This window comes from Martes martes, assembly GCF_963455335.1.
Source record: "Martes martes genome assembly, chromosome: 1".
Lineage (NCBI taxonomy): Eukaryota > Metazoa > Chordata > Mammalia > Carnivora > Mustelidae > Martes > Martes martes.
The window spans coordinates 45,911,174-45,983,262 of record NC_137888.1 but is presented as its reverse complement, the minus strand read 5'-3'; the positions used below and the strand labels follow the sequence as shown (position 1 = coordinate 45,983,262).

Here is a 72,089-nt window from a genome sequence, read left to right as displayed (position 1 = left end):
GAAGAATGTTTTATTTCACTCTCCCTTTGCTTGTTTTAGTGAATTCAAGAATCATTTGTTCATTGACCTAGTATTTACTAAATGACTGCTCTGTGCTACATACTTTCTTAGAAGGTCACCTGATCCTCTGGACATTTCCACATTGATAGTTTTCTGGATATTCATTGACCATAACCACACTTTGTATTCCAGGAACTGAGGAAAGGCATTTTGGAGAGATGTAAGCAGATCTTTTCCCTTTTGCCTTTCTGAAAATATTATTAACTTTTAAATCTCAGACTATTTTGGATTGATTCCTTTAGGAGTAATATTTAAAAATAAAACACTTGAAGTCTTTATATTTTAATTAGTTTTTCATTAAAATGACTTACTGTTGGCTACCTTAAGTCTAAAAATGAATATTTTAAATCTATATAATTTGAATAACTTTTTTCATTTAATGCCTTACACTTGCCAGCTTAAAGCTACATAAAACAGTAAGGTTTCCTTCATTTTTCCTGGTTGATTATAATTAGTCAGACAGAAGTAAGTTTTACATTGATATTTTTCTTTCTCTAAGAATCAAAAGGGAAACTAGAAAGTTCCCTCAAATTACATCAAGGTATTAAAAGAATGGCTTAAAATTATAGCTGATCCTTGAACAACACAGACTTGAACTATGCAGGTCCACTTAAACTTGGATTTTTTTTTTTTCAAATTGTAAATGCATTTTCTCTTCTTTATGATTTTCCTAGTAGAATTTTCTTTTCTCTAGCTAACTTTATTGTGAGAATACAGTATAACATAAAATATGTGCTGATCAACTGTTTATTTTGTCAAAAAGGCTACAACTGAATAGTTCTGGTTTACTACAATAGTTAAGATTTAGGGGTCAAAAATTATATGTGAATTTTCAGTTACACATGGGGTCAGCATCCTTAGCACCTACATTGTTCAAGGGTTAACTGTATATTTCTTTCTTATAGAATTTGTTTAATATATAAGGAATGTCCAACACAAACACTTTAAGCACCATTTCATTATAGAGACTAATCTATTTAATCTGTTAAGTTGTAAGTTACATCATTATAGAGACTAATCTATTTAGTCTGTTAAGTTGTAAGTTACATTGCAAACCATATTAAAGAAGTTTCAAAAATACTGTCAATGTTTTCTGTTATTACTATAAAAGTACTCCTTTACTTGTTTATTTTTGGTAAATTTAGGCTTCTCTTAAATTCAGGAGTGATGTAAATGAGTTATAGCTATTTGTATAATTCTTGCACAATAGAATTTACACTAGAGGAAAGATTGAAAAATAAAAATTGCAACCAAAAAAACCTTAAAGAATTTAAAGAAATGTTTCTGGAGGGGCGCCTGTGTGGCTCAGTGGGTTAAAGCCTCTGCCTTCGGCTCAGGTCATGATCTCAGGGTCCTGGGATCTAGCCCAGCATCGGGCTCTCTGCTCAGTGGGGAGCCTGCTTCCCTCTCTCTCTCTGCCTGCCTCTCTGCCTACTTGTGATCTCTGTCTGTCAAATAAATAAATAAAATCTTAAAAAAAAAAAAAAAGAAAAGAAATGTTTCTGGAGGTTAATATTTCCAGAAAAACAAAACAAAACAAAACAAAACAAAACAAAACAAAACAGATTTTAAATATTCGCTCACCTGGATTTCCCTGTTAAGAGTTTTAGAAAAACTAGTTGGTTGTCTCGTGCTGATTTTTAAAGTAGATCCAGAAATAAAACTCTATCATTCTGAATGTTCGGGAAAATATTTCTACCAAAAGGTCAGTGATAATATTTATGTCATTGATAGAGAATGGTTTAAAAATTTAAATAATTCTGAAGGGATTTACTTGGCATTGGCATCAAGTATAGCCTGAGAGACCTAATTTTTTAAACATTACAGACACACTGAATGGGAATAATTAAATATATCCTTTGAGACCTGGAGAGTAAATCAAATGCCCATTTCCAAACAAATTTTAAGGGCTGTGTTTTGATTTTAACTTACTTGCATTTACAACATTTATCCTTTTCATCAATCTGAAAATAGAATTCTAAGTGGAAAGAAAAAATTCCCACTGGAATGGTCAGTAAAGGATCATAGAAGAAGTGAAAGCTAAGCTAAGATTTGTTGCCACAGAGAGAAGAAGGTGTGGCATGAACAGGAGTCATAAAGTAACACCTTTCCCACCTTTTAAAAAAACCAATATACAACTTCTAGAATCTTCCTTTGAAAATATGTTCATAATGTGTTTAATCTTACATCTTAGTTACTAGAATAGACTTTAATATTTTCTTGCAAATCCAGAAGCAGCTTCTCAAAAAGCTCTTGTCCTCAAACTACTCCCTTATTTAGGACTCTCCTATCATTTATAGTGTAATGAATCCCTATTGTCCACCAACCTCAATCTCAATTTGTTTGGTTAATTATTTATCTTGATTGTCCTAATTTTTCATCATTTGTTTTCTCTCTTTATATTCCGCTCTCCCTGTGTACTATTCCTATGCCAAGCTCTTCTCTTCAGTGAAAGTGAGTAAGTCACTTTCATTCTTCATTTTGTGCCTTTTGCCTCATCTGTATTATGTCCATTTTCTTTCATCTATGAAAATCCTATCTCCTTTTAATCTTCAGACCAATGTCCATATAGCCTTCCTATGATAAACTTCTTTGTTTTCTTCCCAACCTCCTAAGCTCTTGTTACCCATATAATACCAACCAGGTAACAGTATTTGCCTTGTACTGTCCCCTAGCATTTCATAGGTTAACTCTGGCTTCTTTCCACTTGATTACAACCTCACTAATATCAGGGTCATGTATATATCTGAGATATACCCTAGGAACACAGCAAAGAACAAAGAAGAAAAAAAAATCCCACCCCTCAGAATTTAAATTCTAGAACAATGTGATTGTTTCAGGTGAGGACCACATTTCTCTGATAATGTAGGACTAAGTGTGTGCCAGTATGGCAGAATGGGGAAACTTCCTCCTGTAGTAAGAGCTTGGTAAGAAATGATGGGGAAGAGTCTCTACCAAAGGAACTATGAAGAATGATAAATGGTCCTTCTAGCTTACTATTCCAGTCTTTTTTTTTTTTTTAAGAATTTATTTATTTGAGAGAGAGAGACAGAGAGAGAGAGCACACGAGTGGGGGGGAGGGGCAGAGAGACAGGCAGACTCCCCGCTGAGCAGGGAGCCAAATGTGGGGCTCAATCCGAGGATCCTGGGATCATGAGTTGAGCCAAAGGCAGACACTTAACAGACTGAGCCAACGATGCAACCCACTATTCCATTCTTAACCCATGAAATAATGTGGGGTTAGTGAAAGATTCATGGAGTCAGAGAAAAGAATTGTGCAGCTTATTGTTATTCTACTTTTTTCTTGCAAATTTATGAAAATTTTTATGCTTGATTAAAACTTTTGGAAAATCTTTATGTTTAGTACCACAAATGTTAGGGGCCATTTATTGCTCCATTTATTGATACATTCATATGACAAATACTTTATAGTGCCTACTATGTGCCATCACAATTAATAGACTCTGTCCTCATGGACAGTGAGGAGACATGTCCTCACTGTCTAAGAGGACAGTGGGGGAGAAGATATATACATAAATGAGAAAAATAGTGAAAATTAGTGCTATGCTGAGGGTAAAATCGCATAGTGTGAGAAAAACTGCCTAGGAGTTACTTTAGATCAGATGGTTTGAAAAGCTCTGTAGGAAAAAGTTAGCAGTTAATCTGAGACCTGAGTAGTGAGAAGCCAGACATTGCAGTCTGGAAAAGAGCATGATAGGAACAGAGGAAGTAGTGAAAATTCCTTAAGGCAGAAATAAGATTTACATGTTTGAAGAACCCGTAAAAGCCAGATTAAAGTGGATGGTAATGGGATTGAAAAATTGATCTTGTAGGGATTGTAACATAGAATATAGAGTTTACATTTCATTTTCAGTGCACTGAGAAGCCTTGGGAGAGTGTATTAGCTTTCTATTGTTACTGTAATGAGTTGCCATAAACTCAGTAATTTAAAAGAACACAAATTCATTCTACAGTTCTGGAGGTTAGAAGTACTAAATGAGTCTCACTGGTCTAAAATTAGTGTCGATATTCTTTATGGAGGATGTAGGGGAGAATATTCTTTTGCCTTTTCTAGCTTCTGGAGTCTCCATGCATTTCTTGGTTCATGGCCCCCTTCCACCTTCAGAGCCTGAAATGGCCACCCAAATCTTTTTCACATTGCATTACTCTGATTCTGACTCTTCTGCTTTGTTTCAACTTTTTCAATTTTTTTTTCAAATTTAAAAAATTACATTGGGCCAACCTGGAAATGCAGGATTATTTAATTCCCCCATGCATGTAGTGTAACATATTCACAATTTCCAAAGATTAGGATGAAGACCTCTTTGGTGGGTCATTATTCTGCCTACCAAACCAAAGTTTTTTCGGGCAGGGAAATGGCATTACCGTATTTATACTTTAGGACAAAGACTCTATCAATCTCTCAGAAAATGGATCATGAAGGGTGAGAGTGGAAATGGGAGACCAGCTAGGAGGATATGGCAGTAATTCAGAATTAGGATAGAAGTTATGGACATGGAGGAGTGTAGATGGACATGGATTGTGTTTTGGGGATGAGTCAATAGGATTTGTTGATGATTTGGATTTGAGAGGGAGATGTGAGGATGTTAAAGAGGTAGAAAGGAAAATGCCTAGATTATTTTGCCTTGAGCATCTAAGGGGAAGATGGTAGCATTTATTCAATTGAAGGACATGAGCAGAAATACTTCCTTGGTGGGGGAGTGAAGGTAAAAATCTGAGTTTTATTTTCTCAATGTTATGTTTGAGATGCATATCAGTTATTCAAGCAGGAATGTCAAATAGGCAATTGAGTATGAAAGAAAAGGCTGGAGATTAGGAGTCATCGGCATGTGGATATTTAAACCTTGGAACTGAGTGAGATCAACAAGGAAGAGTGGGAAAGCAGAAGAGAGAAGGGTGATCAAGAGAGAGCCCTTTGGTACTTTCTGCTTTAGATTAGACCAGATTATCCAGCATACAAAATGCCTGGTTGGTGTAAAATTCAGTGATATAGAAATTACAGGAAGTATCCTAAAAATAATGAGGTCAGGATGCCAAATCAGGAAGTGTGAATTTCACTTAGTAGGCCCTGAATAAATTTGTCAAGGGACAGACTACCAAATCAAGTTTCAGAAAAACAATCCCCTGTGTGACTCATTGCTTTATTCTATATGTTACATTTTAAATATTGATATGGCAAGGGTGATAAGTTAATCATAGGTACATTGATATCTATGGTATTGGTACATTGGTATCAGGTACCTACCCGATATATAGGTACCTAATCATTGTACATAAGGTGCCCCTTATGTACAATGTAAGATTACATTGTACTGTGGAATAAAGATGACTTTAAATTAGGATTTTTATATGTAAAACAGTAAATACAACAAAAAGACCCAAATTAATGTGATGAATGTTGTTTTGCTTTTCTAGACATGTTTTACTCATCATCAAAAGTGGGTAGTGCTTGTTATAATGCCAAGCATAGTGCTAATAAGCAATAGTAATTCACAGCAGTGTAAGACCAAATTCTTCTTTGCTGTGACTTACCTTACTGGGGAGGCAGTCATGTAAACAAATAATTAGAATGCAAAGTGATAGAATCTATAGTATAATCATACATTCAGAACAGATGGGAGTGACTTAATTTGCTTGGGCATGTTAAAAAGGTTTTCTGTAGAAAAACTGTCTTTTTCCAAATAAAATAATACTTTAGAGATTAAATCTCTATATGGGAGGAGCAAATCTCCACAGCCTCCCAACCTTTCTCCAGATTCTCATTTTCTCCCTGAGGAATTAGTCACTGCTGTTGCCAAACTGTTGGAGGCCACAAGAAGAAATCCTTCTCCCATTCACTCTGACCCAAATGATTCTCTGCAGTACAGAAATTATGAGGGATCAGTTGTACATGTCTTGACTTGACTTAGAGATAACTGGTGGGAAACAAAGTGTATTAATATACAACTAGAAGAGCAGTTCTCAACAGTCTCTCCCAACTGAGAAAGCAGGTTGGGAGATGATGTTAACACTCCTCTGGGCTTTCTCCAGTAATAACCCATTGCCAGCTGGCTAGCTATGATTCCTCTTTATTTTCTCACATTCAAGCTAGTATATTGTTATGCAAAGGAATGAGAAAAGTATTACTGAAGTAATCTGGAATTTTGCTTGCTATGTTTTAAAACTATAAATCCTATTAAACAATGGTACTTTATTATTAGAAACTCATTAATTGTGATGCATGCCATAACTGATTGTGACATATCAGGGTGTTTTGATAGTTTGAAGCCTGCTGATCTTGATAATCTGGTTTAGATGAGTGAGTTGCTCATCTTGCATTTATGGTTTCCTATAACAAGGCTTCCTTACCTATCTCCAAATCTAAAAGGCAGATGCTGTCTTTTCTCAGTCACCTGGAAGTTCAGACATGGCTCATCTCCAAGAGATCTATTTCTAAAAATGTGAGAGACAAATGAGCAAGCAGGAGTGCCACTCCTAGTTTCTTAATCCTAGGACTTAACTCTGCTCCCCTCCCCCCATGATTGACGCTGCATGTCCAACCCTTCAGGGGGAGCTTCAAACCTAACCGCAAGAATATAGACATATCCTCAACTGAGCAATCATATTAAAATATCCTCCAGTTAGGCCTGGCATCTCTATAAGAAACACACATCGATAACAAAAAATGATAGGGGGTATTTTATTATAGATTACCCAGAAGAGGCCATTTGATCCTGCCCTTGAAAAATATGTAGACATTGTCTCAGCAGGAAAGATTGGAAAGGGAAAGCTAAGCAAAGTATCAGTCATGAAATCTCATGAAATCTCATGGAATAGAATAGAAATAGAGGAACAGAAAGTAGCTCCCAGTCTGGTTGCAGTGTGGGTGTAATTAGAGAACTTGGTACTCATAATTATGTTATAGGAGATTACTTAATGGTTGATCCAGTTTTGATCCATTTATTTCTGCCTGAAATAAATCCTGAACGAATCAGCTATTGATAATAAACTAACTGCTCAGAAGTTCTTGAGTCATTCAGTATACACCAGACAGGGTGTCTGAATTTGTTGTTGTCAAAGTCAGGACTTCCTTAGAGAGATGTAGGAATTGAGATATAAAAAGTATGGATTAAGTTGTGCTCACTAGAGAAATCCATAAATGGAGATACAGAGGAACCTGCCCTATCCACCCATCCTTCCCTCCTACTTTCCTTCCTTTGTTCTTTCATATATTGACACATTTATTTTGTATAATTGTATTCTAATATAATATGTGTCTACTTTATGTCAGCCACAATGCTAGGCACTATGGTTAAGCAATAAACAAAAGCAGATACGGTATCTGTCTCCCCTCTCCTTAAAGAATTGGAAAGAAGTTAGGGGAGACAGATATTAACCAAATAATCACCTAAATTAATTCAAAATTACAACTTCACTATTGCAAAGATCAGATTATTAGTGATATGAGACATAATAGAGAAGCTTACCCTGGTCTGAAAAGGCAGTATATTATAGTAGTTAACCCCATGGGCTTTGGAATCAGAGTGCCAAATTTTGAATCCTGGCTATAGCATTTTCTAACTGATCTCAGGAAAATTAGTTAACTTCTCTGTGGTTCAATTTCCTCATCAGAAAAATGGATATTACAATGGATTATAGTCTGAAAATGGGGACTAAGAAGGTAGTTTTGAAGATTTAATGAATTATGTTTAAAACAGTATGAGAGCTCCCAGGATCTAGCAAGTGCTCTTTAAATGTTACATATTGTGTCACTCATCACCAGTGCCACCAGCACTGTCATTACCTGTCGTGGGTCAGAGAGTGGGGGGAAGTGATGGAAAGATTTCCTTGAAGAAGTGATGACTGAGCTGAAATCTGGAGGCCAAAGAGAATTTCCCAGGAAAAGATAGAGTGGGTGAGTTGTAAGGAAAACATACACAAAAGAGCATGACAATTTCAAGGTAGTGAAAGAGGTTCAGTGAGGCAAAGAGAGTTGAGGTAAATGGTGCAAAAGAAGGTGGAGAGGTGGGGAGGGGACCCACATTATAAAAGTATGAAATTAATTTTAATAATATATATTCTATTTAATTCAATGCATCTGAAATATTATCATTTCAACACATAATCGATATAAAATTATTAAGAAAGTATTTTACCTTCTTTTCCTTCCAAACCTTCAAAATCTGGTGTGATTTTTACACTTACAGCATGTCATAATTCTGACTATATATATTTCAAGTACTCATTAGCCATGTGTTGAGGAGTTACAATTGAAAAGAATGGGTCTAGGGTGGGGAGAGGAAAAAAAAAAAAGAGGTAAGAGGGAGCTAAAAGGAGAGGAGGAGAGTTGGTGTAGTGTAATAAAAGCCAAGGAAATAGTGTCCCTTAAAAAAAAAAAAAAAAAGAGTGATCAAAAGATTCAACTGACCAGACTTCCCCATCATAATTAAAAAAAAAAAAAATTCCCTAAAGCTGCAAAGTTCTGCCCTATTTTGGAAAACCTTAATTGACCTCAGTGTCATCTCTTAGTTCTTATTCCATTTCTCTCAATTTTTAGCACCACGCTTCTTAAAAAGCATTCTACACCTGCGGTTTTCATTAACTCTCTTAAATTGTCTGCAACCCATATCTCATTCCCATTATTTTGTAAGAACTGCACTCCCCAGTGACCAATTGGACCATCGAGTCCAATTATATTTCCAGAACCTTCCTTCTCTTTGATGTCTCAAAAATATTTGAAAATTTAACCATTCTATTGTTCTTAAAACTGTTTCCATCTCCACAGAGGCATTTTTTGAAGTGCCATCTCTGACCCTTTCTTCTCTCTCAAAAATTAGTAACTCATATCTGGATGCTGCTGGCTTCCAAATCTTCATCTACAGCCATGATACTCCACGTGACTGATGCCTGTGGGATATTTCCATAATTTCTAATCATGCCTCAAACTTGCCACACTTGAAAGGGAAATTACTGGTACCAAGAAAGAGCTTTCCTTGTTAACTTCCCCAGTTTGTCACAGAATCAAGGAGATGGAAGAGGAAAAATATCTCTGAGGAAACAACACATAAATTGAGGCCAGTCTCTTGGGACGAACACTGAGCAAGTCTAACATGGTCCCTGCCCTCATGGAGCTTATCATCGCATGGTGGAAAGAGAGTCATTACAACTGTACTAAGTACTATGATGAAAATTATATTTAATAGAGGTCTTACCCTAGCCTGGGGTAGAAGTTGGGAAAATTTCCCAGAGAAAATAGCATGTAAACTGAAGGCTTGGCAACATGTGATTTAACCAGATAATAGGGGAAGAAGTGAGACAAATGGCATTTATGCCATAGATAACATTTGCAGGCTCTGAGTTAGGAAATTGTCCTGGTGTTTTCTGGGAATTGAGAGACCAGTGCATGTATAAATAAATGTGCACAATAAATTAGGGGGTAACATTGGTAAATGAGGTTAGAATGGGAGTCAGGGGTTAGATATCAGAGGACCTCATAGTCCAGGGTCAAGAGTCTCAAGTGTATTCTAAGAGGAAAAGGGAGACATTCAGTATTCCTAGGTTCAAATCTTCAGGATCATCTATGACACTGCTATTGTCTTCACTTCCCATATCCAATTTGTCATCAAGTTGCCAACAAATTCCATGGTTTCTTAAAAGGTCTGTTATGTCACTCAGTACTATGTCCCATGTTTCTCAGTTCATGTGCTTCAGACTCCGCACAGGGGATCACAACCTGGAGATCAATAAGATTGATATTAATAAAATTCTTTTTTCATAATTTGATTAATTTGCAAAATTAACTTTCTGTACAACTGACCATACATTATGATCTGGTACTATCCATCAGATATTAATTGATTGGGTCCTGTGGCATTGTAAAGCAGGGTGTTGCCTACAGCAAATAGGTGTTCAGAAATGAAATGTAACACTGAGCTGGTACTATAGAAAAATGTTAAAATTTTATCTCATGAATATGTAGGAGAGCTTGGCCACTCCAGTGAACAGTTCTTTCAAGATAGAAGCACTATATGAAGGACAACCAGGAAAACTTTTCATTACTAGTGGGTACTTTTATAGACTCTCTGAAACCTTATTGTACTAGTATACTAATTTTGTTGTAATTATTGTTGTCTGGTTTAATGCTTTTGTGTCTTTTCATTTTTTAGAGCATGCTGCTAAAATCATTAATGTCTTCATATAAATTAGTTCATTTTAATTTTAACTGGCTAGCTGAGAATATTTGCATGAATTAATAATACCCAGTGAAATTTTTAGTAAGCCTGAACGTCCTCACTAGAGATTTTATTAAAAGTTTCACCCTTAGAGACTGGGAATTGGATAAATTCCATAATTGCAAATAGGTTTTGCTTTGTTTTCAAACAATGCACAATGGACATTATTAGGAAATTGATAGGGATTTCCAGGAAAGGTACATTAGTGTGACAGAATGAGAAGAGAGTTTGTGTTGAGGCAGCCCTTTAGGACAGAGACATCATTAGCAAGAAGGACTGAGTTCATTTTTCAAAGATCACATTTTCATTGTATTAAAAAAAAAACCTAGAAAATATCTCCTGAAGGCTGATAATCTTTTTATTAAAGAAAAAATGACAACGATCCAATGTCAGGAAAACCACACTAGGGACCTGACCCCAGTATATAGTAAAGTTTTTTTTTCATAAAGGACCTCTACACTTTTTAGCTTTAAACTGATAATGACTTCTTCAGTAAAGGACCTTGAAGTATTATTGGTCTGAATTTCTCCTGGCATCATCAATGACAATAACTTAGTGAACAAATATTTCATGCTCTCCTTCTCTTGTGAAATACTATGAGAGCTTCCAACAACAAAAGCACCCAGTAAAGTAATAACAGTCTGGGGCACATGGCTGGCTCAGTCGGTAGAGTACACAACTGCTGATCTCGGGGTTGTAAATTTGAGCTCCACATTGGGTGTAGAGATTACCTAAAAATAGAATAAAAATAACAGTTCTATTCTGTTCTTTGTTCTCCTACCTAGACTCCCTTCCACTTGTGTGTGTGTATGTGAATGTTCCTAGGCTCATTAAAGCTTGTCACTAACCTCATCTCTCACTATCTAGGTTCCTGCTGGAGTTCTGACTGGACCCAGAATCAAAGCACTTCTAGCGAAGGTGAAGTGGGATGATTATGACTGGCCACTTCAAGCCATGTTTGAGAGACAGAGGATGGCTCCTCTTTTAGTGAACAAGCAGTACACTCACTCCACCTCATTGACTCAAGCTGCTTTTTGAACCCAGGATCAGGAGCTGAATCAAGCCAACCTGACTTGTTTCGATATGTCCATATGACACTGCCATGAAAACATTAAGTAAAGGTAGTTCCATGGACAGAAAACAACATCAATATTCTCTATTTCTTTGTGAGTTTACATTTATCAAAATGAAAAGTTTTTATTATAAAATTGTTTTATCTATGCTCAGAAAGAATGAAAAAAGACAAAAAAATGAGAAATATATAAAAGGAAATTAAAATAAAATACACACATGGTGGTTATGTGAAATAACTACTATTGCCATTTATGTGTATCTTTTCAGAGTTATTTTTCATATTTGTTTAGGAAGGTGGAATCATAATGGAAACAGTGTTTTAGCTTAAAAGTATTTTTTTTTTAAGATTTTATTTATGTATTTGACAGAGAGAGTTAGAAGGAGAGGGAGAGAGAATCTGAAGCAGACTCCACACTGAGCCAGAGGTGGGGCTTGATCCTACCACCAGAAGATCGTGACCTGAGTTGGATGCCTGACTGGACTGGGCTACCCAGGTGCCCCCAACTTGACGGGATTAAAAAGAACTCTGCTTCCAGCAACAAACAATCTATGTCATAATTCAACTCTTGGGATGAGAAACACCTGAGTGCTCAGGTGCTAGAAGTGCCTTCCTTCTTTCTAATATGTTATCAGTCTGGTTCATGCCACCTACCAAGCAAACCCCAGTCCTTGTTGAAGCCACATCCGAAGCCCCAGTCAGAGTCACAGTGCAAAAGTCCCTCAACTCAGAGGCCCTGCCAGGTGTGGGTGAACCAGGCTCTAGCCCAAAAGCTATGCAGGCGGGATTCCCCGAGAGGAACTTGTGGGAGTGCACTATGCATGCGCCAGGCTGCCAGTCTCTGTATTTCCTTCCAGGAGGCTGAAGGCCATGGGTCAGCTATGTGGGCTTCTGGCCTGGCATGAGGTGACACCACTATGAGGTCTGCCAAGGTTCAGGGTCAAAGCAACCTCAATGCCTCATCCCATGGCATATGCTTGGAGCTTGTTCCTCCTGGTAACAGCAAGCTAAGAATTCAACTCAGGAGACCACGGTGCTTGGTCTGGAGACTTTCCCCTGAAGAACAGCCTCAGGTACATACATATTGGATTGGCACCATTATTTGTTTCCATGTTTATTGAGATATGTTTGCATATGGCAGTGTGTGAGTTGGAGCTGTACAACATGATGATTTGATACATGTTTATATTGTGAACTGAGTATGACAGTAGGTTAGTTAACACCTATGTCACCTCACATAATTACCATTTTTGTGTGCATGGTGAGAACTTTTAAAATTTATTCTTAGCAACTCTCAAGTGTATTGTCAACTGAGAAAAGAGAGCTGAAATGAAAGCATTTATGTGAGATTTCAGGACTGCAATTTGGGGAGGGCCGATTCAGGTTGCGATCCAAATCTGTCCCTAGAGGAAACAAACATCAAAGATGTTAAAAGACAAAAAGGAATGCTTGTCCATATGTGTAGTTTACAAAGAATTTTGATTGGTATTGATGGCAGAAATCTTGGCTAAATTGGTTGCTAAGCTCATCATTCATCTAATATCTCATTGTACCAGATTGGAGGCTGAGTTCTTAGAATTTTTACATTGTCCCACTTCATCGGTCATGGTTCTGTACTTCCTTACTCACCTCCTGACTCCATTTTAAAACCCCTTGAGATGAGTTACTCCAATTCATTTTATAACCAAGTGAGTTCACTCCTTGGTGAGTTACAGATAGAGACTATACCAAGTGTATGTTATGAAGCTTGTGCTCCTCCTTGGGCAGAGATTGTGACATTATAATGAGGTAGAGATAGGTGTGGGATATTCCAAGGTCCATCTTTGCAGGTGTGATTCAGTGATCAAACTCAAACTGGCCTACGCTGGCCTGTTGTTTGCCTCTAAAAGATAAAGTTAACATTCCTGTGAGGAATGGGAGGTCAGTGGGGATCTTGCTGGTGACAGTTTTAACCTCTTTCGTCCAATATGGTTTCAATTTCACCTTTCATGTTTTCCCCTTTCCTTCCAGATCTTTTTCTGAAAGCATTGCGGCTCATCCTTAGATTTACCCAGAAAGTCATGTCCCGTGTTGGGATCGGGGGGCAGTTTTTAATCTTTAATGATTATTTCAAGGAGCCTTTGAGAAACAAGGAAGCAATCAGGAAATGGTTCTTAGTTTCCTCACCTGAGGGCTTTATTAAGCCACATGGCAGCTCAGAATAACCAACCTATGGATTAACCATAATCAGGCTCTTGTAGAAGTTTTAGGTGGATCTTTCTAAGCAAGGCGACGAGCATAAGAGGAGCAATTAGCCAATATTTTAAAAGCCTCAAGGATACTATGCATTAATCTAGGAAATTATTAAGAATGTTAAGTTACTAGGTATCTAAGGGCTCTATAAGCTATTTAGTGTGATAGAGCAAATCTAAGGAAGTAAACTCTTCTTTTTTAAAAAATATTTTATTCATTTATTTGCCAGACAGAGATCACAACTAGGCAGAGAGGCAGGCAAAGAGGGGGGAAGCAGGATCCCTGCTGAGCAGAGAGCCCGATGCAGGGCTCGATCCCAGGACCCTGAGACCATGACCTGAGCTGAAGGCAGAGGCTTAACCCACTGAGCCACCCAGGCTCCCCAGGAAGTAAACTCTTAACATCAATTGTTGGCAAGTTAGATAGGCTAGTACAGTTTCATATTTTAACAAGATCAAGTCCAAAGTACAAAAATGTAATAATTGCTAACAACTCTTTTCACATCCCCCCCACCCCCACCTTGTGCTCATACTTTCCTGGAGAAAAAAATAAATAGAGTAATATTAGTCCCTTGATGCCAAAGTGGTTTAATTTCACTCCAACTTGTCCAGTCCATGAAATCCATCCTGATAAAAAGCATCTAATAAGGTCATCTGAGCAAACATAAGCTTCATTGTTGAGTGAGTTACAGCAGAAGTTACAATTTTTAGAAAGCATTTGGTCAACATAATATGGATGTTATTAAGAATAATAGTTAATAAACCAGTTTGTGTTATCGTTCTTAACCATGATACTATTCCTGATGGTAACCAACTAAAGAAATTAGTATAATCTCCAATTCCTGGCATGTGTCCTATCAGCTAATAGGCTATTACCTTTACAGATTTTAGTTCTTGTGTTATTCTGCCAGTTCAGTTAACATGAAAACAACATTCTTCTAATAGGGCATAAATGCCTCCTTTTCGGACTGTTAAGATACTAAGTGCACTTTTATTCTGTAGGATAGTTTCTACAGGGCTACCAACTTGGGTTTGTTGATACTCAAATGCTTGAACCTCAAGCACTGAAGGTGGTGGTCAACATGACTATGGATAGCTTATGTATGGCCTTTTTCAAGTCTGTTACTCTAATCCAAGGAAAGAATGCTCATGCAAAGACATGACTAAGGCCCTTTGTGTCTCTAATTGCTTTGTGTCAATCCAAAATTGTAACCTTCCTGGTTTCACTGAGGTTTTTTTAACTGATATGATAAGGGTCTCAAATTTGGTACATGAGCAGTGGAAGGAAGAATTTTTCTAATGGTGGCATCAGGGGCAAGAACAACAATCATACAACATTCTTTCCATTTAATGGGAAGAGTAAATATTGGTGCCACATAATTAAAAACATCCAAAACCTTCTAGGGGTGAGGCATAAGTGGGTCCCTTTGCTCTGACTCTTTTATCACTTTCCAAGGATGAAATCTTGTGATCAAAATGATCAAAATGTAATCAGTTTCACAGAGTACATAGCAATCTGATTTATTAGAATTCCATCAGGGATCTTAAGAGCATCTTATATTTCTATACACTTGAAGCAATAAATGAGTTTGATTATTGTGAGTCAGATTCAGGTTAAGATATGGGAAACTTCTGGGATAAAGATAGGAAGAATTACGTTTCTACCATTCTCCAGATTTTTCATCAATGTCCCATATTGTCCCATTGTCATTAAGGGGGATATTGCTTCCTAATATCCAATCCCATTATAGATCTCATTTCCCCATCACAAGGATACATTACAAGGAAGCATTTTGTAATTGTATAGATTCCAATGTGGAGCAAGTTCATGATTGTTTGAGTCATATAAAAGTGCATTGTTACAAATATGCAGTAAAAGAAAACCTGATGTTTTACCCGTACCATTTATATTTTCAAAAATAAGAAAAGATTATTTGTCAATGCCTAAATCTGAGTTAGAGGTATTCCCTTATGAGCAGGGGGAATCCAAAAGAAGGTATTTATATTTGGGGCATGTTTTCCAGATGGTAGTTGATGAATATGTTCCAAAACACAAAAAGAGAATCCTACATTTTTACCAGTGAAGTGTTTCCATCACTCTAAGGATAGAGGTCAAGCTATTAATTCAGGCACATTATGAGGATGGTTTGCTCTGGCATAAATCCAACAGGTTTGCAGAATAAGAAAGTTTTTGCAGGGTAAGAGCAAAAGAATGTGGTAAAGCTTGACCATCAGCAATGAGGATCACAAGAAAAAAATAAAATGTTAGGCTAGGGAATTATTCCAAATTATTCCAAATTATTCCAAATAACAGAGGCCATTGTAAGGAGAACTTAAAGATATGTTGGCTAGTATATGAGTTCCAGGCAGGCTAGAACAATTAATAGGCAAGAGATTAAATCTGTAGGGCAATAACCAATATGAAAATAGTGATTTTCCTGACACTATAGGGTTTTTACCACCAACAAAAAAATCCTAATGTGTTACATAGCAAAATACATTAGGATACTTATTAGGACAAATACCCTAAATGTTTCAATAGTCCTTCAGAACAAATTCCCCAAAGAATCTAAGGGATGCTTTCCAAGTTTAAATGCCAAATATAAACCCATTCTTGGAATTCTTCACTTTATGTGAACAGGTTCATAAGAAGGAGTACAGGATACATGTTACAGATGGTGTCACATTCCTTCATAGAAAAATAGATAAAGGAGCTTCCTCAATAAGATGATTATGAAAAAGGTAATGAAGAAAATAGCAAGTTATTGGTATAAAGAACAAAAAAGGATTTGAAAGTAAACAGACCTTGTTGCAGTGTCTTGGGACAGCTGTGTACACAGATGTCCTCTGCTTCAACCCTGAGTCAATAGGAGTTTTAGGTCTGCAGTTAGTTCTGATGTCCACTGAAGGGCTGAGAAACATGAATCCAAAAGTCAATGCTTTTGAGTTTAGCTGTGCAAGGGTTGGTTAACAGTATTCTGTTGGGTCCTTTCTATCAGGGTTGTAGGGTGAATTTGTGGCGATGTCTTTTTTGTTAGACAAAATCTCTAGGCTGTAGATTATGGCAGAGGAGGTCTTCATGGGATTATGCTGTGAGAAGGTTTTCTTACCAAGAATGCATTTTTCTTTAATGCCTTTACCAGTTCTTTATAGTATTCAAGCATTTAACCTTTGGGTTCATAGGCTCCAGAGTCTCATATGTCTTCCACCTGTGATGAAGAGAGATAGTATATATTTTCCAAAAGGCGTGTCTCTTCAGTTTAATAATGTACACAGCAGAGCCTTAGGCCAGGCTAAATCAAAAGTTTCTATAATTTTAGCTAAGTGTGTTTTAATTATGCCATTTTTTCCCTTCTGCTGACCCTGATGATTGAGGATGGTAGGTACAGTGAAAATGCTGTAGAATAGATTAAATTTCACACAATGCCTTGATTATTTGTCCTGTGAAATAAATTCCTCCATCACTATGTAATTCAGATGGAATTCCCTAGTTAGGTATGATTTTCTCTAATAATGATACTGGGATTAATGCTGAGGCAGTGACAGGTTTCCCCCAATGAGAGTGCATGCATACTATTACCAGTACATATTTGTATCCTGTGAGGGGGGCATATAGGTAAAATCCAATTGCCAAAATTCAAAGGTTAAAAACCCTATAGTATAGTACCATTAATGGGAAATGCCTCATGGAACTGTGAACAGGATTATGTGTGTTGCAAATAAAACGGCAATGGTAATTTTCTGCTGCAGTTTTATGAGATGGGTTCCAAAAATACTGTTTTCACCAATCTGTCATTTTATCCATGTTCCAATGGGTCATTTCATGGACAAATTTTAAAATCACTTTCTGTAAGCAGTCATGAAGGGCAGGCTGCCTATTTGGGCTATACCAAAGCTGGGCGTTGGGATCAAATTTATATTTTGATTCTATCTACTTCTTTATTTCATTAGTAGTGACATTCTGTTGAGTGTCCTTAATTAATTGTTTCAGGTCACCCAAAAGGAATTCATTTAAGGTCTCAAAAGGAGTTAAGGTTTACATTAATTTTAATGTGAAATGATTTTCTAAAGTTGCAATTTTTGCTGTAGCATCTGCCATGAGATTGTCCTAACTTTCCTCTACTTTTGCTGCATAATGACCAGAAACTTTAATTATAGGTAGTTGTTTGGGTTGCTGAGATGATCAAGTAATTTCAGGACATGAGAACTATTTTTAATTTGTTCTCCAGCAGAAGTTAGATATCCTTTTGAATGATATCTGAAGCATTCTAAAATACTGTGCAGTCCCAAATACATATCACCTGTCTACTGTACATGTTAACTATTTTATCCTTTGCCAAAAGGCGGGCCTGTGTTAAAGCAAAAAGTTCAGTCTCTTGGGCCAGAGAAGCCTCTGGTATGGGACTTGCTTCAGTAACTTCAGTAGTTGAAGTTAGAGCATGGCCTGGCTGATCTTCCCTCATTTCCTCTTTCAAATATGAACCATCTCTTAAATGGGTAGTAAAAGGATTCAGTTGGTTTCTCAAGCTTCTTCTGAAGAAGAATAAGGAAATAACCTACCCTCATACTGCAATGAAGTAGAATCTTTGGGAACCAAAATAACCCAGCATTGCCAGTAAGAGTTTTTTGAAGGCCCAGGCTGGAGGTTAGTAATTGGTCAGTCATTGCAATACAGTCATGAAGAGTCTTATCAGCAGGAAGGAGAAGATTAGCTGGGGTCAGGGATGGCACTTGGTGATAGTAACATTTGGAGGTGAAAGCAGGAGGATTTCATAGGAAATTAATCTGCCAGCAGACAGGTATTGAGCATGGTGAGAGTTAACAAAGGTTCTATAAAACGAGGAACATCAATAGTAGAAAGAAAGTACAAGAATAATTCTTCCACACTTTCCAGCAGGCAAGCAGTTACTGCTATGGCTCTTACATTGGGTGACAGTCCTTTGGCCGCAGAGTCTAACTGCTGACCATAATATCCTAAAGGCTTCTATACCTTTAAAATGCCTAAGGCATTGCCTTCATGTTCATAAAGAAAAAGAAAGGTAATTTAACAATTTGGATGTCCCCAATGCTGGAGGGTCTTTGTAAACTGTGTTTCTTCAAATCCCTTTTGGTTTAGTTCAGTCCACTGAAGTGGCTCAGATTGATTAGCTTTAAGCAGGGTACATAAAGGTTGAACAATAGCAGAGAAATTAGGGATCCAATTCCAGTAAAATCCAAGTAACTTTAGTTTGGGAAATGGGGAAAGAACAAATTGTTTGTTTGTTTTTTCTGGACCTAGGAGAAGCTTTTGGTTACCAATGACACGTCCCAAATGTGACTTGTGGCTTCTTAAATTGTAGTTTTTTCTTGGCTATCTTATGTCTATTTGTAGCCAATTGCATTAGTAAATGGATATTGTTGGTTTCTCAAGCTTCTTCTGAAGGAGAACAAAGGAGTAAGTTACCCTCATGTTGTAACAAAGTAGAGTCTTTGGGAAAAATTACATCAGCTATATTGGCTTTTAAAATCTGAGAAAAACAAATAGAGATTTCAGTGTAGCCCTGTGGCATGACTGTCCAAGTATTATATTGTTTTTCCTAAGTGGAAGCAAATAAAAATTGACTTTCTGGGATCCATTGGTATACTGCAAAAGGTACTACAGAGATCCCTTACTGTTAGTAGTGAGGGAAATAGCACAGTTTAAAGTTTGAAGATTGGGCATAACAGAGTTCCAAGGTATAACCATTATTTATTGCTCTTTGGTCTGCATGAATCTCTGTCCTCTTCCTTGACTTTTTGGATGGGATGAATTGGGATGTTATAAGGGCTGGTGCATGGAATAATTAAACCCTTATTTAATATTCCTTGATTGTGAGTTTAATCCCTTTAATGGCTGTAGCATTCAATGGGTATTGCTTAATACTGGGAAGGGGTTCAGAAGAGTCAATCTGAATTGTTACAGAAGGAGCAGAGTGTGTGTATCCAATGTCAGTAGAACATTTAGACCAAAGGATTTCAGGGACAGTGTTAAGAACTCGATGCTGCGTAATTTGAATTATGGGAAAGACAGGTATTAGTACTGACCCGTTTGTTGTAGATTCTTTTATGATTTGTTGATCTGTTATTTCTAGAGATATTTCTTGCTTTTGAGAGAAAGAAATAAGGTCCTGGTAAGTCTCGAGAGGATCACATCCCAGTGAATGAACAGGAGCTGTGGGAATGAGAATGAGTGGATGCCCAGCAATGGTCCCAATAAAACAGGAATAAACAAGGATTTAAAAAGAACCAGAGTATTGTAAACTCCCACCATTTGAATTGTACTTTGAGGAAGGGGGAAAGAGAGGCTGGTGGAGTTAAGAACTGATAATGTTGCTCCTATGTGTATGAGTTCATGGTACCTCATTTCCAATGATAAGATCTATTTCTCCTAAGGCGTTGGTTAGTAGTGGGGGGAGGTTTCTTTTATCTTTGAAGCCTCCCTATTCTGTCATGTGAACAAAAGGTGGATTTTTTTTTTCTCCAATTTTCTGAAAGAAAATTATCTTTAGGTGTTTCGGTCTTTATATGTCTCTTGAGTTTTAGGCAATTTTTCTTTCAATGCCCAGGCTTTTTGTAATAATGATAAATTCCTTTAATAAAGATTGGATGTTGATTTCTTTGTTGCCTTCTAGATAGTTAATTGGTGTAATTGAAAATGCACGATCTTTGCAGCCTAGACCTATGAATCCATGGCTTGCAGGGTTTTCTGTTTTTCTGTCTGCTATATAGTGCAGGATAACTGGATGCAGGTAAGGAATTATTAATGCCATCTTATTGTTTTCTGGCTGTTTTGTAGTCTTTTTGTTCCATTCTTTCTCTCTTGCTGTGAATTGATGATTCTCTGTAGTGGTACGCTTTGATTCCCTTCTTTTTATCTTTAGTGTACATATGGTAGTTTTTGGCTTTTTGTGATTACCATGAGGCTTTAGGTACCATTTTAATTTCATTCCTTTTAATGGATATCTTGCTTAATTCTATTTTCACCTATCATGAACAGGCTACTAAGTAACATCTATTTAAATACATCCTTGCTCTCTGAGACATTAAAAGTAAAATGTCTGGATCAAAGTGCATGAATATAAAGGGTTTTAAATCTTTTTTTGCCTATTTGCCATCCAGAAAAATTGTATCAATCTGGGAAAAGTCTCTGTTCCATGATACTCTCAACAATTTGGCTATCATCATCCCTTTTAATTTCTGCCAAACTGATAGCTCTTTCCCCTCACCTCCAAAAGTAAAATAAACAAAACCTCAAGGATGTTTTAATTTCCTTAATTTATTTAAAATTTTTTAAAAAGATTTTATTTATTTACTTGAGAGAGAGAGAAAGTGAGAAAGAGAGCATGAGAGGGGAGAGGGTCAGAGGGAGAAGCAGACTCCCTGCCAAGCAGGAAGCCTGATGCAGGACTCAATCCCGGGACTCCAGGATCATGACCCAAGCTGAAGGCAGTCACTTAACCAACTAGGCCACCCAGGCATGCTAATTTTTTTTTTTTTAAGATTTTATTTTTAAGTAGTCTCTACAGCCAACAAGGAGCCCAAACTTATAAGCCTGGGATCAAAAGTCGCAGGCTCTACCAATTGAGACAGCCAGGCGACCCTTAATTTCCTTAATTTAAATTTAAATAAATTAAACATAGTTTCTTAAATTTAGTGGCTATTTGTATTTCTTCTTTTTTTTTTTGTATGTCCATTGGTACTTCTTTCTATTTAGATGTTTGCCTTTTTCATACCAATTGCAAGAGCTTCTTATATATTAAAGGTGTTAATCTTTTTCTTTTGTAAAGGTCTTAGATATTTTTCTTATATTATTATTTGGCTGTTAACTCTTTTTTTCTTAATTGTATAGAAGTTCTAAAGTTTTACATAGTCACTGTAAGATGGTCTAACCAGGAGAACTGTGTTCTTGCCCACTAGTTAGAAGGAAAAAAAAAATAATTCAGTAACCAGTTTCAAAGAGTTACAAAACCAACAAGTCAAACATGAAGTAGTAAGGTACCCAGAGATGACGAATGTTGGATGTTCCTATGGGGAGGAGTGGTATTAACAGAATCCATGATTTCAGTGACATGCAGAGTTTTCCTTCAGGAGCTGGTATTGATAAAGAGGAGCAGCTTATGCTGGAGACACTGCCTATAGCACAGCAAGAGGAAAGAAATACTGTGGTTTCTTTCTCTAGACTCTTGAATTTCTTACTAGTACCTCTCATTGTCCAAATCTAGCCTGAAGTTACTGGAAAGGGAATCTGGGAAACAGAATTTGGAGAAGCCATTTGACTGTGAAACAAAACATAGGAGAAATTGGGAAACGAATTGTGGGCAAACAGGCAAATGATCAGAAGAATCTCATACTTTAGTTATTCTCTTTATGATTTCTAGATTTGGTGTTTTGGTAATACAGTTCTTTCTCAAGATTTCTTCTTGTACTACTTGTATTCAGTTTTGGTTCTTACATATTTTGATAAAAGATGTGAATAGAAATCCAACCTTATTTCTAAATGACAGGCTCATTTTCTCATCACCATCATTTCTCCATTGATTTAAAATTACACCTTTAACATCTTCTGAAAATTTAAAGCAATTTAGGTTTACTTCTGTACTTTTATTTAGTTCTATATATCTCTTTGTATATTTTGACAGTCTACCATATTGCCTTGTATTCTAAAAGTTTGTGGCAAGCATTTATTCTTCCAGATGATTTTTAGGATAATTTTGTATAATTAAGAGAGAATATGAGAATTAAAAGAATTGGAAATGCTTAGGTATACACATTAATTACCCAAAGGACATTATTCCTGCTTATGCTTTTTGAATCAACCACAGAAAAGCATATGAAAGTTTAAAGACCTCTATAGCAAAACTGCAATGTTGTTACCCCTCACTTAGGTTTCATGGTCACTGATCACAGTCCTAAAAAACCACCAGTACAGACGGCGGAAGAAAGGCAGGGGCCCTGGGTGAAACATTCACAAGAAAAACCTGGAATTGATAGGCTATTTGACATCTGAATTGGTGATAAAATATTCAAAGGAAAAAAAAAATCAACAACAAGGCGATTACTAACCCTAAAGAAAGGAAAATTATGTGGAAGAAAGGAAACATCATCATAGTACCCTATGTGTTTTTCCTATGAATATAATTTATAATTTATACAGTTATAATGTTAACATTGAATATTGATAAACTTATAATTCTAATATAGCTGTATTGAAAGGGTGAGGGGATATGAAGAATTAAGTGTGGAAATTATCATATTTCAATGTAGGAATTTAATAATTTTTAAAACTACAAAATCAACAAATAGTGGGGAGCCTGGGTAACTCAGTCAGTTTGGTGTCTGCCTTTGGCTCAGGTCATGATCTCAAGGTCCTAGGATTGAGCCTGTCATGAGCCTCACTGCTCAGCAAGAGTCCACTTCTCCCTCTCCCTCTGCCCCTCTCCCCTACTTGTGTATGATCTCTCTCTGTTAAATAAATAAAATCATTAAAAAAAATCAACAAATAGCGACATAAGCATATGATTTAAAAATACAAACATGTCTAACAAAAGGACAGGTCGAAGATTGGAAAGTGGTGTGGGAATTGATATTTCTCCATTAGAAACTTTGAAGTTGTAGGGGGATAAAGTGATCTTGAATAAGTAGATGAAATATTTAATGAATACTTATAATTAAGAGCAAGGATGAGCTGGCCCAATATGCCACAGTTCCTAAGTGACAGAACCTGGATTGAGACGCAGGGAAAGGTTGGGAGAACTAGAGCAGAGTAAAAACCTGTCAGTAACCTAGGGCTAGAAGGGGAACTTTTTCAACTTGATGAAGAACATTTCTGAAAAAGCTATAGCGTAGGTCCACTTCTGAATGGCAGTATGAGAAGTTCCATGGCCCAGTTTCCAACAGAACAGCATAAATGGTGACAATTTTATGTTAAAAAACATGATTTAAAAATCTTTGGGAAGTGGGGGCGGCTGTGCTAGTGTTCTGGCTGGTTCTGGCCACAGAGGCGGTCCTGACACAGGACCGCGTGACAGGGCCCAGGGCGCCGCAGGATGGTTAGGAGGACTGGCTCGGCGTTCCCCATGGGCCTGGGGCTCTCTGGATGAGCTGGTGGGCGCATTCTCGCATGTACGAGGCATCCAGTGCTGGGCGGGGGGTGGGGGATGGGGTTGCGTGCTGACCTCTGGCTTTCCCTCTGGGCCCCCTGCAGATGCAGCTGAGCCTGCACTATGATGAGAACTACCAGTAGGTGAAGTATGGCAACATGGGGCTGCCTGACATCGACAGCAAGGTGAGAATGGAGATCAATATGGCGCGCACCACTGCTTTGCTCTACACACCTGCGTTTATCAGAGGCCATGAAAGGCTTGCGCTTTGGGCTCTGTGCCACATTAAGCTGTGAAAGCTGAAGTGTTGTGAGCACAGGACTCACCTGAGAGCACCAGCGAGTCCATATCTCTGCTACTCCATCTTAGGGCCCCTGACTCCCAGATCAGGGATTGCTGCAAACCTCACACTTCCTCCTGAGCTGGGACCTGGAGTTGTGGCCACTCTGGTTTCAGGCCATAGCAGTCTGGGAAAGCTCATGGTGTCAGCATCCCTCCCACTGCCCACAGGTTTTTTTGGCACCAAGTGGATGATGTTCCTGGCTGTAGGTATTTATGTCCTCTTTAAAAAAAAAAAAAAGAAAGAAAAAGAAAAAAAATTCTCTGGGAATTGTGCTAAGGGTATGCAGCAAATGAAACATTCATTCAAGAAAATAAATTAAAATTTGGTAAGAACAATGAGAATCTACAGCATTTGAATCATAACCTTTGCCTTCCCAGCTCAGTGTGACTAAAGTTCCACTCCACTCATGTATAGCCAAGAACACAAAAATTTCCCCCAATATCTTGTCTACCTCCTAGTAGTGGACTGTGTTACCTCCCAGGAGGCCCACACCTACAGCTTTTCTCGTCTCCTTCCAGGTATGTATTGTGGAAGTTTAATTCTGGGTGACTGTAATCAAGTGTTTGGGGATCCCTTCTACCCAGTCCTCACTCATAAGGTAGAGATTGTGACACAACATAAATACCAGGACCAGATCACCCTTGAGCCCAGCTCATTTGTAAGGCACTTGTTCCAGACTGGGAGGGGCAAGCTGAGATCAGAGGCTGCTTGCTGTACCTACCCAGTGACCCACTTCTGTAGCAGGGGTATCACATGCAGAGAAGTGGGTCACTATCACTACTCTCAAGTCTGAAAGTTGAGTCTCAGAGATTTTACCCCAAAGGGAAGAAAGCCCTTAAGAACAGGGACTTCCAAAAGTGTCCCCCAAAGAAAGTGACTTTATTGGCAGAAGATGATTAGGAGGAGTTTGGTGGAACTATTGGTGAAACATCCAGTTGGTTTGCCAAGAAAAACACAGGATGGGAGAAAATAAGGAAGAGCTTGCCTTGAGTCAGAAAGAGTCTCAAACATTATCCTCAAAAGCTATGCTTCAAAGGGGCCCAAATTTAATTGCTTATGAATGTGGTACAATTTATTCTCCAAGGCATTAAAAAGAAATATAGAGAGGGGGAGAGCATGCTTATGCTATTGCTGGGAGTTAATGTGGCATAAGAGCTGCATATGGTCAAAGAAAGAGGCAAGAGGACCTCTGATAAAGTCATGGTCTTCCCAAGGGACTGTGTGTATGCTGCATCCTCTGGAGAGCAACATCAGAGTCTTTACACTGCAGAGGAAATGGACATCATACAAACACACACACACACACACACACACACACACACACACACACACTCCAAGTCACTAAACAAAAATATAACAAGACTCAAGGATGAATATCAAGATATTATCTTACATGTATTATCTTAATACAATGTATTATCTTAAATGCCTAGTTCTCAACAACAACAAAAAAGTCAGGAGATAGGCAAAAATGTAACCCATCCAGCAGAAAATCAGCAGAAAACATAAACTGCCTGTGAGAACATTGGATTCAACGGAAAAAACTTAAAAATAATCATGATAAATATGTTCAGATCAGAGCTAAAGGAAATAAGGATTAAATAAGTAAAGGAAGGTGTGAATGCAATATTATGTGAAACAGAGACTATCAATAAAGAGAAAGTATAAAAAACAAATGGAAATTCTGTAATTGAAAAGTACAACTCAAATAAAAAAAATCACTACAGAAGCTCAACTGTAGATTTAAACTGACAGAAGGAAGATCAGTGAATTTGAAGTTATATCAACAGAGAGTATGCAATCCAAAGGAAGAAGGAAAAAAAGAATGAAAAGAAATGCACAGACCCTCAGAGAGATAAGGCCAGCACTAAGTGCATTAGCATGTGCTTTTGGGAGTACCAGGAAACACATTTCTGATAAAAGACTTGCATAAAAAGATTCAAGTTATTTGTTGATAAAAAATTAACAAAAAGCACACAAACAATCCAATAAACATTGGGTAAAAAGACTGAACAAGCATTTTGCCAAAGAAGAAATACAGATGATAAATAAGGATATGAAAAGCTGCTCTACATTATTTGCTATAGAGAATTGCAAATTAAAGCAATAATGGCATATGTAAAGGAAAAGCTAAAATTAAGAAAAACAATACCAGTTGTTGGCAAGAATAGGGAATGACAGGAACACACACACATACCCTTACTGTGCCTACTGTCAGAGCCCAGAAGCAATGACATTGCAGAAACAATTAACATACCCATGGCCCAGATTTTGGTTCTTAATACCATTTTCCAGTCAAAGAAATTAGATCTACTTGAAGAAATAGCAGATTTGGTGACTAGGGTAGGAAATAAATATGCAGGATGAACCTGGCACATCTTGTAATGCCGGAAAATAGAAAAAAAAAAAATAAAAGCAAAACAACAAACACAAACCCACCCTGCATACACAATGATGGGTGTGTGTCAAAGGGACACAGGAGCCAATGGAAACAGCTCCCTGTGGCCAAAGCTAGCATGATTTGAGCAGCAAAATTAATAAAGTAGTGTTTAATTTTACCAAAGTGTAAAATAAATATCTATGATTCTATACTGATGTAAATAGAGGTTTGCATATATAAATAAGTGAGGTGAATAGAAAATCTTCCATACAGAAGAATTCCAATTTATACAGATACTTTGCCCCAGGGAGGTGGTCCATTTCTTTTCTCTCTGTAAGTGTGGACTGTAGATAGTTACTTCCTTACACAGAACACAGTAAGAGAGGGTGGAGAAAAAGCAGCTTCACTGAAGAGGAACCTAACAACACTACCTCAACCAGTGGTCAAGGTCAACATCAAGAGTTACAAGTTGTGAGGACAGTAGTTGCCACTGACAGGATGTAATGAAAATGGTGATTTACCTCCGGGGCCTTTCCCCAAAAAAGCTATCCCCCCAACCTAATCATGACAAAAAAAATATCAGAATAATCCCAATTGAGGGATATTCTACAAAATGCCTGATTAATATTTCTCAAAACTTACCAAGGACTTCAAAAACAAGGAATGTTAGAAAAACTATCACAGACGCCTGATGACTAAAGGGACATGATGACTAAATATAAAGTGATATGCTGAATGGGATTCTGGATGCAAGGACACTAGATTAAACTATAGAAATCTGAATCAAGTATGAATTTCACTTCATCATAATGTATCTATATTGGTTCATTAATTATAACAAAAGTACTATACTAAGGTAGGAGGTTAATGACATGGGAAAATGGGTGTGTCAGATATGGGAATTCTCTATGCTATCTTTATTATTTTCTATAAATCCAAAACTGTTTGAAAAATTTCTTTAAAATTTGCTAAAAATTCTTTGAGGTAAAGTTCTTGTTTCTCAAAATGCAGCCAGAGAACACTTGGGGAAAAACAATCACCAGATTTCTGCTTCCAATGACAATAATTGATTCAAAAGTTATTGTCATAGGATGCTAAAACTGTTGATGAAAAATTATTAGGGAACAAGAAATTCACATGGTGTCAATGTACCACCCTACAAATTAGATTTTTGTAACAAAGTAATATGTTATCTTTATCATAGAGCTGATGGTACCACCTTAATGAAGTAATCATTGAAGAGCTTCAGTTAACAAGACAAGCTAATGTGATAGGCTTCATGATGAGATAAGAAAAGCAACACACTTGTGATTTATAAATTTTTTAATTTAATGTTATCATGAGGAAACATCACACAAATAGATATGGTTGGATATTTTACATGATGTCTGACACAAATATTTAAAGTTTTAAATGTCAAGAAAAGAAAAAAAAAGGAAGAAGTTTGTTCTAGATTACAGGAGATTAGGGAATGATAATAAAACAAATAGTGGCCTTTAATTGAATTCTCAATGAAAAATAAATTGCTAAGAAGGACAATTTGGGGAAAACTAGGAAAAATTTTAATGTGAACACCATATCAGGTGATGTTAAATTTCTTGGGGTTAATAATGATATGACAGGGTTCCTGGATGGCTCAGTCAGTTAAGTGTCTGCCTTTAGCTCAGGTCATGATCCTGGGGTCCTGGAATCAAGCCACATTCACCTAGGGAATCCCTGCTCAGCAGGGAGCCTGCTTCTCTCTCTCCTTCTGTCCTCACCCCACACCCTCCCACTAGTGCTTGCTCTCTCTCGCTCTCGCTCTCTTTCTCTAATAAACAAAATCTTTAAAAAAATATGACAGTGTAGGAAATATCTTTGCTCTTTTGAGGTATATGTTAAAGAATTTATGGGTAAACTGTCATAATCTCATTGTTATGTATAGTCACATATACATTTTCAGATGGATTATTGGGCAAATGTGGTGCAATGTTAACAATTAATCATCTTAACTTAAGAAAATTCATGGGCATTTTCCCAACTTTTCTGTAGGTTTTAAATTTTTCAAAATAAATCTGAAGGAAAATGTCATTGATTCACATTTTTCTTGATTCTCTGCCCTATTTCTCTATCTACACAACAGCTTAGTTTCTTGTAAGTTTTCCTTTCCTGCTACTTTCACTTCTCTATGTTGTGTACAATATGACTTAGTGGTTAAGAACATGGATTTTGGATTGGATCCCTCAATTTAATCTCCTTGAGCTCCACCTTAATATTTCTGTGGACAAATTATGAAACCTCTTTTTCCCCCATTTTTTCAGTGGGACTATAGGAAATTAAAATATAGGAGTAGAAGTAAAAAATATAATAGATAAGCTGAATAGTTAAATGGATACTGATGAAAAGTTATTTGCAAGCTAAAAGTGTATCTTAGAATTAATTTAAAATAAAGCAGAAAATGAGAGATGAGGCAAGAGACATGAATATATCTGTTAATATTTATTCAATTATAATAAAAGCATTTTTTCCAAATAAGGTTAACAGTAAGAAGATCTATTGGATTTTAAAATGAGAAAAGATGGTTAATTCCAAGGACCCTGAGTCTTCCTCTCTGTGATTCCCTCAGCTATGCCCTCATTTGTGTGTTGACTTCATCTCCAGGCTGGTTTCTCTTTTGGAGGCAAAATGGTTGTAGACTGTGCCAGATTTCATATCCACAAAACATGGCATTCAGAGGAAGAAAGACTACCTTTTTTGGTGAATCTCTTTTAAAACAAAGGAAGCCTATATCCCAGAAACTTCCAGAAAATTACCTCTTTTGTCTCATTGGCCCCAAATAAGTCACGGACTCTTCCTTTAACAGACCTCTAGGCTTCAGTGTTGCTAAGAGTTAGAAGTGGGTGGTGCGGAAATACAAAAACAGAATTTGTCATATGCCTGGAAAAAGGAAAGGGATCAAAGCATGTGAATTTGACAACTAAAAATATCCCCTAAAACAGAGAGTGGCTACAAAGGAACAGCATTCATAGAACTCAGGTTTCCAGATTCCTTTACACCCTTAAAAAAGTGTTAAGGACCCTGTAGAGCTTTATGTCAGTGGGTTATATCTAATACTACCTACAATATTAAAGATTAAAACCATGAAATTAAAATTATTTATTGACTTGTTTAAAAATAGAAATAACAAACCCATTACATATTAATATAAATGATTATATTAAAATATATTAAAGGAAATGGTTAGTAAATGGCCAGATGTGTTAAATTCCTTTTTAAGTATTAATGATAGGAAATTAGTAATAAGTAGGTTGGTACTCACAGGAAGAAGATAGGTCTTCATTTTATTATCCAGTAGTTACAGTTTCCTATTTTTTCTTTAAAATGTTGCTTATATCTGTGCCCTCCTCTCCTTTTATTCTCCATTGTCAGCTATCATCATCTAATATACGAATTCTTGCAGTTAACCTCATTGCTTCTAGCTTCATTCCAATCGATTGCTGGATTAGTTTTGTAAAAAATACAATCATATTACCTGGTTCTAGGAAGTATTCAGTGTCTGATGCCTCTTGAGATAAAGTCCGATTCTTAAGGGTGGCGTTTAAGATTCTCAGTAACCTGATCTCTTTCCACCCTTATTTCCCATATTCCACAACAGCTTTTAACAAGAGTTTTGTCAGCTTTCTGACTCTGTCCATGGTTCACCTCCTGCATCCCAGTTCCCAGTGTCACACTTATTTCCATAAACATTGACTGTTATACTCATATCTTTTCTCCTCCAAACATCATTTTTTAAAAATTATTTTTAAGGCACATCTTACTTCTGATTCTGCATAAGGACTAAATACCCTAGGTGACAAGGATCTCCATTTCCTAAGCTCCCAAGCAACATTGATACAAATTCTAGCTCAATCTGAATCACCTGGTTGAACTTGAGCAAGCCACTCATTGTTTCAAAGTATGAGGTTTTTACTGAGAAAATCTATACAAAATCATATCTAACCAGTTGGTAGATAATATATATGAAAGTTCTAGTTTCATTCCTAGCAGATAACATGTCCTCAGTAAATTACTTTTTTCTTTCATATTTGCATATTTAAATGATTAATAAATATTTTTGTTTAGGTATTTATAATTTTCACTAATTTGTGCCTCATTTATGCTTTACACCATCTCCAACTTTTTGTTAATGTTGTGAATGTATCAGTAACTTACACTGGAGTCAGTACAAGTTGGTGGAATTCCTGATAACAAACAAGATAAGTAATATCAGAGAAAAAAAACTTTTAATGTATTCAAGATTACATTTCATTTTTGAATGACACCTCATCAAAGTATATGAAAATATCCAAATCCATGTGGATATAAAATCCATAAGTATCAACTATTTTAATTACAGATTGATAAATCACCAGTGTACAGATATGGTATTTCAGAGAACTTGAGAATAAAATTGACTAGCACTGAAGACGAAAATAGTCTTTTTTATTATACATTTTATTAGTATTCTTGTTTTTAATATTTTTTAATGGTGGTAAAAGATATATAACAAAATTTCCACTTTCAAGGATGAAAATATTGATTTGAGAATATTCTGTGTGAACTAATATTCAAATATATTCTCTTGAATAAACTCAAAGAAAATTAAGAATCAAATATATACAGTTTACTTCTGACAAATGGTGTTGCTTGATCAGGGATTAATTCTTGAGAACCTGGGATATGCCAGAGTGCTTTGGAATTCCAGAAATTTGTCAACAATATTATATGGAGGTGATCTTTATATATTCCTAGTGTTATATTTATTGAAAATTATAACTCAATACTCTTTGAAACAAAGTTAATAGTTTAACTAATTTCTTTGCGAAACAGTTTGTAACCTGAAGAAAAATTATTTAGTTCATTGTTACTGGAAGGTAGTGGCTTAGATTTTGGAAAACATTGTAGCAGAATCTCTCCTTGCTGGACTTATTATCTGAATCCTATATATCATGTTTTAGTAATTGAGTATTTTATGTACAAAGTGGCTCTCTTCTACTTTCTCAACATTCCATGATTTAAAAAACATTTTTTCAAATTTAAGTTAATTTTCCACAGAGGATAATATTTCTTTTAGAATGTTATAAAATATTCTTTATAATTTTTTTCATAGCTTTTATTACTTCCTTATTTCTTAGACTATAAATAAGAGGATTTAATAAAGGGATCACTAGAGTATAAAAAACAGCACCAGGTATATCTTCACCCTCTTCTTTAACTGAATGTGGGCGAAGGTACACAAAGAGAAGAGAACCATAGAATACTGAGACAGAGAGAAAGTGAGATGCACAAGTAGATAAGGCTTTTCCTCTTCCCTCTTTGGATTTCATTTTGAAAATAGTAAAGAGAATGTAGAGGTAAGATATTAAGACACTGGCAATGGTGAAGACTTGAATTGAGCCTGAAAAGATAAATAGTACCATTTCATTGACATAAGGGTCAACACAGGAAAGTCTGTATAATGGAAAAATATCACAAAAAAAGTGATTAATTTCATTTGACCCACAGAAAGTTAACCTAAAGAGAAATCCTATATGAATCATGGAATGAAGGTTTCCAGCTATGTAGACCCCTGTGGTCATCTGAATGCAGAGTTTCTTTGACATCATGGTGTGGTACTGCAGTGGGTTGCATATGGCCACATAGCGATCATAGGCCATTGCTGCCAGGAGAAAGCAGTCTACAGTTTCAGCAAGGGAGAAAAAATAAAATTGTGCCATGCATTCATAAAGGGAAATCATTCTGTCCTTTGAAAAGAAGTTCTCTAACATTTTGGGGGTAATGGCACAGGAACAACAGGAATCCATCAGAGCCAGGTTGCCCAGGAAGATGTACATTGGTGTGTGAAGATGACGCTCCATAAAAATCAATATCACCAGGCCAAGATTCCCCACCATAGTGATCACATAGATAGTGAGAAACACCACAAACAGGAGGTTCTTTAACTCTGGGTGATCTGTAAATCCTATGAGGATAAATTCAGTGGTCAAGGAGTAGTTATCCTCAGTCATATCCACCTTCTCTGTTGAGAGAGGAATTCTGGAGATATAAGATTCTACTTTAGAGTGTGTATAACTTTCCTTCCAACTTTTTCTTTTACAACAAAGAGAGGAGCTTCTTTAAACTTCCCTTAGTATCTCTGGATACAGGCACACACATTCCCCTAAAATGCCAGCTTTATAACCTCTACTCTGTAAATCAGTATTCACATGAATATTTTTGTAATTCCAAGAAGAATGCTTACAGTGGATAAGGTTTATCTTTATGAATTCATGCATGAGTAGTGTAAATCTATCATTCCTATGTTTGGTTCATTGTTGGAAAATATTTCAGTGTCAGTTTTTGTATTAAAGATCCTTAAATTTACAATCCATTTTCATATATACACATTTTTTTAACCGAGCAAAAAGCTTTCATATACTCTCCCAGCGGAGTGAATGCTTGAAGATAACATTCAACACATATTAAATTTATATCTTAGGAATTGTATGAAGATCACAAAGGATTAAAAATAGGATCTTCACCTTCAGAGAAAATTAGTTGGAATATCCAAGGAAATAAGTATCTATATATTTTCACCTCTTCTCATCCCTTTCCCTGGTATTAGCTCTGTCCATGCCATTATTCCTGTTGATTTTTGCCCAGATTTCTAAATCCCTTCTTTCTTTATGTAAACCATACAAATAATGCTTACATAGAATGTTTATGCATACATATAATGTTTACATATAATGCTACTTAAGAAAGTTTAAACTAAATTCTCCAGATCACATTGATTTTCACTTCCCGGATTCTCAAGCATATCCTGTATACCCAACACAATCTAGAGTTGCTTGTGTATAATCTACGTGGCTTTTTTCCCTCATATATGCATATACAGTTTCTTTATTAGAATTGTAGACATTTGAGTTAAGCTATGACCTATACTTACTATAAGAGTTATTTAATGCTATAGAGAAAAAAGTATTGATTCCAGTCCTAGCTTCAAACACCTGAGATAGGTGAACTTGTCAGTATACTACTACTGATCCTTAGTGACTGCTTTGGTTTCTGAAAATTGAGACTGCTTATCTTGAAGAATAGCCTACAAAGGAAATTCTTCAAAATTTATCATTAAAAACATTATGTATCATTCTCTAATCCGAATTAACCCATCTACTATTTTCCTATTTCCTAAGAAACTTATATAAGATTTTCTGAAGTATATCACAGTACTTTAAAAGCTAAAAAAAAAAAAGCTTGCCTGCTTGCCTGTATATTTTAGTTTTGTAACACTTAGCAAAGGGGAAAAACCTTAAATCTTAATATGATTTTTGAGATGGGGCTCCTGGGTGGCTCAGATGATTAAGCATCTGCCTTTGGGTCAGGTCATGACATCCAGGTCCTGGGATTGAACCCCATGTCTGGATCCCAGCTCAGTGGTGAGTCTGCTTCTTCCTCTCCCACTACCTCTCCCTTCCTTGTGCTCTCTGTCTCTCTCTCTGTCAAATGAATATACAAAAAAAGTTTAAAAATATGATTTTTGAGAACAAATTTTGTTTTCTTTCAAAGGCTATCTTCTATCATTACTTAGTGATCCATTAGGATATATTGACCAATCTAATTATGTAAATTCTATGGTCAAAATGTGTTTATTTTTCCATAATTGAAACATCAAAATGAAGGCACAGGTTGAATGTTTTATTTTCTTGTCTTAAAATATTAAATATAAACCATTTAATTATTCAGCTACATTAGAAGTAACTTTCAATGTACTTTCTGGATTATTTAACAGAATTAAGCTGTATTCTTACCTGTATATTTTGAAAATTTACCTTATAATCAGAAAAGATCAGCATGAACTCAGTTTAAATCTCATGCTAATTTACCATAGCCTTCAGTTACGGGAAGACCTAGAAAGGTGAGAAGTTGAAATCTGAGAACAATGAAAAAATGCTACCTAATTCAGATAAATAAATAATTATGGGTGCTAATAGTAAAGGTAAAGATAAATTTGAATACTTCCTTTACCTGAATGTTGAAGAGTTTTATAACATCACATTGCCTTTTTTTTTTTTAATGGTGTTAAGTCTTGTAAAATTTCAGGATATAAATTCCGGTTTCAAAAACATTTGGGATTAAAAGAATGTAAATCTGGAAGACTACTAATAGTTCAGTGTCAATAATTATGTTCCTTACAATGCAAAATTAAACTTTCCATCAAATGCTTATGGGACTTCCCTACAATGACAGCAGATTTCTATAGGGAGATTCAGTACCCAAAACATATTAACTCTGTGACATATTAAAGATAACCTGTGAGACAATGAGGTTAAAATAAATGACCTTAGTTAAAGTCACTAAGTCATTTGATATTATCTTGCTGATTCTTATGTAACTGACATCATTTTTAGAATTCTGTTCATTATCCTGTGCATACAAACATAAAATGAGCAAAAGAGAGTCTCAGGTCAGTTTGGACAGTTACTGGAGAGATTAATAGGGTTTATGAAAGATGATGAGCATTTAGAGAGGAGACCAAAAGTTGTAGTAGGGTTAGCTGGCTCATCAACACCTTCACTCTGAGTTGAATTTTTTCCCACCTATTGCAAAACCCTCACGGAAACGTTGCTGTTACCTTTAGCCCCACATATGATTTACTGAGTTGTTCTCTGTTCTTTTCAGTTCACCCCAATTCCTTTATCTTTCTTACCCTGTTTTCCCCCTTCACCCTACTAATCATATAAATATACTGTATATTTAATAAAAATACCATACGTAGATCATGTCTATAAGGAATTACTTGTTCCCACTGCCACCATTTGCTATAGACATAACATGGAAGGGATTTCTCTGTGATGTTCATTCCTTAATTTCTTTTTCTTTTATTTTTGTTTCTTTATTTTATTATCATATAATGTATTATTTGCTTCAGGGGTACAGGTCTGTGAATCATCAGTTTTACACAATTCACAACACTCACCATAGCACATATTCTCCCCAATGTCATAACCCATTCACCCTGTCCCCCCCACCCCCCAGCAACCCTCAGTTTGTTTCCTGAGATTAAGAGTCTCTTAAGGTTTGTCTCCATCTCCCGTCCCATCTTGTCTCATTTTTTCCCCTCCCCTCCCCCCACAACCCCCATCTGTCTCTTCAATTCCTCATATCAGAGAGATCATATGGAATACTATGCAGCCATAAAAACCCTGAAATCTTGCCATTTGCAATGATGTGGATGGAACTAGAGGGTATTATGCTAAGTGAAATAAGTCAGAGAAAGACAATTATCATTCCTTCATTTCTAATGCCTTCAACATCTAACCACTTCAACAAAGTGGTACTTTGTAGTGCTTAACACATATTTGTTGAATGAATTAAAAAAATGATACTCTACCGCTCAGGAATTTGCAATGGTCTCTTATTAGTTTTTAAACCAAATTCATTTTTTCTTATTTTGGTATTCCAGATGCTCCACAGTCAGCTGTATTATCTATCCCTTTCCTTTCTTCCTCTTAGGTCAGGGCACTTGGTCATGTGCATCCCTTTCACTGCTCTTCTATGCTTCAGCTAATTCACTTATTATGTTTCCCTCATCTAAATCTCCTTCTCTCTTTCCTTCCATCTCAGAACTACTCGTCCTTGAGCTCAAATCAGATCTCCTTCATGAGGACTTTCCTAGGTCCTTAAACAGAATTGATATTTTCTTTTCTTGATTTCCATGATACCTAACTGCTTTTATAATGCTTTCACCACTGTATCAAGTGTGACTCATATGTGTCTTGACTGTAAAAGTCTTGACTACATATTAAGTCACCAATCACGTCATGCATCTTTTTGAGAAACTGACAACAAACTGAACTAGATCTTGCTGCATTATCTCTAACATTTCCATTCTATGTAACTTTTATCAAGTACTTTCAACATGAAGGGTATTGGAAAAGACTATGAAAAGTATGTGCACAGGATGTGAAAATGGTGGAGATAAGTTCTTAGTTTTTATATATGACTCCTGACAAGAAGCTCATCATCTAGTGGGCAGAAAGAAAGGCACTTACATTGTTAACTAGTTTGCAATTTAGGTTGTAATATAAAAGAAGTGTAAACATGTTATGTAAAAATATAGTGAGGGAAATGAATGGTGACCTGGAAGAAGAAAGGAAGGCTTCCCAGTGGAAGTATAATTTCCGATAACTTTACAGGATAAACAGGATAAGAATTGCGGAAGAACATGAGGAAAAGCAGTAGACTGAGGGAACCATGTATAAAAGTCTGGACTTTAAGAGGAGTCAGATCTAATTTTTTAAAAAAGGACAGTAAACTAGAGTGGCTGAAGTTTATTCATACATGATAACAAGGAGACACAATAGGTAATATAAAAAGAATAGGAAAATAGATTGGAAATTGTCTTATTTGAATCCTTCCCATTTATTTTCTCTGCCCTGCCAATTCACTAAAACCTTCTCTCTCCAAGGCCACAACCAACTTTAAATGTCAAACCCTGAAGAGTATTTAATTATATTCCTAACCAAATATAGTGTTTGGTACTATGAAGTCTTCTATGTCTTCTTTTGGTAACCCTCTCTGCTTTTGTCCTCTTGATTGCTGCATCTTAGTGTTTACACTCGGTCATGTTTCCCTCTTTGCCCTGAATGATGCTTCTTTCTGATTGTATCCTTGACCTCCCTCTTCTTTCATTCTAGAGTTTTCCCCATATTATCTCATCTTTTCTTGTGTTTTCACCTATCTTTCATCTGCTGATGGCTTCACTAGAGAAAATATTTCAAACTATTTGGTGTACATTCATATTAATAAGATCACTGGTAGTATGTTCTAAATATATATATTCTTACTTACAAATTAGATAGATGTACCCCTATACTAAAATATTATGTACTATAAAACATGAGAAGAGGAATTCAAAAAGAATTAGACTAAAGAAATGGTATTAAAATGTTTAGTTTTATGTATTCATAGATTTAAAACATTGTTTACTCCCCATTAACACTATTATTAATTAATAATCCTATTTAGAAAAATGTGACTTATGGTTTATTTAAATTATAGCTTAGCACTGTGATTCAGCAATTCAAACACTTGCTTGAATTTGTTTCCAAACATCTCTTAATGTCTTACAAAGTTGAGAAGTTACTATACACAGATAGATCTGCTCAAATGGGAGAAGAGTGCAAGCTTTGAGTGGGTCTCAGAACAAGAAAGCTTTCTTCAGCAGGTTCACACTGACTGAGCAGACCAATAGTATTAGAAATATCTGAGTTGGAGTTTATGGAAATAAACTGGTTTAGAACATCCAATATTAGAGTTTATGGAAAACTGTGATAGGAGAACTATAACATGCACCCTTTTGGTTTCAGAACAAGACTTTATTCTCTTTAGGAGAGAATTATAAAATATTCAAAAAATAACTTCCTGTTGTGTTATGAACCTTGCTAGAGGAAGAGATTCTAACCTTGGGACATCACATGACCAAGAGACCAGAATTGCCTTCATGAGCTGGACTTTGTTAGACAAATAAGTATAAGATTGACTGGGCCCAGGAGTAATTCACTAGAAGATGAAAAAGGCACATGCAAGGATCTGGCATGAACAGAGCCTGAGAATACAATAGGTTGCCCAAATAGGTAACCCAGACCTCTGCATCATCCTCCACCATTGCACTGACCTCTTTTTTTTTTTTTAATAATTAGAATTAGTCTTATTATTATTTTTTTTTAATTTGACAGACAGAGATCACAAGTAGGCAGAGAGGCAGGCAGAGAGAGAGGGAAGCAGGCTCCCTGCCGAGCAGAGAGCCCGATGCGGGCTCGATCCCAGGACCCTGAGATCATGACCTGAGCCGAAGGCAGAGGCTTAACCCACTGAGCCACCCAGGCGCCCCATTGCACTGACCTCTTGCCCTTATCTCACATGTCTGACCTCAAAGGCCATGTTGGTTCTTGGATAATTAGCTTGGTATATTGGGGCAAGCCAAGATGTATTGCTGCTAAATACTGTTAATGATTGTTCCATGGAAAGTGTAAATTCCAGGTCCTTGCCTTAGGCGTGGAAACTTTGATGGGAGAACCCAAATCCCCACTTCTTCACCAGATTGGCTAAGGTCTTTTTTGTGACTATAGTCAACTCAACCTTCTGTCCAATGTTACTTCCTTCAATCCATCAATAATTAATGGAGCCTGAGAGCATTCTCCAACAAACTTCTACACGCACATCTCCATCTGAGAGTCTGGGTTTTGTTTTGTTTTAATATCTCAAACCAATTGCTACAGAAAATAAAGAAAATCACAAGGTCATGTGGGCAGAAGTCTGTAGTCTTTGGAATGCATTTTGTGATACTATTTTTTAAATTGGTTCCTGAATGAAAATTAAAATGAAATAAAAGGACTAACAGCAGTGAGAGCTGAAGCCACTGATATTATTCAGTGAGAGATGATAGAAGCATAGTGTGTGTGAATTACTATAAATGGAAGGATGTGGACACATGTCAGGTATATTTCTGAGATAGAACTGATAGATTGTGTGAGATGTTCAATGTGAAAGCAGAGAGAGATGCAAGATTTCTGCTGATTTCTTCTTTGCCCAACTAGTTGGAGGATGCTCCATCAAGATAGAGAAGACCAGGGATATCCATGTTTATAGGCAAATTAGAGTGGCTTTTTGATAATGTTAAATTTGAGATGTCTTTGAAACATTCAAATTACTATGTCCTGGGGCACCTGGGTGGCTCAGTGGGTTAAAGCCTCTGCCTCCGGCTCAGGTCATGATGCCAGAGTTCTGGGATCGAGCCCCACAATGGGCTCTCTGCCCAGCGGGGAGCCTGCTTCCTCCTCTCTCTCTGCCTGCCTCTCTGCCTACTTGCAATCTCTATCTGTCAAATAAATAAATAAAATCTTAAAAAAAAAAAAAAAACAAATTACTATGTCCTGCTTGGCATTGAATAACTAAGTTTTGAGATTAGGGAAGATGTTGGGCTGGGAATATGCATTTTGGGTCACCTTCATATTAATGAAATTAAAGCCATAAAAATAGGGATACCTGGGTGGGCTAGTGGATTAAGCATCTGCCTTCGGCTCATGATCTCTGGGTTCTGGGATGGAGCCCTGCATCAGGCTCCCTGCTCAGCGGGGAAATGATTTTCCCTCTCCCTCGGCTGCTCCCGCCACTGTGCTCTCTCTCTCTCTGTCAAATAAATACATACATACAAACATACATACAAACAAACATACATACATACATACATACATAAATCTTTTTAAAAATCCATAAAAGTAGGTGAAGTCATATAAAAAATAATAGAAATACTAGGATAAAGAATCTTACGGCTGAGTCTTATTCAATCCTATCATTTCAACTATGGGTAGAGGAAGAAGAGTCCCAATCCTGCTACTTATTGCAATTTAGTTTAATTACTCTTAAAAAAAAAGCCCATCTTCCCTTCTGCAATATAAATATAGGGGCCAGAGCTCTCTCGTTTTTGTTGTGCAAACTAGGTAGACTAGAAATAGACTAAGTGTATGTTCGTGCATGTGAGTGTAGGAACAAAAAAGGAGGCATAAAAAATCAGTGAGTGAGGAAGAGTTAGTTAATAAATAGTTTTAGAAGTACTGGTTAGCCATAAAAAAATAAAACCTTAATTCTCACTTCACAACATTATGAAGTGAATCCCAGTTGAGTAAAAGTGCTATGTATAAAAATTTAAGGTATGAAAAAAGAAAAAAATATTAATTATGTTTATATAATATCTCTGAATGAGATGGAACTTATACAGTTAACACAATGGAAGAAATAAATGGTTAATCAATTAACCTAGGACTATTCATTAAATAATTTTCTTTACTGATTTATTTATGATGTTCTTATTTTACATGAAAGTTTACTTTTGGATAATCATTTTCCATCGATCTAGCCACTGATTCCCGATTTAAAACCAAATTGTTTTAATTATTGGAAGTTCATTATATATTTTAATACATAATACATCAAATCTGTTTATTGATTATTAGTTTTCTAGAAAAATTTTAGAATTATTTTGCCAAGTTTCTAAAGAAGTCTTCCTTGGATACTTATTTGAGTAACTTAATCTGTGTATTATTTTTGAAAGAAGAAGCCAAATAAAGTTAAATCCTCAATTCATGCTATATACTAAATAAACTCCACGAAGAATTAAGAGCCTAGTGCAAAAAATTTAACTATTAAAAAAATGAACGATGAGGAGGAAGAAGAGGAAAAAGGGTAGGAGCTAGAAGAAAAAAAAATATTGGTTGATAGTAGATGTCAGATTAAGAAAAATTCTAAACAAGGCATGTAAGGGATCACATAAGATAAAAATTAATAAACGTGAGTATATAAGATTATATTTATCATTTATAAATAACATATATATTAAAATAATATTAACACACAGAGAAATTATTAGTGACAAATAGTTACATTTTAATATCTTTTGTCTGTAATGAGTGGTACAAATAAATGAGGAAAATCGAGACTTAAAGAAAAAATGATCGGTTAGTTTGTAGAAGTAAAAATGACCAATAAATACATAAAATAGTAATACATTTTACTCTTACTCAAACGTATTAAAAAGCACAGAAGTACCTTTATTAAAATGTTTTTAAATGCTTATTGAGTATTTACTATGTATGTTGCTGTTCTATATTCCATAATACATAACATGATTGACCCCTTTTAAAAAAAGGAACCTTAGTCATACTATGGGTTAAAGTAGATCTTAATCTACTATAGCCAATTTGTTATAATTCATTGTTAATTATTCTACAAAATATGTGTGTGACTATGTGAGTGTTCCTTCTCATTCCACTTTTCCCCATTCTTGGGGGTCTTACCTAGATCAGACTTCATTATTTTAACCTCTCTCCCCCCAGACTAACTGACATGTGTCTCCCATGTCAGTTTTTGAAATGAAAATTATCATTTTATTTCCCTGCCAGGAAATTTTAAATGTTCAAACATTATAATAGGATCAGATATAATATCTTCCATTAATTAGACAAGATAAATCAGGGTGACTTTTCTACACATTTAGACATTTAAATTTGTTGCTATGTTGGTTTATTAAGGTTTGGAATAACAGCCTGACACAATTCAGTAATGGTAATAAGAGTTGGTAATGAAAGTTACCGTTGAGTATTCTGATTTGCTTTCGTAATTGTGGAATTTGCAGTAAGATTTGCCAAACAATTTTGAAATTATATCCATATATCTTTGAGCAAAACAGTCTAATGATTTAGAGATTAATATTTTATATAAAAATAGTTTTCTTTTTCTTTGTCCCTTCTCTATAAAACATTTTTATAAATTAAAATCAATTTTCCATAGAAGATGAAGTTTATTTAACAATATTATTATTCTTCATACATTTTTTAAGAACACTTAGAACCTCCTTGTTTCTTAGACTATAAATAAAAGGGTTTAATAAAGGAATTACTATTGTATAAAAAACTGCCACTGGTATATCTTTATCCCCTTCTTGAAATGGTCGAATATACATGAGAAGACAAATGTAAAATATTGAAACAGATAGAAAGTGGGATGCACAGGTAGAAAAAGCTTTACCTCTCCCTTCTGTGGACTTCATTTTGAAAATGGTGAAAAGGATGCAGATATAAGAGACAAAGACAATGGCAATGGTGAAGATTTGAATCGGCATTGAAAAAATATAGATCATTAGTTCATTGATATAAGGGTCAGTACAGGAGAGTCTATAGAGTGGAAGAATATCACAAAAAAAGTGATCAATTTGATTAGACCTGCAGAAAGTCAACCTTAATAGAAGCCCTACATGGATCATGGAATGCAGATTACTAGCTATGAAGATCCCTATAGCCATCTGAATGCAGAGTTTCTTGGACATCACGGTGTGGTACTGCAGTGGACTGCATATGGCCACATAGCGATCATAGGCCATTGCTGCCAGGACAAAGCAATCTGAAGTTTCAGCAAAGCAGAGAAAATAAAATTGTGCCATGCATTCATAAAGGGAAATCATTCTGTCCTTCGAAAAGAAGTCCTCCAGCATTTTGGGGGTAATGGCACAGGAGCAGCAGGAATCCATCAGAGCCAGGTTGCCCAGGAAGATGTACATTGGTGTGTGAAGACGACGCTCCATAAAAATCAATATCACCAGACCAAGATTCCCCACCATAGTGATCAAATAAATGGCAACAAACACTAAAAACAGAAGAATCTTCAGCACTGGCTGATCTGTAAATCCTATGAGGATAAACTCTGTTGTCAAGGATTGATTTTCTTTAGCCATTCCTGGCTTCTCAGCTGAGATAGAAATTATAGAGAAATGAAATTCTAAATTAGAGTGTGTTTATTCTCCCCTCTAATTTTTGCATGTACAAAAAGAAAGAAGCTGTTTTTAAATCATCCTATGCTGTTTTAACAAACTAGCACACGCACAGTAGGTCAAGACTACAAGAAGAAAAGTATCAGAGATCGTATACACAGTGATCATCTAAAAATGACTGTGTGAATTTCCGGGACAGAGAGGTGTTTTCTGCATAAATTATCCAGTGTTAATGTACAAATTCCTGGTCAGTATACATAATTTGGCATTTCCAAAATTAGAAGACATTTTCTTATGGTGTCTTTTTCTCCAAGAAAATAAAATAATAGATACATTTTAACTACTATCCTATTGGGTTGATGTAAGTTTGGAAATAAATTATTTTAGACATTTTAAATGTCTAAGTGTATTATTTTTAAAATTTCACAGAATCACAGTGGGTTTTAAAAATGATTTCTCTAGCTTAGTATTCCTTCACGGAGAAGCTTACCAAGGGATATTTTAATACCTATTCAGTCTCTAAAATGGGGTAAAAATATAGGACATTTTAAAATTTTCTTAGTAAGTTAATTTTGATACTGTTTCTGTATTTATTTCAATACATTCTAGATCCTACTCCTATAGAGATTATGACACACTCCACCAATAAACTATTATTCTTAATTATTAATTTATCCTAATACTTTCTAGTTTTAAGTGTCTTACATGCATATCTAATATTATGAGATTTTGCTACCAAGTCTCCATTCAGAACGTTTATTTCCTCATGATAAATACCTATCTTGTATTCTTTTATACTTCTGTAGAAACCAATGTTCTTGTTTTTGTGAATCCCATGAAGATTCTACATTTATTATATGATTATTTGTGTTTATAAACTCATTATTTACTCCTAATCCACTACAGATTTATTAAAACTCAATGATCACTAAATTTATATTTGGTATAGGTTAGCAACCACAATATAACAAGAAACTTGGGTTTTAAAGAATGCTAAAATGACTTTTCTTTTCTTCCAAAAATTGCTAAAAGTCTTTGGCCTCACCATTTTTCAATTAGACAATTTTGGAGAAGAGCCTGTAAGTTCTTCAAAGTATATTGTTCCAAAACCACATTTTGGTTAGTCTTTTTTCTATTTCTTATCCTTCTCTACATTGAGTTTAATATACTATTTTTTCTATTTACTCACATAGTATGGTAAGGCTTTCTGGAGTTTTATCACTAGAGGATTGTAATCAAATGAATAAAATAAGTTTGCCTTTGATATTTTAGGTCTATAACACTGTAAAAAACATTTCAGAATTATGTTTTGGAAAAACAGTAAAAGTATTCAAAGACAGCTTTTTATCATTGTTTTAGTAACAACTAATGGTGAATCAACTGAAAAAATGTGTGGAATCTTGGTTAGTTTTCTATAATCACTATTTTATATAGAAGATACTGAATTAGAATAATAATGAATGAAAGTTCATTTTCTCTCCTTTAATTTAAAATGTAAATTATTCAGCTGAAATAAAAATCAATTTTATTCTATCTCTCAGGATTATATTATAGAATCATTTATACCCTTACCTGTATATTTATTGATAACACAATGGTACATTTGAACTCAGAATAGGTCAGAATGATCCACTGTACTGTGTCTCATTATGGCTTTCCATAGTATCTTCAATTTAGAGACAAACCAAAAATTTAGTTATTAAATAGATAAAATGTATTACCAATTAAAATGCTGATGTTTTTTAGTGAAATGTGTATTTCTGCATTTTAATATTCTAAATCAATTAGAACTCAATTCTCATATTTTGAGTTCACTGACAAACATTTTATAGTAGCTGACTGGCCATGTGATACTTGTTATTAGAGAAATTAAGATAAATATCTTGGTCTTTAAAACATTTGGGAATAAATTATGATCTAGCACACTCTACCAGTAGGTCAGTGACAATAATTATGTTAGCCTTGGGTAAAGTTAAATTTTTCCATTGATTCTAGAGGGATTCCTTGGCACTAGCATCTGGGTATTTCTGTAAAGACTCTTAGCCTGAGAGATACGGTTCCCAAAACAGAGGTAAACCCAAAAGGCGTCAATTAAAGATGGATATCCTTTGGCATTCTGAAGTTAGATCAAATGGCTTTTACTAAAGTCAGCCCAAGTATATTTTAGATTTTTTTTGCACAATCTCTTCCTCTGTCTCTCTCTCAAGTGTTCTTTATTTGAAAACAATAGTGAAGAGAAAAAAATTCATGTTGATTAATAATGGAAGAAGTGGGAGTTAAACCAAGATTAGGAGAGAGATTAGGATTTATGGAAAAGAGGCAAAAATGTGATATCTACCAGAGTTGCAGTCTTCTTCATTCCCTTTGATTAATCTGACTGAATCCTGTAGATTCATCCTCTGAAACAACTCTGATATTGTATTGTTTAATTTCCCTCTTACAGTATAAGAGAACTTTTTAATTGGTTTTCTATAAACATCTTTTTCTATTGTACATATGCTCTTATGGACTGTAAATATTTTTAGCTCTTCATGACTCTCAAACCAAATTTTTGTCCCTTATCTCAGTATTTCAAGGACTTCATATACTGGGTTTATAATACCCATGACTTTATTTTCTACCATTCACCTTTAAGAATCTATCTCCAGAAACATACCAATCACTTCTCAATTCATTGATGGACTAGAGCTACATCCTAAGTTAGAATATTTACTCAGAATCTACTTCTTACCTAAAATGCCCTCTTTGACTTATTCCTCTACCGAAGTCTTATTTTGTCTATATAGGAGGTCTGATTCCCTCCATGAAGACATCCTCAACTTCCTGATCTGCAAAATGCTTACTGTCTTTGTAACACAAAGAGTTCTTACCTGTGCTTCCCTTGTATGTTTGGCCAGCTCTTCTTCATATGAAAATCTTGTTTATTCTTAGGTGGATTAATTTTCTTTCTGACTTTTCACACTACGCATATCTTAGTATATATAACAGATAATAGCGGCCTTCAAAGAGTGTTTATTAAAATGTTTACAGAATTTCAATTAAATTCAACATTTATTGAGTGATAATTAGAATAAACAAGTCACTGAGTCAGCATTGATTAGAGAGAAACCCATAGTAGGGGTAGGGTTGGGAAGGAAACATCATAGATAAGTAAGAAATAATCCTGCCCTCATGGAGCTGCTGATTCAGAGAGTAAAATCACTTACACAAATGTATATAGAGCAGCTGAGGCTGAGTTAAATATTAAAAAAAAAAAAAAAACCAAAACCAAAGAACTATAAGCAAGGTATATGGGAATACAAAAGAGGAAGTAACTTAGAGGACTAAGAGAAAACATTACAAAGAAATGACATTTCCTATGTTTCTTGAGAGATAAATTAGATTTCAATAAGCAGAAAATGTGTGGTAAGGATTTATAGGCTGAAAGGAGAGCATAAGTAAAGGTAAAATCATGGGAGTTTCAATGTATAGGCATATTTAAGGAGTGAAGAATGAGGGCAAGTAATCAGAGTCTAGGTGCATGCTAGAATAAGAAGAGGAGTTAGGAGGTTCAGGTGGTAACTGGTTTTACAACTTCCCCCTCTATTTTGATGACACTGATCTCTCATCAAGATCAAACTCATTTCCTAGTCACCCAATCCACAGCACATTTGCCAATTATTATTATCTTAATTAACTAACTATATTATATGGAACTGTTGACCACACTCAAACTCTCTCATCAGGCTTCTGTGATAACATTTTCTATTTCTACATTAATGTCCCCCCTCCCTTGTTTTGTATTAGATCCTCATTTACTCACAAATACACATTTGTTGTAAAGAGTGCATCCTTGAATACATTTACAAAATGATGGCTTTCTGTTTTGAAAACTAACTGCTAATTTTTAAAAGGATTTCCCCAATATTTACCTAGTTAAGTTACCATATTCCCTTATAATCATCTACTCTTGCAAACTAATGAGAATCTGCTCAATTTTTCTTTATGTTTAAGATAAATCAAACCTTACTGAGCTTCTTTGGAATATTTTCATGTAGGTGATAAAATTCTGTTTCCAAGATTTTAAAATAATCTATGCAGACATGAAAAAATTTAACATGCTGCTCATATAATTTTCACCTAGAAAATCATATCAAGATATGTGGACACATCCCAAATATGTCTTCAAAATTCTACCTGTAGTGCTTGATTTCCTTTTGAAAAACAATTGCTTTCTACTTAAACATCACATTTATATCAAAGGACAAAATAAAGATGTTAATGACTTCTAAAATATTTGTTGAATAGGGTCTTATCATCAGAGAATGGAGCAGCAAATTTAGAACACTTGTCTTTTATTAGCAGAAAAATATATGACTCCTAAAATCAGCAACTTTTTAAAGTATTAACATGATGCTCATTGAACATCTGTACTGTATGTGTTCACTCTTCATTTCACTCTTAAGAGTTCATAAAGATCAAAAAGACAAGAAATAGAAGTGTGAGAATGTAGAGAAGAAGGAACCATTGTGAACTTTTTCAAAGATTCTGCATATTAGTGAGATCATACAGGATCTGTCTCTCTCTGTCTGACCTATTTCACTTGGCATAATGTCCTCAAGGTCTATCTATGTTGTCAAAAATAGCAGGATTCTCTTTTTTATGGCTGAGTAATATTCCATCATATGTATGTATGCATGTGTCTGTACATGTATACAGGTGTATGTGTACATATACATACCCACATACACCACATTTTCTTCATCTGTTGATGAACACTTAGGTTGTTTTCATATCTTGGCCATTGTGAGTAATGTTGTAATAAATATGGGGATGAAGATATATTTTCAGGATAGTCAGTTCATTTTCTTTGGATATATACCCAGATATGGGACTGCTGGATCAGATGGTAGTTCTACTTTTAATTTTTTGAGAAACTTTTATACTGTTTTCCACAGTGGCTGTACCAGTTTACATTCTTACAAATAGTGCACTAAATTTCCTTTTCTCCATATCCTCATCAAAACTTCTTTCTTGTCCCCAGAAAATAATCATTCTGATAGTTGTGGGGTGATACCTAATTGTGGTTTTGATTTGCTTTTTCCTGATGATGAGCATCTTTTTCTTTTTCTTTTTTTTTTTTAAGATTTTATTTACTTATTTGACTGAGAGAGAGATCACAAGTAGACAGAGAGACAGGCAGAGAGAGAGGGAGAAGCAGGTCCCCTGCTGAGCAGAGAGCCCAATTAGGGCTCAATCCCAGGACCCCAAGATCATGACCTGAGCTGAAGGCAGAGGCTTAACCCACTGAGCTACCCAGGCAACCATGAGCATCTTTTTCATTGACTTGTTGGCCATCTGTATATTTTCTTTGGAAAAAGTCTACTCAGGACCTCTGTCCATTTTCAATCAGATTATTACTACTAGCTTCTTTTCCATAGTTTCCCTTTTCATTTTGCTGATCATTTCTTTTGCTATGCAGAAGCTGTTTAGTTGGAAGTAATGTTTATTTCTGCTTTTGTTGCTTGTGCTTTTTGGCATTACGTTCAAAATATCATTGGCCAAGACCACTATCAAGAATCTTTTTCCTTTTTATTTTTATTTTTTAGGAGTTTTATGGTTTAGGGTCTTACATTTACGTCTTTAATTCATTTGGACTCAATTTTTGTGAGTTGTGTAAGGTAATGATTAAATTTTACTCTTTTGCATGGGAATATCCAATTTTCCTAGCATTGTTTACTGAAAAGATCTTGGCTCCTTTTTCAAATATTAATTGACTACTTATGTGTGATTTTGTATCTGGGCTTTCAATTCTGTTTCATTGATTTATGTAACCATTTTTATGCCAGTTCCATACTGTTTAGATTATTATAGATTTTTAGTTTGAAATTAGAAAGTCTGATCCTTCCAATTTTATTCTTCGTTCACAAGATTACTTTAACTTTTGGATTCTTTTGTGGTTGCATACAAATTTTAGGGTTGCTTTTTCTTTTTATGAAAAATGCCAGTGGAATTTTTATAGGCATTTCATCTATAGATGGCTCTTGGTAGCATGGACATACTAACAATATTAATTCTTCCAATCCATGAGCACAAGCTATTATTCCATCTATCTGCATATTTTCCAGTTTCTCTCATCAATGTCTTACAGTTTTCAGTGAACAAATTTTTCACCTCCTTGGTTCAATTTATTCCTAAGTATTTTATTAGTTTTCAATGATATTGTAAATAGTATTATTTTCTTTCTCTATCAGCTATTTTGTTGTTGGTGAAAAGAAACACAACTGATATTTGTATGTTGATTTTTGTTATCCTGAAACTTTAATTTATTGATTACTTCTAACTGTTTTGGTGGAGTTCTTAAGAGTTTTCTACATATAAGATTATGCTATCTGCAAACAAGGACAATTTTACTTCCTCCTTTCCCATTTATTCATTTTTTTTCTTAATTAATCTAATTACTGTGCAAGGATTTCTAATTTCTAGTACTATGTTAAATAGAAAAGGTTGGAATGGCAACTTTGTATTTTTCTAATTACTGTGCAAGGATTTCTAATTTCTAGTACTATGTTAAATAGAAAAGGTTGGAATGGCAACTTTGTATTTTTCCTGATTTTTGAAGGTAAATTTCAGCTCTTCACTGTTGCATAGAATGTTAGCTGTGAGATTGTCGTATACGACTTTTATTATATTGAGATATGCTACTTCTATATTCAATGTGTTGAGAGCTGTTATCATGAAAGGATGTTGAATTTTGTTAAATGCTTTTTCTGCATCTATTGAATAATCATATGATCTTTATCTTTCATTCTTTTAATGTGGTATATCACATTTATTGAATTATGTGTGTTGAGCCATCCTTGTATACGAGGAATAAATCCTACTTGATCATGATATATGATCCTTTTAATGGATCCTGTTAAGTTTGCTAGAATTTTGTTGTATATTTTTACATATACATTTATTAGGAATATTATCTTATAGTTTTCTTTCCTTCTGGTATAATTATCTGATTTTGATATCAAGGTAATTCTTTAAAATATGAGTTTGAACATATTCTTTTCCTTTTTGGAAGTGTTTGAGAACTGACATTAATTCATTAAATGTTTGGTAGACTTCCCCAGTGAAACCACCTATACTTGAGCTTTTCTTTGTTGGGAGATTTTTGATAACTGATTCAATCGTCTCACTTGTTATTGGTTTGTCTACATTTTCTGTTTCTTAATGGTTCAGGCTTGGTAGATTGTATGTTTGTAGAAATTTATCCATCGGTTTATGTTATTCAATTTTCTTCCTTATAATTGTTCCTCATAGCTTCTTATGATTCTTTGTATATTTATAGTGTCAGCCATAATGTCTCCTCTTTCATTTACAACTTTATTTAAGTCCTTTCTCTTTTTCTTAATAGAGCTAAAGGTTTTTTGATCTCGTTCATCTTTCAGAAAACAAATTCAGTCTTATTGATCTTTTCTATTGCCATTTAGTGTCTTTTATTTATTTCTGCTCTAATCTTTACTATTTCCTTCCTTTTCCTAACTTTGAGGTTAATTTTTTTCTTTTTCTAATTCTTTGAAATTTAATGTTGGGTAGATTTTTTTTAATGTATACTTTTATTACTATAAACTTCCCTCAGAATTATTTTTGCATTATCCTGTAATTTTTGGCATGTTGTAGTTTTGTTCTTTAAAGATGCTTTTGATTTTTTATTTTGATTTCTTTTTTGATCCATTGATTATTCAATAGTTTGTTTTTGGTTTCCACATATTTTTGAATTTTTTAGTTTTATTAATATTACTAATTCTTGTTTCTTACTGTTGTGGTCAGAAAAGATACTCATATGATTCTATATTCTTTTTAAAATGATTGCAATATCCTTAAAATTGCCAGGGATTCTCTGTGGCCCAGCCTATGATCTATCCTGCAGCATGTTCCATGTGCACTTGAGAAGCAGGTATATTCTGGTGCTACTAAATGGAATGTCCTGTATATAGCTCTTACATTCATTTTGTCTGTTTTTTTTATTCAGGTATGCTGTTCACTTGTTGATTATTGGTCTGGATGATCTATCCAATGTGAGGTATTGAAGTTCTCTTCTATTTCATAAGGGCTGTTTCTCCCTTCATTTCTGTTAATATTTGTTTTACATATTCATGTGCTCCAATGATAGGTGCATATATATTTACAATTGTATCCTCCTGATGAATTGAACCCTTTATCACTATATAGTGATTTTATCTTGTCACTGATTTTATATTTTTATTTTTATTTTTTATTTTTTTTGTTTTTTTTTTTTTAAAGATTTTATTTATTTCTTTGTTAGAGAGAGTGAGCACAGGCAGACAGAGTGGCAGACAGAGGCAGAGGGAGAAGCCGGCTCCCCGCTGAGCAAGGAGCCCGATGTGGGACCCGGTCCCAGTACCCTGGGATCATGACCTGAGCTGAAGGCAGCTGCTTAACCAACTGAGCCACCCAGGCGTCCCTATTTTTATTTTTTAATTTAATTTTATTTTTTCAGTGTTCCAAGATTCAATGTTTATGCACGACACCCAGTGCTCCATGCAATACATGCCCTCCTTAATACCCACCACCAGGCTCACCTATCCCCTCACCCTTCTCCCTCTCTTCTATGACTGATTTTAAGTGAAATTCTATCTTATTCTGAAATTCTGTCCTATCTGTTATCACAGTAGCCCTTTTGGTTTATTGTTTGCATGATTCTGTGTGTGTGTTTAAAGCTAAAGTGAATTTCTTATAGATAGCAAATTGTTGGATCTTATTTTTTGTTTTGTTTTTATTCACTTAGCCACTCTGTCTTTAGATTATAGAATTTAGTCCATATACATTTAAAGTAATTATTGATAACTAAGGGCTTACTATTGTCATTTTGTAAATTGTTTTCCGATTTTTTTTTTAGTGTCTTTATTCTTTTCTTCCTCTCTTGTTGTCTTCCTATGTGATTTATTTTTTGTAGGGGTATACTTTGATCCTTTTTTATCTTCTAAGTATCTGTTATAGGTTTTTTGTTGTTGTTACCATGAGGATTAAGTAAAACATGTTATAGATCTAACAGTCTATTTTAAATGATAAAACTTACCTTAAATGCATATGAGAGTGCACTTTTTTTTTGTTCCCACATTTTTATGCTGTTGCAATGTTAACACTTTGCATCTTTTTCCTGTAGTGTATCCATTAAGAAATTATTGTGACTATAGATATTTTTAATATTATTATTTTATCACTTTTATACTTGAAATAAAAAATGATTTATGCATCATCATTACAGCATTGGAGTATTCAAAATTTGGCTACACATTTCCCTTAAAGATGAGTTTATACTTATATATGTTTTCAGGTTGTTTCTTGGTGTCCTTTCATTTTCTCCTGAACAACTCCCTTTAACATTTCTTGTAAGGCAAGTCGAGTGGTGATGAAATCCCTTAGATTTTGTTTGTTTGAGAATGTCTTTATTTCTTCTTCAGTTCTGAAGGGTAATTTTACCAGTTATGGTGTTCTTAGTTGGTAGAGTTTTTTTTTTTTTCCTTTCAGTGTTCTGACTATATCACTATACCTCCTCCTGCTGTACAAGGTTTCTGCAGAGAAATTTGCTTGTAACCTTATGGGGGTTCCTTGGTAGGTCACAAGTCATTTTGCTCTTACTACTTTCAAAATTCTCTTATTGTCTATTACTTTGACACTGTGTTTATAATGTGTCTCAGGCTAGTCTTCTTTGGGTTGATCTTGCTTAGGGTCCTTTGAGTTTCTTGTGCCTGGATATCCATATCTCCCAAGATTTGGGAAGTTTTCAGCTATTATTTCTTTAAATAAGCTTTCAGCCCCTTTCTTTCTCTTCACCTTCTGGAACTCCAATGAAATAAATTTTCATTTAATTTGTGATATACTATAATTAACATAGACTTTTTCACTCTTTTTCATTCTTTTTTTTTAGTTTTTGTTCTTTTAACTGGCTTATTTCATACAATCCCTCTTTGATTGTTTTGATTATTTTTTATGAATGATTAAATTTCTTGTTAAAACTCTTTATTGAATTTTTTACTTCTGTCATTGTATTCTTCAACTCCAGGATTTGTTTGGTTATTTTTTATGGTCTCTATTTTTTAAAAATATTTTATTAATTCATTTGAGAGAGAGAGAGAACACAAGTGTGGAAGGGAGCAGAGGGAGAGGAACAAGCAGATTCCCCGCTGAGTGGGGAGCATGATGTGTGACTTCATTCTAGGACCCTGAGATCATTACCTGAGGCAAAGTCAGACACAATTGAATGAGTCACCCAGGTGCCCCTATGGTTTCTATTTTTCTATCTAACTTCTAATTTTATTTGTGCATTGTTTCCTCATTTCATTTAGTTACCTGTTCTGTTGTATTTCTTTGAGTTTCTTTTATATAATTATTTTGAATTCCTTGTCAGACAAACTTTAGATCTCTATTTCTTTGATCAATTACTGGCTTAATTAGTTTCCCTTGGTGGTGTTCTGTTTGTATGGTTCTTTATGACCTGTAGAGCCTTGCATTGATGTCTGTTGATTTGAGGGAACAAACACCTCTTCCGGTCTTTACTGACTATTTTAACAGGTAAAAATTTATTTTCCTTGCTGGTTCCCCATGTCAATAGGATTACCACAGAACTACAGTAGTGCTGATTTGTAGCCAGTTATGTAGCTGTTGCTGAGTCGACAGTGGGGACCAGGACTGGCAGTCTTGTTACCAGACATTCAGGAGGTTGTGATCCTGTCTGGTACCTGGGTAGAAGGGACTAACTTCTGTACCTTTTTCAGTGAAGTGGCACTGCATCTACCTTCTGAACTCTTCCATCTGTCCCTTCATCTTCCCATCAATCTCAATGTCATTTCAAACATGAATCAGCCATGTCACATATATTTAGGTCACTTAGAGTTCAAGTAGAATACAGATTATTAGCCTTAATAATTGCTTTACTAAATCAGTGTCTACCATAAAACCTCAAATACATATTTTGTATAAAATGTTCCCTGTATTACACATTTTGGGGAACCTTTTATGGAAAATGTAGATTTGAAGTTTTACTATAGGTTCTGGTTTGAGAACACTGAACAGTAGTAACTTTTTTTCTTAAATTTTTAAAAAATTTTTTATTTCTTTTCAGTGTAACAGTATTCATTGTTTTTTCACTACACCCAGTGCTCCATGCAATCCGTGCCCTCCCTAGTACCCACCACCTGGTTCCTCTGACCTCCTACTTCCCGCCCCTTCAAAACCCTCAGGTTGTTTTTCAGAGTCCATAGTCTCTCATGGTTCACCTCCCCTTCCAATTTCCCTCAACTCCCTTCTCCTCTCCATCTCCCCTTGTCCTCCATGTTATTTGTTATGCTCCACAAATAAGTGAAACCATATGATACTTGACTCTCTCCGCTTGACTTATTTCATTCAGCATAATCTCTTCCAGTCCCGTCCATGTTGCTACAAAAGTTGGGTATTTTTCCTTTCTGGTGGAGGCATAATACACCATAGTGTATATGGACCACATCTTCCTTATCCATTCATCCGTTGAAGGGCATCTTGGTTCTTTCCACAGTTTGGCGACCATGGCCATTGCTGCTATAAACATTGGGGTACAGATGGCCCTTCTTTTCACTACATCTGTATCTTTGGGGTAAATACCCAGCAGTGCAATTGCAGGGTCATAGGGAAGATCTATTTTTAATTTCCTGAGGAATCTCCACACTGTTCTCCAAAGTGGCTGCACCAGTTTGCATTCCCACCAACAGTGTAAGAGGGTTCCCCTTTCTCCACATCCTCTCCAACACATGTTGTTCACTGTCTTGTTAATTTTGGCCATTCTAACTGGTGTAAGGTGGTATCTCAATGTGGTTTTAATTTGAATCTCCCTGATGGCTAGTGATGATGAACATTTTTTCATGTGTCTGATAGCCATTTGTATGTCTTCATTGGAGAACTTTTTAACTAGTATTCCTGACCTTAATTTCAAACTCTCTGCAGTTTATTTTCTACATCTCTGTATATTCATTTAAAAAATAATCTACCAGTAATACTCCCTTATCTTAAGTTTCAGTGCATGCTTATTCCCTGATGAATAATATTCATGATCCTTCACATGCCATTTAGCTCATTATGTTACTGAAACCCTTCAAGCTCCCTTTCCCCTTCACCCTATATCCATGTCCCAAACATACAATTTCCAAATCACACCAATCCTATCCCATAAATTTAGGACTTCCTACAATATCTTTCATTTTTCTAATTTTTTTCATAGCTGCACATTTAAAAAATGGAAATAATTGCACTATTTTGAAGCCTTCAAAATCAATTCCAATCAACAGAGAGGCAATACACAAAATTGAGATGGTATTCTGATGTGTGTAATCTATTTCATATCTCCTCTCCATATTTTCATGTTATAAATTGAGTGACATTTTACCATTTACTAAATTTCATTTCAGGCAACACTCAGTGAGGATTTGGAAAAGGAACATGGTAAAGGACTTGAAAATACAACATTGCTGACAGATTTGATTCTCACAGGACTCACATATGAACCACAGTGGCAAATCTCCCTGTTCCTGGTGTTCTTGGTTATCTATTTTCTCACCATTGTGGGGATCCTTGGTCTAATTACTCTCAGATGGGATGACCCTCAGCTTCACATCCCCATGTACTTATTCCTCGGGAGTTTGGCACTTGTGGATGCTTGAATATCATCCACAGTATCCCTCAAGATGCTGGTCAGCTTTTTTGCCAAGCCCAAAAGGATATCTCTTTCAGAATGCATGATACAATTTTTTTCCTTTGCAGTGAGTATAACAGTGGAATGCTTTCTGTTGGCAACAATGGCATATGATCTCTCTGTGGCCATATGCAAACCATTACATTATCCAGTGATTATGTCCAATGCACTATGCATCCACTTGTTAGTATTGTCACTTTTAGGTAGCCTTCTTCATGCCATAATTCATAGTTCTTTTTTATTCAGATTAACCTTAGGCAATTCCCATAGTATATCACTTCTACTGTGACATTATACCATTGCTTAAGATTTCTTGCACCGACCCTTCTATCAATTATCTGGTAGTATTTGTTTTTGCTGGGTCAATACAGATGTTCACCACTCTGATAGTTCTTGTCTCCTCTTGTTCTCTTTATAATCTTAAAAAGGAAGTCTCTACAAGGCATAAAGAAAGCCTTCTTTACTGGTGGAGCCCATCTTTCATTTGTCTCCCTATACTATGGTGCTCTTATCTTCATGTATGTGTGCCCCGTATCTATACAATCAGAAGACCAAGATGTGAAGGACTCTCTATTTTACACTATCATAATTCCTTTGTTAAATCCAATTATCTACAGTTTGAGAAATAAGAAAGTCATAGATTCATTGAGGAAAATATTGAAGAGAAATTCTTAGAATTCACATTAACATCTGTTCTCTTTTCACTAGAGTGACAAACTGTACAGATTACATACTTGCTCTGTGTTGGTTAGGGTTCAGTTTTTACAGTTATAATTGTCCTAATGTTTAAATGATTTAAGGTGAGATTACAAAACAAATATATGTATATGTAGTCAAAACACAGAGGGAATTTTAATCAAGTGTTCATGACATAAAAATAATTTAAAAGGGGGGGAGGAGTCAAGATGGCGGAGAAGTAGCAGGCTGAGACGACATCGGGTAGCAGGAGATCAGCTAGATAGCTTATCTAACCATTGTGAACACCTATAAATCCAACGGGAAATCGAAGAGAAGAAGAGCAACAATCCCAGAAACAGAAAATCGATCACTTTCTGAAAGGTAGGACCTGCGGAGAAGTGAATCCAAAGCGACGGGAAGATAGACCCCGGGGGGAGGGGCCGGCACCCGGCAAGCGGCGGAGCGACGGAGCACAAAATCGGGACTTTTAAAAGTCGGCTCCACTGGGAGACATCGCTCCAGAGGCTAAACTGGGGGGAAACCCAGGCGGGGTCAGCATAATCCCAGGACCCGCAGGGTCACAGAAGGACTGGGGATGTCTGAGTGCCGCAGAGCTCGCAGGTATTAGAGCGGGGAAGCCGGCTATAGCGACAAAGCCGAGGAGTGAGCTCTAAGCCCGGGGTTACCTTGTGCCGGTCACAGGCTGGGTGGGCTCGGAGCGCGGCCGGAGGCCACGGAGACAAAAGCGACCCGGCGCTTTTCTCCAGCTCCAACAATTGACTGCTTTCCTCGAGTCGCGACCGCAAGCCAGGGAGGCGGGGCTATTGGGCGCTTTGCTCTGAGAGTGCACTGAGGAGCGGAACCCCAAGCTCTCGGCTCCTCCGGGCCGAGAGATTGGGAGGCTGCCATCTTCATTCCCGTCCTCCGGAACTCTACGGAAAGCGCTCAGGGAACAAAAGCTCCCAAAAGCTAACCCGAGCGGATTACTTAGCCTGGCCCCTGGCAAGGGCGGTGCAATTCCGCCTGCGGCAAAGACACTTGAGAATCACTACAACAGGCCCCTCCCCCAAGAAGATCAACAAGAAACCATCCAAAACCAACTTCAGTCACCAAGAACAGCGGAATTCCACAGCAGGAGAAAGCAAATCCTACCTGGACAAAATGACAAGGCGGAAAAACTCACCTCAAAAAAAAGAACAAGAGGCCGTACCGAAGGCTGGAGACCTAATCAATACAGACATAGGTAGCATGACAGATCTAGAGTTCAGAATGACAATTCTCAAGGTTCTAGCCGGGCTCGAAAAAGGCATAGAAGATATTAGAGAAACCCTCTCCGGAGAGATAAAAGCCCTTTCTGGAGAAATAAAAGAACTAAAATCTAACCAAGTTGAAATCAAAAAAGCTATTCATGAGGTGCAATCAAAAATGGAAGCTCTCACTGCCAGGATAAATGAGGCAGAAGAAAGAATTAGTGACATAGAAGACCAAATGACAGAGAATAAAGAAGCTGAGCAAAAGAGAGACAAACAACTACTGGAACATGAGGAGAGGATTCGAGAGATAAGTGACACCATAAGACGACACAACATTAGAATAATTGGGATTCCAGAAGAAGAAGAAAGAGAGAGGGGAGCAGAAGGTATATTGGAGACAATTATTGGAGAGAATTTCCCTAATATGGCAAAGGGAACAAACATCAAAATCCAGGAGATGCTAAGAACGCCCCTCAAAATCAATAAAAATAGGTCCACACCTCGTCACCTGATAGTAAAATTTACAAGTCTTAGCGACAAAGAGAAAATCCTGAAAGCAGCCCGGGAAAAGAAGTCTGTAACATACAAGGGTAAAAACATTAGATTGGCAGCGGACCTATCCACAGAGACCTGGCAGGCCAGAAAGAACTGGCATGATATATTCAGAGCACTAAACGAGAAAAACATGCAGCCAAGAATACTATATCCGGCTAGGCTATCATTGAAAATAGAAGGAGAGATAAAGAGCTTCCAGGACAAACAAAAGCTGAAAGAATTTGCAAACACCAAACCAGCTCTACAGGAAATATTGAAAGGGGTCCTCTAAGCAAAGAGAGACCCTAAAAGTAGTAGATCAGAAAGAAACAGAAACAATATACAGTAACAATCATCTTACAGGCAATACAATGGCACTAAATTCATATCTCTCAATAGTTACCCTGAATGTTAATGGGCTCAATGCCCCAATCAAAAGACACAGGGTATCAGAATGGATAAAAAAACAAAACCCATCCATATGCTGCCTACAAGAAACTCATTTTAGACCCGAAGACACCTCCAGATTTAAAGTGAGGGGGTGGAAAACAATGTACCATGCTAATGGACATCAGAAGAAAGCTGGGGTGGCAATCCTTATATCAGATCAATTAGATTTTAAGCCAAAGACTATAATAAGAGATGAGGAAGGACACTATATCATACTCAAAGGGTCTGTCCAACAAGAAGATCTAACAATCTTAAATATCTATGCCCCTAACATGGGAGCAGCCAACTATATAAACCAATTAATAACAAAATCAAAGAAATACATCAACAGTAATACAATAATAGCAGGGGACTTTAACACTCCCCTCACTGAAATGGACAGATCATCTAAGCAAAAGATCAACAAGGAAATAAAGGCCTTAAATGACACACTGGACCAGATGGACATCACAGATATATTCAGAACATTCCATCCCAAAGCAACAGAATATACATTCTTCTCTAGTGCACATGGAACATTCTCCAGAATAGACCACATCCTGGGTCATAAATCAGGTCTCAATCGGTACCAAAAGATCGAGATCATTCCCTGCATATTTTCAGACCACAATGCTCTGAAGCTCGAACTCAATCACAAGAGGAAATTTGGAAAGAACGCAAATACATGGAGACTAAACAGCATCCTTCTAAAAAATGAATGGGTCAACCAGGAAATTAAAGAAGAATTGAAAAAATTCATGGAAACAAATGATAATGAAAACACAACAGTTCAAAATCTGTGGGACACAACAAAGGCAGTCCTGAGAGGAAAATATATAGCAGTGCAAGCCTTTCTCAAGAAACAAGAAAGGTCTCAAATACACAACCTAACCCTACACCTAAAGGAGCTGGAGAGAGAACAACAAAGAAAGCCTAAACCCAGCAGGAGAAGAGAAATCATAAAGATCAGAGCAGAAATCAATGAAATAGAAACTAAAAAAACAATAGAACAAATCAACAAAACTAGGAGCTGGTTCTTTGAAAGAATTAATAAGATTGATAAGCCCCTGGCCAGACTTATCAAAAAGAAAAGAGAAAGGACGCAAATAAATAAAATCATGAATGAAAGAGGAGAGATCACAACCAACACCAAAGAAATACAAACAATTATAAGAACATACTACGAGCAACTCTATGGCAACAAATTTGACAACCTGGAAGAAATGGATACATTTCTAGAGATGTATAAACTACCACAACTGAACCAGGAAGAAATAGATAACCTGAACAGACCCATAACCAGTAAGGAGATTGAAACAGTCATCAAAAATCTCCAAACAAACAAAAGTCCAGGACCAGACGGCTTCCCAGGGGAATTCTACCAAACATTTAAAGAAGAATTAATTCCTATTCTCCTGAAACTGTTCCAAAAAATAGAAATGGAAGGAAAACTTCCAAACTCATTCTATGAGGCCAGCATCACCTTGATCCCAAAACCAGACAAGGATCCCACCAAAAAAGAGAATTACAGACCAATATCCTTGATGAACACAGATGCGAAAATTCTCACCAAAATACTGGCCAATAGGATCCAACAGTACATTAAAAGGATTATTCACCACGACCAAGTGGGATTTATTCCAGGGCTGCAAGGTTGGTTCAACATCCGCAAATCCATCAATGTGATACAATACATTAATAAAAGAAAGAGTAAGAACCATATGATACTCTCAATAGATGCTGAAAAAGCATTTGACAAAGTGCAGCATCCCTTCCTGATTAAAACTCTTCAAAGTGTAGGGATAGAAGGCACATACCTCAATATTATCAAAGCCATCTATGAAAAACCCACCGCAAATATCATTCTCAATGGAGAAAAACTGAAAGCTTTTCCGCTAAGGTCAGGAACACGGCAGGGATGTCCGTTATCACCACTGCTGTTCAACATAGTACTAGAAGTCCTAGCCTCAGCAATCAGACAACAAAAAGAAATTAAAGGCATCCAAATCGGCAAAGAAGAAGTCAAACTATCACTCTTTGCAGATGATATGATACTATATGTGGAAAACCCAAAAGGCTCCACTCCAAAACTGCTAGAACTTATACAGGAATTCAGTAAAGTGTCAGGATATAAAGTCAATGCACAGAAATCAGTCGCATTTCTTTACACTAACAACAAGACAGAAGAAAGAGAAATTGAGGAGTCAGTCCCATTTACAATCGTACCCAAAACCATAAGATACCTAGGAATAAATCTAACCAAAGAGGCAAAGAATCTATACTCAGAAAACTATAAAGTACTCATGAAAGAAATTGAGGAAGACACAAAGAAATGGAAAAATATTCCATGCTCATGGATTGGAAGAACAAATATTGTGAAAATGTCTATTTTACCTAAAGCAATCTACACATTTAATGCAATCCCTATCAAAATCCCATCCATTTTTTTTAAAGAAATAGAACAAATAATCCTAAAATTTATATGGAACCAGAAAAGACCTCGAATAGCCAAAGGAATATTGAAAAAGAAAGCCAAAGTCGGTGGTATCACAATTCCAGACTTCAAGCTCTATTACAAAGCTGTCATCATCAAGACAGTATGGTACTGGCACAAAAACAGACATATAGACCAATGGAACAGAATAGAGAGCCCAGAAATAGACCCTCAACTCTATGGTCAACTAATCTTCGACAAAGCAGGAAAGAATATCCAATGGAAAAAAGACAGCCTCTTCAACAAATGGTGCTGGGAAAATTGGACAGCCACATGCAGAAAAATGAAATTGGACTATTTCCTTACACCACACACGAAAATAGACTCAAAGTGGATGAAGGACCTCAATGTGCGAAAGGAATCTATCAAAATCCTTGAGGAGAATGCAGGCAGCAACCTCTTTGACCTCCACCGCAGCAACTTCTTCCTAGGAACATCGTCAAAGGCAACAGAAGCAAGGGCAAAAATGAACTATTGGGATTTCATCAAGATCAAAAGCTTTTGCACAGCAAAGGAAACAGTTAACAAAACCAAAAGACAACTGACAGAATGGGAGAAGATATTTGCAAACGACATATCAGATAAAGGGCTCGTATCCAAAATCTATAAAGAGCTTATCAAACTCAATACCCAAAGAACAAATAATCCAGTCAAGAAATGGGCAGAGGACATGAACAGACATTTCTGCAAGGAAGACATCCAGATGGCCAACAGACACATGAAAAAATGCTCCACATCACTCGGCATCAGGGAAATACAAATCAAAACCACAATGAGATACCACCTCACACCAGTCAGAATGGCTAAAATTAACAAGTCAAGAAATGACAGATGCTGGCGAGGATGCGGAGAGAGGGGAACCCTCCTACACTGTTGGTGGGAATGCAAGCTGGTGCAACCACTCTGGAAAACAGTGTGGAGGTTCCTCAAAAAACTGAAAATAGAGCTACCCTACGACCCAGCAATTGCACTCCTGGGTATATATCCTAAAGATACAAACGTGGTGCTCCGAAGGGGCACGTGCACCCGAATGTTTATAGCAGCAATGTCCACAATAGCCAAACTGTGGAAAGCGCCTAGATGTCCATCAACAGATGAATGGATAAAGAAGATGTGGTATATATACACAATGGAATACTATGCAGCCATCAAAAGACATGAAATCTTGCCATTTGCGACGACGTGGATGGAACTAGAGGGTATCATGCTTAGCGAAATAAGTCAATCGGAGAAATATAACTATCATATGATCTCTTTGATATGAGGAAGTGGAGATGCAAGGTGGGGGGGTTTGGGGAGGGGTAGGAAAAGAAAAAATGAAAAGATGGGATTGGGAGGGAGACAAACCATAAAAGACTCAATCTCAAGAAACAGACTGAGGGTTGCGGGGGGGGAAGGGGGATGGGAGAGGGTGGTGGGGAAATGGACATTGGGGAGGGTATGTGCTATGATGAGTGCTGTGAAATGTGTAAACCAGACGATTCACAGACCTGTACCCCTGGGGATAAAAATACATTATATGTTTATTAAAATAAAAAAATTAAAAAAAAAAATAATTTAAAAGGAAACAAAATATTTTACATGTTTGCATGTTTCAATGTGGCTTCATAAATGCATTAAGCATTGAAATAGGGTAATTTCTCTAAATAGACTTTGAATATGGTATATATGACTGCCATACAGCTATGCGCCCCAAAGACTCACATTACATTTATCCCACATTGGAGTCAGGTTGTATTTGAGTGAACAGAGACCAAAAAGTATAATGAGTGATCAGATTTCAGGTTCACCTCTGCCCTTCCTCTCTCACCACTGATTACCTACACCATTCTATTATTATAACTTAGGTCCTCACACTAAGACTCCTCACTTCTGTCATTTGTTGTAATCTTGTTACTTTTTCTACATCCTGTTAATATTCTCTTACTTCCAAAACATTGACTAAATAATATCCCACTTCAGCATCTTTTCATGGATTGTCCTATTGACCAGATTATTACAAATGGTATACATATCTAGAACTCTATATATCCATATATTTATTCATATAGAATATGTACAAAATGAATGATATAAGGAGATATCTCCATACATATTATATAGATTATATATATCCCTGGCAGATTATATATTTGCTATGTGTTGATTAGTTTGTTGTTGTTATAAATAATTTTTAAAATTTTATTTATTTATTTGAGAGAGAGAGAGAGAGAGAGCAAGAGAGCACACAGGTGTAGAGGGGATGGGCAGAGGGAGAAGCAGACTCCCCAAACAGCAGGGAGCCCAATGTGGAGCTACATCCCAGGACCCTGGGATAATGACCTGAGCCAATGGCAGAACCAATTTAGCTTAACCAACTGAGCCACCAAGTTTCCCCTGTTGTTGTTGCTGTCTTAAAGTAGGCTCCATGCCTAGTGTGGGGCCCAATATAGGGCCTGATCTAATGACCCTGAGATCAAGACCCCAACTGAGAGCAAGAGTCAGACACCCAACTGACTGAGTCACTCTGGCACCCCTGTGTTGACTGATTTTAAATAATTTTTGCAGTTATAATTGCCCTAGAGTTAATGACTTCAGTCCCAAAGTCATTTTATGCACATCTTTAATATGTGTGTATATGTGTGCACATATACACTTGTTCTCCCTTTCATTACTGGAGATTCATCCCCCCCAAAACCTTGATTTAACTCTGAAGTCTCCTAAAACACTCTTAATGGATTCTGTGTTATGCTGAAATGAGTTACTGAAATCCTTCTGGACTCTTTCTTCTTAGGTACATACTACAGTCTACAGTAATTGTTACTTCTTGCTCATTAGGTCAAATCAGAATAAGACACTGATCTTATGGGAAGAAAGAAGATCAAGATCCTTAAGAAAATATTTTCAAATCATAAACCTGATGAGAGCTTTGCACCAAGAGTATGTAAAGAATTCTCAAAACTGAATAATAAATATGTAACTGAATTTTAAAAAGGAAAATACTTGAACAGGTACTTCAGGAAGCCATATATATAGATGTCAAATAGGGCACACAAATATTTTCAATATAATTGATCAGTGGGGAAATGCAATGAAGACCAGAGTGAGATACCACCCCCACCTTTGGCATCCCCACCGGACCACAAGCCTGGAGACTGAAGCTCAGGTGAGCCCCTCCCTCAATTCTGCCCCCGGAAATCTTGCCTCAGAGCGGGACTTCAGTGGAGCCATGTGGGCTCCGCTCGTGGTTGCGGATGATCGCAACACGCACCTAGAGAGAAAGAGCTCTAAGCACCAGGCCTGCCTGCAGCCCCAATCACCGCACAACACTGGGTCAATTCTCAACACTGGGCCAATTCTGCCCAAGTCAATATAGATTTGGGTAGAAAGCTCGTTAGAATTGGCCGGAAACCCTGACGATCTTGCTTCAGGTGGCACTGGCCTTCAGGGGAGCCGCTTAGGCCTGGCCCATGGTCCTGAGTGGTTGTGGCCAGAACCCTGCAGGAAGGCACACTAAGCGCCAGGTGCAAGGGTGGCCAACCTCTCCCTCTACTCAGCCCCCTTTGGAGCCCATTTCAGCGCTGGGAGATCAGGCCTGACCTGCACCTAGGCCCTAACCCTAACCCTTGGTTGGAGTTTCAGGCTTCTGTCCACAGAGGCCTGGCACTCAAGCCCTCCAGATTGGGGACCCCTAAGCCACACCCTAGGATTCTGCCAGCTACCCAAGAGAAAACGGTGCCATTTGGAGCTGTGCAAAACCCTCAGAGTCGGAGAATGCTTCTGGAGGCCACCTCCATGTTTGGCTGCCCCCAGGGCAGAAACCCAGAGTTTGAAGCCCTGTCTGCCCCTGTCCTCCACTTTGCCCCCTGGGAATCCACCTCAGCACTGGCAGATTGGGCCTGCTATGTCCCTAGGCCCTAACACGAAATCTAAGTTAAGTTTTCAGGTTTCCGTCCCCAGAGCCCTGGCCCCCAAGCCCTCCAGATTGGGGACCCCTGAACCATACCCAGGACTCCACCTGCCACCCAGTAGGAATCTGTGCCCTTGGGAGCTGTGCAGAACCTTCAGAGTGGGAGAAACCTGCATACCTCCTGAGGCCACCCCCACCTTAGGCTGCCACAAAGCCACAAAACTGGCGCCTGTTTCTCAGCCTGATCCCCTTGATCAACTCTGTCCCCGGGGAGCTTGACTCAGTGGGGCCTTCAGGGGAGCCACGTGGGCCCATCCCATGGTCCCCGAGGGTCGCAACAAGCACCTGGGCAGAACGTGCTCCAAACACCGGGCAAGCATGCCTGAATTGCTGCACAATGCTGGCCAATTCTCATGAGCTTTCTGCCCAAATCGATATGCTGGTCAACTTCCTAGCCAAGAGTAAAATGATCTCTCTCTCTCTGAGTGCATGATACAGTTTTTTTTCCTTTGCACTGGTGGAAGCACAGCATGTTTACTCTTGGCAACAATGGCATGTGATCGCTATGTAACCATATGCAAAACATTACTTTATCCAGTGATTAAGATCTATAGACTTTGCACCTGGCTGTTAGTCTCATCATTTGTAGGTGGCTTTGTTCATTCTTTAATTCATATAGGTTTCTTATTCAGATTAACCTTTTGTAATTCTAACATAATATATCACTTTTACTGTGACATCATGCCATTGTTTAAGATTTCCTGTACTGACCCTTCACTTAATGTTCTGATGGTTTTTATTTTCTCTGGGTCAATACAGGTATTTACCATTCTGATTGTTCTGGTCTCTTATACACTTATTCTCTTTACAATCTGAAGAAAGAATTCTCTGCAAGGCATAAAAAAAGCCCTTTCCACCTGTGGAGCTCATCTTTTATCTGTGTCTTTATAGTATGGCCTTCTTCTCTCTCTTTTTTTTGGGGGGGGGCTTCTTCTCTTCAGGTTTGTGTGTTCTGGATCTGCGCAATCGGATGATCAAGATATGATGGACTCTATTTTACACTGTCATAATTCTTTTGTTATATCCAATGATCTATAGCCTGAGAAATAAAAAAAAAAAATCATAGATTCACTGAGAAAAATGTTAAAGAGAAGTGTTTAGAGCTCACACCATTATCTGTTCTCTTTTTCATTAAAAGCATCACAAATTATGCAGATTATATGTGGTTCATTTTGGTAAGTGTGCAAAGATTTTCCAGTTCTAATTTACCTAGGGTTTAATGATTTATTACATGTGTTCATATCATACTAGAATAATTGAAGTCTAAAACAAATAAAAACATTTTATATGTTTACATATTCTTCCTTGTAATTTTATAAAATCATTCAGTACTATAGGTTGTACTCCTCTGAACAGGACTTGATTATGATGTCTTTGATCATTTTATAACCATATAGCCTGGAGCAAGGGCCACACACATTTAACTCCATGGGGGAGGAAGGTTTATGTTTGAACAAATGGCAACAAATCCCAAGAATTCTGCTAGCCATTGAAAGGTCTCTCATTCCACTTTATTTGTGGCATGATGAATTTCACTTCATGTGGGGATTCAACAACTCTCATAGCACTGAGAGAAACAAAAAGAAATGGGGGAGCGATTAGGAAAATATAAGCAGGGAGTTAAAACAGTGAGGGTCAAGCCAAATTGTAAGAGATGGTCTTAGCCCAGTGTGTGTGTATGAGAAATGAGATGGAGCAAGGCAGGGGGAAGGGTAACATTGCCTCTCATTGTCTGTGATGCCTTCTACATGCCTCTTCTAGCTGTGTTTGTATGTTGTAGGTTAATCTGTAAAACTTCGCTAATTCAGAAAGCTAAGAGAGGAGACTGCAGAATTTTAAGTGGGATGGTCATGGAGAAGAAAAGAGAGGTAGCAGAACAGGAAGGAAATGATCAATCTTCTTTAAAAAAAAATGATGCTAGTAAGATACAACAGTAACGTGATTTTTTTAAAACGTGTTGATGACACGAGGGCTTTAAAAGTGTATTTCCAAAATTCAAATAATGTTAAGATAATATGATGTCAGAGTGCCTAGTGGGTGGTTGGGAAAAACATGAAAATGAGCAAGATTTTGGATGTTCTCTGTCCTAAGAATTCTTAAATGTTTGCTTTCTTCTACCCCATACTCTAAGTATAATGAGTGACCCATCTTCAAGTCCATTACTGCCCTTCCTTTCTCAACACTGAAACTCCACACTCTTTACTACTGATACTCCTGCAGCCTTGGCCCTGCTTCTGTGTTTTGCAAATACAGTATATACTAGATCTGCATATATACACTTTTATATGTTTGTGTTCATGTGTCTCTCTAGATTTATATATATTTATCACATATTCATATATAATATAAATAAATATATATATTTATATAATATATATGACAGTTGCATATATCATACACTTAAAGTGAATTATTTTTGTTCTTGTTGCTAGGATTGGATTCTGGGATGGACTATGACAAAATATCGGGGAGAAGCTATTCAATTAGTTTGTTTTAAACATCTATTTGTTTAAAAGATGTTTAGCTATTCAAAAGCTTTAACTATTCTATAGTCTGGAAGTACACATCACAAGATTAGACCAGATCATCTGCTCCTGAGGAATATCCCCAAGCCCTAGGAAAGGGAGGAGTGGATCACAGTAAATGCTTTCCCCCCAGAAAATCCATATTATTGCTGTGTCTCGATATTTCTAATACTATTGATTGCTGAGTCAGTATGGACCTGCTGAAGAGCACTTTCTTGTTCTGAGACCCACTCAAAATTTGTATTCTTCTCCCATTTGAGCAGGTCTATCTGTGTATAGTATCTTTTCAACTTTGTAGGATTTTAAGAGATGTTTGGAAATAAATTCAAGCAAGTGCTTGAATTGCTGTATTAATTAATTAATTAATTGCTGTATTAATTTCTGTATTATTGTGTTAAGCTACAATTTAAATAATAATCCATATATCACATTTTTTCTGAATAGGATGATTAATTAATAATAGTGTTAGTGGAGAGTAAACAATGTTTTAATATTATTAATACGTAAAATTAAAAATTTTAATACCATTTCTTTAGTCTAACTGCTTTTAAATTTCTCTTTTCATGTTTTATAATGCATAATATTTCAGTATAGTAGCACACCTATCTAATTTGTAGGTAAGAATATATATATTTAAGACATACTACCAATGATCTTATTAGTATGAATGTACACCAAAATGGTTTGAAATATCTCCTCTACTGAAGCCATCAGTAGATGAAAGGTAGCTGAAAACACAAGAGTAGATGAGCTAATATGGGGAAAAGTCTAGAATGAAAGAAGAGGGAGGTCAAGGATACAGTCAGAAAGAAGCATCATTCAGGGCAAAGAGGGAAACATGACCTAGTATAAAACACTGAGATGCAACAATCAAGGACAGAAGCAGAGAGGGTTACCATAAGAAGCCAGAGAAGACATTAATAGTACCAAACACTACAGTTGGTTAGGAAAATAATTAGATATTCTTTGGAGTTGGCATTTAAAGTTGGTTGTGTCCTCGGAGAGGGTTTTAGTAAACTGGCAGAGCAGAGAAAATAAATGGTAAGGAATCAAATAGGACAATTTCCAGTCTATTTTCCTATTATTTTCATATTACCTGTTGGGTCTCCTTGTATCATATATGAGTAAGCTTCAGCCACTCTAGTTTACTGTCCTTTTTTAAAATTAGGTCTGACTGTTTTCGGAGTGCAGGCTTTTATACATGGTTCCCTCAACCTATTGGTTTTCCTCTTGTTCTTCTCTGATTATTATCCTGCTTATCCTATAAAGTTATCTGAAATTATACTTCCACTGGAAAACCTTTCTTTCTTCCTCCAGGTCACCATTCCTTTCCCTCAGTATATTTTTATATAACATGTTTACACTTTTTTTATATTACAGCCTAAATTGCACACTAGTTAGCAATGTAAGTGCCTTTCTTTCTCCCCACTAGATGACGAGCTTCTAGTAGGAGCCATATATATAAAAACTAAGACCTTGTCTCCACCATTTTCACAAACTGTGCCACAGTCCCCATTGTCTTTTCCAATACCCTTTTGATAAAAGTTGAACAGAATGGAAATGTTAGCAGTTAGTGCAGCAGGTGTTGAGGACCTAGCTCAGTCTGTTGATCGTTTCTCAAAAAGATGCATGACATTACTGGTGACTTAACATTTAGTCAAGACTTTTACAATCAGGACATGTATGAGTCGTACCTGATACATTGGTGAATGCATTATAAAAGCAGTTAAGTATCATGTAAATCAGGAAAAGAGAAAAAAAAATCTATTTAAAAGACCTAGGTAAGTTCTCATGGAGGAGATCTGATTTGAGCTCAAGGATGAGTAGTATTGAGATGGAAGGAAAGAGAGAAGGAGTTTTACATGATGTAAACATTATCAGTGAATTAGCTGAAGCACAGAAGATCAATGAAGGGATGTACAAGTGGCAAGTACATGGCAAGTGCCCTGATGTAAGAGGAAGAAAGGAAACTTATAGATAAGACACAGGCTGACTTTGGAAAATCTAGAATAACAAAATAAGAAAAATGGATTTGGAGGTATCTGGGTGGCTCAGTCAGTTACGCTTCTGCCTTCAACTCAGGTTATGATCCTGGAGTCCTGGGATCAAGCCCCAGAACCCCATGTCCATCTCTCTGCTCAGCAGGGAGTCAGCTTCTCTCTCTCTTTCTATTTCCTCTGCTCCTTCCCTCTCTCTCACTCACTCACTCTCTCACTCTCTCTCTCGAGTAAATAAGTAAAATCTGAAACAAAAACAAAAACAAACAAACAAAAACAAAAAAACAAAAAAAAAAAAAAGAAAAATGGGTTGGTTAGAACACTAGAAAGAGAGCATTGCAATTTCCTGAGCAGTAGACTATCATTTCCATGAGGGTTTTGCAATACATGGAACAAATTCAACTTGGGGTGAAGGAGTTGATGAGCCTAGCTAAACCTCCCACACCTTTGTTCTCCTCTCTAAATGCTAATCGTCTTTATAAACCATATTAATCTCTCCAGTAACTGTCCAAACTGACCTCAGACTCTCTTTGGCTTATTTTACATTTTATGCACAGGATAATGAACAGAATTCTAGAAATGATGTCAATTACACAAGAACTACCAAGATGATCATCAAATGACTTAGTGACTTTAGCAAAGGTCATTTACTTTAACCTCATTGTTTCACAGGTCATCTTTAATTTATGTCACAGAGTTAATATGTCTTGGGAGCTGAATCTCCCCATAGAAATACACTGATGTCATCATAGGGAAGTCTCATAAGCATTTGATGGGAAAGTTTAACTTTGCATTGTAAGGAACACAATTATTGACACTGACCTCTTAGTAGTCTCATAGATTTTCATTCTTTTAATCCCAAATGTTTTTGAGACCATAACTTATATTCTGAAATTCTACAAGACATACCACCATTAAAAAAAAGAAATCTGATGTTGTAAGACTTCTCAGAGCACTCAGGTAAAGGAAGTATTCAAATTTATCTTTACTTTTGCTATTAGCATCTGTAAGTATTGATTTATCTGAATTAGTTAGCCTTTTTACACTGTTCTCAGATTTCAGCTTCTCACCTTCCTAGCTCTTCTCACAACTGAAGGCTATGGCAAATTAGCATGAGATTTAAACTCAGTTCATGCTGACCTTTTCTGATTATAAGGTAAACATTCAAAACATACAGGTAAGAGTGCAACTTAATTCTGTTAAATAATTCAGGCAAGTACATTGAGAGTCATTTCTAACACAGCTGAATAATTAAACGGCTTATATTTAGTACTTTAAAACAAGAAAATAAAATTTTCAACCTGTGCCTATATTTTGATGTTTTCATTATGGAAAAATAAACCCATTTTGATCAGAGAATTTACATAATTATACACATTGGTCAAAATACCCTAATGGATCCCAAAGTAATGATAGAATATAGCCTTTGAGGCAAAACAAAATTTGTCTTTGAAAATCATATTTAAAATTTTTTTAAAAAATTTATTCATTTGAGAGAGAGAGGCAGACAGAGAGAGCTCAAGCTGGGGGAGAGGGGAAGGGAGAGGAAGAAGAAGACTCCCCGCTGAGCTGGGAACCAGACATGGGGCTCATTGGAGGACCTGGAGATCATGACCTGATCCAAAGGGGCACACTTAACCATCTGAGCCACCCAGGAGCCCCACCTCAAAAATCATATTAAGATTTCTTTTCTCTTTTTCTAAGTAGTAGAAAACTAAAACTAAGTAGTAGAAAACTAAAATATTTTTATTAGATTTCAAACTACTGTGCTATACATCAGAAAATCTTATGTAAGTTTCTTAGGAAGCAGGAATATATTATATGGGTCAATTCAGACAAGAAAATGATACAAAATTTTTTTTAATGATAGATTTCCAAGAATTTCCATTGTAGGCTGTTGTTCAAAATTAGCAGTCTCAATTTGCAGAAACCAAAGAGATTATTAGGGATCAGTGGTAGTATGAGAGAAGCTAGGACTGGAATCAATACTTTTTTCTTCTATAGCATAAACAACTCATAAGTCATAACTAAACTCAAATGTCTACAATTCTAATAAGGAAACTGTGTGTGCATATAAGGAAAAAGCCATGTAGATTATACAGAAGCAATTCTAGATTGTGTTGCATATATAGGATATGCTTGAGAATGCAGGAAGTAAAAAAGTGTGGTCTGGGGCATTTAGTTAAAACTTTCTTAAGTAACATTATACGTAAACTTTACATAAAGAAGAAGAGGACTTAGATATCTGGGAAAACTCAACAGGAATGATGGGATGGACAAAATCAGTTTTAATGGGAATGGATCTAATCCCAGAGAAAGTGATGAAAGAGGTGAAAATATACTGATATTAGGTCCTTGGATAGCCAAAGTAATTTTCTTTAAAGATGAAAGTCCTATTCTTAAACCTTTGTGATCTTCATACAATTCCTAAGGTATAAATTTAATATTTGTTGAATGCTATTTTCAGGCATTCACTCCACTGGGAGAGTATATGAAGTATTTTTGCTGTTACAAAAATGTGTATATATGAAAATTGATGGTAAATTTATTTTAAGCATCGTTAATACAAAAATTAACACTGAAATTATGTCAACAATGAAATTATGTCAACAATGAACCAAATATGGGTATGCAAGATTTGTACACTATTCATACATGAATTCATGAAGACAAACCTTTTCCATTGTAAGCATTCTTCTTGCAATTGCAAAAATATTCATGGGAATGCTGATTTTCAGAATTGAGGTTATAA

At 36.2% G+C, this 72,089-nt stretch overlaps 2 protein-coding genes and 1 pseudogene across 3 annotated transcripts; 1 reads left to right on the top strand and 2 right to left on the bottom strand.

Moving 5' to 3' along the window:
- Positions 1-31,532: 31,532 nt before the first annotated feature.
- Positions 31,533-32,462, bottom strand: LOC308355689 (olfactory receptor 5K1-like; the record flags this gene model as incomplete). The annotated part of the gene is made up of 1 exon (XM_080824113.1): positions 31,533-32,462. One exon carries the CDS (start codon positions 32,460-32,462, stop codon positions 31,533-31,535), a length of 930 nt encoding a protein of 309 aa, XP_080680239.1.
- A 9,332-nt stretch (positions 32,463-41,794) lies between these two features.
- LOC308355695 (olfactory receptor 5K4-like) lies at positions 41,795-42,724 on the bottom strand (the record flags this gene model as incomplete). The annotated part of the gene is made up of 1 exon (XM_080824122.1): positions 41,795-42,724. One exon carries the CDS (start codon positions 42,722-42,724, stop codon positions 41,795-41,797), a length of 930 nt encoding a protein of 309 aa, XP_080680248.1.
- A 1,034-nt stretch (positions 42,725-43,758) lies between these two features.
- Positions 43,759-56,153, top strand: LOC308339208 (olfactory receptor 5H2-like; annotated as a pseudogene). The gene is made up of 2 exons: positions 43,759-43,839; positions 55,195-56,153. The product of its transcript is annotated as an olfactory receptor 5H2-like (transcript).
- Positions 56,154-72,089: the final 15,936 nt, after the last annotated feature.